The sequence below is a fragment of the Mus musculus genome, chromosome 17 (genome assembly GCF_000001635.26).
Source record: "Mus musculus strain C57BL/6J chromosome 17, GRCm38.p6 C57BL/6J".
Taxonomy (NCBI): domain Eukaryota; kingdom Metazoa; phylum Chordata; class Mammalia; order Rodentia; family Muridae; genus Mus; species Mus musculus.
Window position 1 is genome coordinate 8,273,424 of NC_000083.6, and position 55,515 is coordinate 8,328,938.

The 55,515-nt window shown below is 46.0% G+C and overlaps 2 protein-coding genes and 1 long non-coding RNA gene across 10 annotated transcripts; 2 read left to right on the forward strand and 1 right to left on the reverse strand.

Annotated features, from left to right (window-relative positions):
* The first annotated feature begins 10,363 nt into the window (after window positions 1-10,363).
* Mpc1 (mitochondrial pyruvate carrier 1) lies at window positions 10,364-24,244 on the forward strand. 6 transcript variants are annotated; one of them, NM_001364919.1, is made up of 6 exons: window positions 11,031-11,261; window positions 15,177-15,315; window positions 19,992-19,995; window positions 23,112-23,208; window positions 23,401-23,533; window positions 23,715-24,244. In NM_001364919.1, exons 1-6 carry the CDS (start codon window positions 11,156-11,158, stop codon window positions 23,737-23,739), a joined length of 504 nt encoding a protein of 167 aa, NP_001351848.1. In that variant the 5' UTR covers window positions 11,031-11,155; the 3' UTR covers window positions 23,740-24,244. The 6 variants fall into 6 exon arrangements, 5 of the variants coding, with proteins under 5 accessions (NP_001351847.1, NP_061289.1, XP_030105774.1 ...); NM_001364918.1 differs by lacking the exons at window positions 11,031-11,261; window positions 15,177-15,315 and adding an exon at window positions 10,364-10,538 and having other exon boundaries at window positions 19,992-20,072; NM_018819.5 differs by lacking the exons at window positions 11,031-11,261; window positions 15,177-15,315 and adding an exon at window positions 10,364-10,538.
* Window positions 19,943-37,695, reverse strand: 4930506C21Rik (RIKEN cDNA 4930506C21 gene). Its single transcript, NR_073374.1, has 5 exons — window positions 37,594-37,695; window positions 25,057-25,214; window positions 23,606-23,820; window positions 20,522-20,653; window positions 19,943-20,310 (listed from the first exon to the last, which is right to left on the reverse strand). It is a non-coding gene; the product is annotated as an RIKEN cDNA 4930506C21 gene (long non-coding RNA).
* Window positions 37,665-54,019, forward strand: Sft2d1 (SFT2 domain containing 1). 3 transcript variants are annotated; one of them, NM_001357890.1, is made up of 9 exons: window positions 37,665-37,862; window positions 44,427-44,448; window positions 45,421-45,507; window positions 45,996-46,078; window positions 47,177-47,258; window positions 48,377-48,412; window positions 49,854-49,912; window positions 51,011-51,040; window positions 53,532-54,019. In NM_001357890.1, exons 4-9 carry the CDS (start codon window positions 46,026-46,028, stop codon window positions 53,569-53,571), a joined length of 300 nt encoding a protein of 99 aa, NP_001344819.1. In that variant the 5' UTR covers window positions 37,665-37,862; window positions 44,427-44,448; window positions 45,421-45,507; window positions 45,996-46,025; the 3' UTR covers window positions 53,572-54,019. The 3 variants fall into 3 exon arrangements, with proteins under 3 accessions (NP_001344819.1, NP_598875.2, XP_011244487.1); XM_011246185.3 differs by having other exon boundaries at window positions 37,685-37,862; window positions 45,421-45,455; NM_134114.2 differs by lacking the exon at window positions 44,427-44,448 and having other exon boundaries at window positions 37,680-37,862.
* The last annotated feature ends 1,496 nt before the right edge of the window (window positions 54,020-55,515 follow it).

Here is a 55,515-nt window from a genome sequence, read left to right on the forward strand (position 1 = left end):
GCTAAAGAGGCAGATGCAGTGCCATGTTGAACAATGCAAAAAAGGCTTCAACTAAGGCAAATCTGAGCAAGGAGAGGAAGATACAATCACTATAATAAGAAAATATTCCCAGAGAATCCCAGGGGTGATGGAGCATGGGTATAATCCCTGCACTGGCAATGGGAGACAGGAGGATCAGAGCCGGAAGCCAGACTGTGCCAAGACCAGCATGCCCGGTGCCCTGCAGAGCAGAGGCTGAAGCCTCTGGCTAGGGAGACAGCACGGCAGGAAGGGAGCCTAGCCTCTATGACTCTGGAGTTTGCGCAGGTTCCTTTGCATATGGCTTGGAGCACCAACATCCCGCACACACCCAAGCTGCACCACTTAAATCTGAAGTCGATAATGGAGACTCGGGACTAGCACACCCCAGTTGTACGCCGGGTCTCTGGCATGGAGAGAAACCTTGCTGAAGACAGCCTAACGGAGCACAGGCATTGGGACCTTCCAGCAGATCAGCTACAGGTGGACAGACCAATTCTGTCCCAAAGGAGGTGTCCTGCTGTGTTGACACCCTAGACTTACCTGAAACCCAACAGTGAGGATACATGCTAAAGGGGTCCAATGCTGACTTCTCTTTTTTTTAATTGGATATTTTCTTTATTTACATTTCAAGTGTTACCCCATTTCTGGGTTTCCTCCTTCCAGGATACCCCCATGCCATCCTCCTTCCCCCTGCTTTTGTGAGGGTGTTCCTCCACCCACCCACTCCCTCCCTCTTTCCTGCCCTCGATTCCCCTACACTACAGCATCTATTGAGCCTTCACAGGACCAAGGACCTCTCCTCCCATTGATGCATGATGAGGCCATCCTCTGCAATGTATGCAGCTGGAGCCATGTGTACTCCTCTGTTGATGGCTTAGTTCCTGGGAGCTCTTGAGGGACTGGTTGGTTGATATTGTTCTTCCTGTGGAGTTGCAATCCCCTTCAACTCCTTTGGTCCTTTCTCTAACTCCTCTATTGGGGACCCTGTGCTCAGACCAGTGGTTGGTTGCTAGCATTCGTCGAGCATCTGTCTCTGTATTTGTAAGGCTCTGGCAGAGCCTCTCAGGAGACAGCCATATCAGGCTCCTTTCAGCATACACTTCTTGGCATCCACAATAGTGTCTGGGTTTGGTAACTGTATATATGGGATGAATCTCCAGGTGGAACAGTCTCTGGGTGGCCTTTCCTTCAGTCTCTGCTCTATACTTTATCTCCATATTTGCTCCTGTGAGTATTTTGTTCTCCTTCTAAGAAAGACTGAAGCACCCACAGTTTGGTCTTCCTTCTTCTAGAGCTTCATGTGGTCTGTGAATTGTATCTTGGTTATTTGGAGATTTTGGACTAATATCCACTTCTCAGTGAGTGCATACCATGTGTGTTCTTTTGTGATTGGGTTACCTCACTCAAAGTGATATTTTCTAGTTCTATTCATTTGCCTAAGAATTTCATGAATTCATCATTTTAATAGCTGAGTAGAACTCCATTGTGTAAATGTACCACATTTTCTGTATCCATTCCTCTGTTGAGGGGCATCTGGGTTCTTTCCAGCTTTTGGCTATTATAAATAAGGCTGCTATGAACATAGTGGAGCATGTGTCCTTATTACAAGTTGGAGCATCTTCTGGATATATGTCCAGGAGTGGTATGTATAGCTGGGTCCTCAGGTAGTACTATGTCTAATTTTCTGAGGAACCAACAAACTGATTTCCAGAGTGGTTGTAGCAGCTTGCAATTCTACCAGCAATGAAGAAGTGTTCCTCTTTCTCCACATCCTCACCAGCATCTGCTGTCACCTGAGTTTTTGATCTTAGCCATTCTGACTGGTGAAAGAGGGACTCTCAGGGTTGTTTTGATTTGCATTTTCCTGATGACTAAGGATGTTGAACATTTCTTTAGGTGCTTCTCAGCCCTTCGGTATTCCTCAGTTGAAAATTCTTTGTTTAGCTCTGTACTCCATTTTTAAATAGGAATATTTGATTTTCTGGAGTCCAGCTTCTTGAGTTCTTTGTATATGTTGGAAATTAGTCCCCTATCAGATTTAGGATTGGTAAAGATTCTTTCCCAATCTGTTGGTGGCCTTTTTGTCTTATTGACAGTGTCTTTTGCCTTACAGAAGCTTTGCAATTTTATGAGGTCCCATTAGTTGATTCTCAATCTTACAGCACAAGCCATTGCTGTTCTGTTCAGGAGTTTGTCCCCTGTGCCCATGTGTTTGAGCCTCTTCTCCACTTTCTCCTCTATACATTTCAGTGGAGGTCCTTGATCCACTTGGACTTGAGCGAGAAAGGTCTTCTCACACCCTCTGCTTATTGTTTAACAGGCTGTCGTTGCAGTGGGAATGCTGAGCTCCTTGTGTATCTTAAATAGGGATCCCTTAGCAGATAGATGGCCTGAAAGCACTGCCTCCCTTCCTACAGCCTTGTTAGTCTTCCCTTTGAGGACCAGAATTTTATGTCAGTTCTTCAACATCTGTTGTAAATATTCTTTTCAATATACACATTCTCCTATGTGCGGCCACTGGGACCCCAAAAGATGGCTTCCTGCTTGCTCTGTGCTCTTGCTAGAATTCCAGTCAGTGTGCTGAACAGACTAGGGGGGCTGCTTTGACAGCCACAGACCCTGCTCCTGCTGGCTGTGGCCAGGGGGCTCTGCTTCCTCATGGAAGCTCTACAAGCAGAGACGTGTCACTTTGCTGTTGATCTGGCTTCCTGAAACTTGTTTGTCACCTGCATAGAAACAGGGGATTGTGCAAGAGAAGCATACATGCAGACCAGGACAAACAGCAAGAGTAGCCACAGCCCCAACCTCCCCCAAGGTCAGAAATCACCAGGGATACTGTCTGTAGCCCTTTGCCCTGCAAGAGGACAACAAAGGCATGCGGCGTCTGAGGGCTGTGATCCAGCTTATTAACCAGAGGAGGATAGCAGGTAGAGGGGCCTGAGGTTCCTTAAAGAGGAGGAAAGGGGCGGAGGGTATTGTGCTGTATATATGACAACACCAAGCCCTTGTTCCTTTTCTGTCTGTCTGGTTGGTACTGGGAACAAGCTGAGTCCCAGTCCACAGTGAGTGCAGGCTCCATCACTGACTTTTCCAGTTGGCATGGATGTTATCCCCATGCATTTTCTTAAGAATTCAATAGCCCGTAGGGTCTAACGTAAGAGTTACTGTGTCTATTTTATAGACAAGGAAAGTGAGGCCCTGTAGGACTTAATGGCTTCCACTTGTGGGCATTCCAGGGTGCCGCAACTCAGAAAGCTCAAGTGGTCAAGACAGGACCACCAACCCCAACCTGTAAGAAGCTCTCTGCAGACTGGCTCTGGGACTCAGGAACTTTAGGTGCAGACTGCTCTCAGACCCTCACTGAGTCTCACGAAGACTCAGAAAACAACTAACAAACATTCTGATGCAAGCAGGCGTCCTACTTCCATGACCAGGAAGTTCCCCTTTCTGCCTGAGCTCCTGAGGACACAGGCTGTGTCTGTGCAGGAACTAAAGTGGCCTCTGGTGCCACAGACCACCCCAGTCGGGTACGGGGGTCCCTGGAATGAGGGTCCTCGAAGTCTAGGTGGGTAAGGATCCGGCAGTGACAAACAGAAACAAACACAGAGGCAGTTTGAATCTGAGAGTATTTTGCAGCTCTCAAGCAGGGTTTTTTATACATTAAAAAAACCCAAATAGCAGGATGGTGGTGGCGCACGCCTTTAATCCCAGCTCTTGGGAGGCAGAGGCAGGCGGATTTCTGAGTTTGAGGCCAGCCTGGTCTACTGAGTGAGTTCCAGGACAGCCAGAACTACACAGAGAAACCCTGTCTCGAAAAAGCCAAAAAGCCAAAAAAACCAAAAAAACCCAAAAAAAACCCCAAATACTACAACTCTTAGAAGATGTGTTTAGTGAAGCAATCACAAATACCATCATTATCATTTGGCATAGTGAAGCACAAAAATGAAGCAAATATTACAACTCTGAATAGATGTATTCAGTGAATCACAGACGGAACACGTGACATCATGATTCCTAGAAATCATCCAAGCGTTACAGCTCTGAAAGGATGTATTCAGTGGGGCAGTCATCCAAGATAGGGGCAGATTTCCAAGAGCAGGTTAATTGATCTTATGATCAATTATTGTTTAACATTTAATACCTGATTTTTTAAACAAATAGTCAATGCATAAATTTAAACTATTTTAAATCTTTTTATTTAAGGCTTTCTTTACCATATACCAAAGCCCACTTCCAATGACACATGTGCAGCCATATGAAATTGTTTTGTTGGGAAGGTTTTTATCTATCATACTACTACTATATAATTTTGTAAATAATTTATAAAGTAAAGCATTGGTTTCCCCAGAGATAAGGTCCTGTTAATGACTCCATCTCAAGGGATGGTTTCTTACCCATTATTCTTGCTTAAGATCTTGGCCTAGGCTACCAGAAATATGTAAATAAGAAAAGGAATAGAGAAAACAAAACAGAAAATTTGCCATGAGAACTACGGCTCAATGTTTTGCTCTGGCCAAGAGTTCCACAACCAGCTCCAGGAGGCCTCCTTTTGAAAATTTCGCCTCAGTCTGTGGAACTTGTCACACAGATTCTGCTGGGGTTGGTGTGGCAATCTGGAGCTTGGATGAGCGGCCTGCACTGTGCCATGATCTAGTCCCCCCGAGTTTTCAGTGGGGGACTTTTAGCATTTACTGACCAGTACATAAGTTCTTCCTCTCTCTGCCATTCACTCACTAGGGAGCCACAAAGCTGCCTACCTGAGAGACCCTTCTTTTGTGACTTGTCTATGGGGTGAGAACCAGAACCTGAGACAGACAGAGAAGGAAGACAAGTGCTTGTGTGTGATAACTCATCAGGGCACAAGCAACTCCCCGCCCCCACTTAAGTTGCTTTATTTTCTAGTCTGGAATCCTTCAGGCCACCCTTTGCTCCGTGAATTAAGTGCTCTAATGGGCCAAGCAGATGGTTTGCAGCAGAGATGGAAGAGCTGAAGAAAGCAGAAACAAAGAGGACACAGGTCATTTCACAGTTACGCTCCTTTTGAGGCATGAACACAGGGCATAGCAATGACAAAGGCCATAGCAATGACCTCAGGCCCTAAGGACTATCCTAGCACTATGCAAAGTTCACTTTCTGAGACAGGATCTATTATGTAACCCTGACTGGTCCAAAGTTATATAGCCTAGACTGACCTCAGTTTTAGAGCTCTGTCTGATTCTGCACTCCCAGTACTGGGATGCACTATGATACCTGGATAAAAACATTTTTAATGACACGGGGAAATGTTTTCAGGCTCTGACACAAAGAGCTGATGAGTGCTTGAGGTGACAGACTAGCCAGGTGTCCTGATCTGGTCATTAAACAGCAGATACATATACTGAGAGTCTGAGGTTGGGCTGCAGCTTATGACAGAGTATACATTTAGTGTGCACAGGGTCCTGGGTTCAAGCCCAGCAGCTGCCAGTCCTATGAGGGAAGTTTAGTTTTACTTAAGAAGCCATGACATTTGGTTACAGCCATGTTCTGAGTTATTGTGATGGGGAAAAAGTATGAATGATGCTGGTGAGCACACAGGAGCTCTTCATGTCACCAGTGACAGAGGCCCAGCTCCGGCTACTTAGTAGGTAGAGTGCTTGCTAGGCATAGGCAAACCTCCTGGGTTTACTCTGCAGCACTGCATAACTAGGCGTGGTGGGGCAAGGCTGTGGGTCAGTATTTAGGAGATAGAGACAGTAGACTCAGAAGCCCAAGGTCGTCCTAGCTTACATAGCTGGATGTCAGCCTGAGACCCTGTCTCAACAACACTACTACTAACCAAGGACCTTTGCTTCCTAGGCGATCCCATCACACCATGGGGCAGAAGGTGTTATCATAGGTTTGCAATATTGTATGCTCATGTACTTTCACAGGTTGGAGAAAACACATGCGGTTCTGTCGACACCTGTCAACAACATTCATTCTCAAATGTGTCTTCTGTCCTTAATGTCACTAAACGTTTGTCTTCTATTCTTTAATGTAATCCTACGCACGGACCAGGAAGGTCCCAGAGGTCCATGTGTAGAGAGGTTGGACCCCAACTTTCTGCTAAGGGGTTAGTAGAATCTTTAAGGGGTGAGACCCAGTTAGAAGGAAGTTAGGTCAGTGCCAGGGTTTTAGAATTGCTTCCCTGGGGAGACAGAAACTAGCTCTACTTCTCCATAGAAGACCACAAAGACAATACACGTATAATCCCACTGGAGTCCAACCTGGGGAACCAATGAGTTTGTTGGGCTTAGAGAGCATGGGTGAGTGTGGGAGACCCAAAAACAGTGTCAGTGGATTATGGCTTCCTCACAGAGGCATAGACGGGGCCCTCCTTCACTTACCTTTCTCCAGCCTGTGTAGTCTAACCCCACCCCCGCCCCACACCCTGAGGCCTGGAGAACAGGTTCACTTAAGGCAGAATGGTGAACAAATGGCTGCAAGCTACAGGAAGGAGTAGTTGAAGTTGCCGGTGAGGCTCCAGCGACCCTCTTTACCCCATCCTCCCCATCAGCCAGCAGGCCCACTAGTGATGCTGTCTTGCAAGCAGACACAGCTGCGATAAAACAGCAGGACAGGTTGTAAAGAAAGGGGTTTATTTGGCTTACACTTCCACATCACTGTTTATCATGGAAAAAAGTCAGATAGGAACTCAAACAGCAGCTGATGAGGTTTGGTCTTTTGCTATGTATTATAATACTAAATACTGGCCGCTGAGGCCTGGTTACCCACAGGATGAGAGAATTCCCTTGTAGACCCAAGTGACCTTGGCCTCTACGTTATCCCTGATTGGTGAATAAAGATGCCTACACCATAGAGCTGGGCAGAATTGAGATAGGCAGGGCTTGGAGTTCCTGAGCTTGGGTCTGAGGAGAAACATGATGGGGAGAGAAGGAAGACACCATGAGTGAGGTGAATCAGAAAGAAGGGTTGGCCAATTGCAGTTAAGAGCAGCCCAGATGAAACATGGTATAATTATAATTCCAGGATATTAATGGGGAAATAAATCCTAATAGCCTAGAGAGTCAATATCTGCCCAGCTGTAGTGCTGATTAATGATTATTATAAAAATAAAAGTAGTGTGGAATCATTCCAGGAACTGAATGATCAAAGGCAGGGTAGAAGCCCCTGATTGAGATTAAATAATGTCTACAAGGAGCCTGGAGGCAGGAGCTGATGCAGAGGCCATGGATGGGGTGCTGCTCACTGGCTTGCTCAGCATGGTTTGCTCAGCCTAGTTTCTTACAAAACCCAGGACAACAAGCCTAGGGATGGCGCCACCCACAATGGTCCACCATCAATAACCACTTAAGAAAATGCCCTGCAGGTGTGCCTACAGCCCAACCTTAAGAAGCCATTTTCTTAGTTGAGGTTCCCCTCTCAGACTTCAGCTTGTGTCAAGTTGACATAAAGCGATCTTGCACACTCTGACTCCCAGCCATTTGGTTTTGTGTGAGCTTACAGCACTAGGCATGAATTCCCCTCGAGACACAACCTTAACACCAATCAGAAAGTTGGTTGCGCCATGAAACTTCATGCCACTATTGCCTGCCCTATCTTGCCTGGCACTTTCATCGTGTAGCATGCAGGGTCCACAGCTGAGTAGAACTTTGGACCACAACGCTCCCCAGCAGTCTTCAGACACCTTCCAGCACTCTAAACGCTAGTCAGCAGACAGGGAACACGTCTAGTTCAGTTCCAGCTTTATGTCTCCAAGTCTTACAACCAAAGTGCATGGCATCTTCAGCAACTGGGCGTTAGTATCTAACTTTGGCAAGCACCCAGCAGCAGTGGCAATAGCCTTTCTCAGTTTTGAAATATCTAGGACCTCCTAGGGTCAATAGCCCACATGGCTCTGGGAACATCTCTTTCCACCCACAATTGGTACCTTCACTCATGCTTTAACCGGGGTATTGACACATGTAGGCACAGGCTACTGCAGAACTTTCTTTTGGTCGCAGTGGGTATCATGACTCAGACATAAGCTTCCTAGACTTTCCCCGCTGTGTCTGACCCAGTGTGAACTGACTTCCATCCTTGCACCTTAGTCTCTCAAATGTTTCTAGATCTAGAGACCACTCAGAAGCATTATTCTATCCATATAATGAAACACTGATTGATCGATTGACTGATAGAGTCTCACTATGAAGCTCTAGCTGTCCTAGAATGCACTAGGTAGACCAGGCTGGCCTCAAGCTCAGAGATCTGCTTCCTGAGTTCTGGGATTAGAGGGGTTCACCACCATGCCCAGATTACAATAAAACATCCTTTTAACAGAAGATGTCACAAGTTCCAGGCCAGCCAGGGCTACACAGTAAAAAAAAAAATTACTTTCCTCCATCTCATGTCCCTTCCGTTACACTTAGGGGTAGCCACTGTCAGTGTTGTCCCAATATCTTTGCACACAAAAACATCGCTGAGCACAAATGAGTAACATACTTTATACAATAGTCCACACATTTTTTCCTGCAGATAAATACTATAATTACTTAGCACTAGAACATAAATAACTTGTTTTCTTGCCTAGTCGCTATCTAAACCAGACTGGTCTCAGAACTCATAGGAGGTCTGCCTACCTCTGCCTCCCACTTGTTAGGATAAAAGTGTACACTACCAGGCCTGGTTTATTACTAATTTGCAGTTATTTAAGACAGGATGTCATGTAGCGCAGGCCAGCCTTGAATGGGTCCTCTTTTCTCTCTCACCTGCTAAGTTACACACTATGACACACGCTGGAACGCCTTGAGGATTGTTTCCATATTAAAATAAGCTCCACAAACTAGCCTTTCCAGGGACAGCTCTAGAAAGGAATTGCTGGCCAAAGGGAATGTCCATTCTTAATACTTATGCATTCCCTTGAGTGTTTGGTTTAACTTCCTATATTCATTTCTGCCAGTGCATTCCAGACTTCATATTCCCCAGTGGCATTCTAAATTACTCAACTTTCCTTGATTTGAGGTATAATCCCCAAATTGTGCTTTTGTTGTTGTTGCTGTTTGTGTGTTTTTTTTTTTTTTTGTTTTGTTTTTTTTGCCTGGCCTTGTTTTTTGTTTTTCGTTTTTTAAATTTTGTTTGAGACAGGGTTTCTCTGAGTAGCCAGGGCTACAGAACTAGCTATATAGACACGGCTGGCCTTGAACTCAAATCCTCCTGCCTCTGCCTCTGCCTCTGCATCTTCGGTGCTGGGATCAAACTCATTTGCCACCAAGGCCCGCTTCAGGTTCGGTTTTGGTAAGGAAGAGAGTCCCCTCTATTCTCGGAAGATTGTTAGAATAAACCGGCAAAAATTAAATCTGAGAAAAGCTGCACATATTTACTATGCATAGAAGGGGAAAACCACAGAAGATTACCATTCGTTTAATAACTTTCGCCCCAAGCCCCACCCCGAGGACTCAGTGGTGACCTTGAACTTCCCACCACCCAGCCTGGTTTACGGCAGTGCTGGAGATGGAACACAGCCAGGGCTTCCGGAGCAAACCTGGCAAGAGCGCTGCAGTCCGGGCCCTGCAGACCCTTCCCTATAAGGGGAAGGTCGTCTTCAGCCTCCTTTTGGTAAACAAAGACTGACACTGGCACGAACTCAGGGGACGGGCCTTAGCGACCCTTAGCGCGGTGTGGCCTACTCGGGTGTGGCTGCGAGCAGCCTGAAGGCAGTTGTGTTCTTCACGCGATCCGGTTTACGGCGGAAGGGATTCTGTCACCTTTCCTCTCCTCAAGAGTGGTAGTGGTGACAGGAAATGTAGCCAGGCCCTTCTCATTACCTCCGGCTCAACTCTCTCTGCATTCTGCCCCCCCCCCCCCCGCCATGTCTGGGGTGTGGCTCTGAGCCTCTGCGGGTGTACAGGCTAAAGCTGCAGTATGCACGCTCCGGGCACTTATGTAACCTGTGCTTTCCACACGTGGGCAGCCACACTTCTGGAGACTGAGGCTCTTAGCTATTTTTAACTGCCTCCCTCCTCTGCACTCGGTGACTCCATCCCAAGCCGGTCGCCGCCGGTTTGCAGGATCTCACCGTCTCTGTGCAGCCGCCCGCGGGGCAAAGGGACAGGCGAGGGGTGACAGGAGCCCGACCTGCCCACCACGCCCCGCTGAGACCCCGGAAGCCTGCCCAGGACCCCCGGGCAGAGGAGTGTCACCCTCGCAGCCCCTAGCAACCGCCAGTCGTCCGGGCCGCCGGGCCCTTTTACGACGGCAGCCCCGCGGCGCGCACCGCCCCGAGGGCAGGCGGGGGGTGTGTCGACCGCGGCAGCCAATCCCGGACGCGCTCTGCGGTCTAGCGCGTTCTCATTGGTGGAGCGCCGAGCGGTCGTAAGGCTTCTCCGAGTGTCGTGAGGCGGGCGCTGGGGTGAGAGCGCCGAGGGCCTCAGCCGAGTCCACAGCGGTGTCATCTGTCTAGGTAGCGGCTTCACCGCCAACGGCACGGCCATGGCTGGAGCGCTGGTGCGCAAAGCGGCGGACTATGTCCGGAGCAAGGACTTCCGGGACTATCTCATGAGGTGAGCGTCATGGTAGGCCGTGGGGGAGCCGCCCGCTGCGGGAAAACCCTGCGGCGCCGTGCCAAGGTAGGAGAGCGGCGCACGGGTGGAACGCGCTCCTACCGGTGCCCGAGGGGACGGCGCTCCCGAGGGTACAGCAAGTGACCGAGGGGATGGCGCTCCTACCTGTGACTAGGAGGGCAGAAGGGACAGCGCTCACACCCGTGCCTGAAGGGACAGCAGGACTCAGGGGACGTAGCTCCCACCCGTGACCTAAGGGACCGCAGGTTACTGAGGGTACAGCGCTCTTGGTTAAGGCGACCTAGGGAATGGCAGGTGACAGGGAACAGCTCCAGCCCCGCGAACTGAAAGACATGGTGTGACTGGGGACCCCGCCCCAACCTGTGCCGGAGGGGACGCCTCTCCCACCCATGCCCGAGGGGACAGCGCTCCCACCCGTGACTGAGAGGACGACAAGTGACCGAGCGGACAGCGCTCCCGGGCAGGACGACCCAGGGAATGGCTGGTGACAGGGAACAGAGCTCCAGTCCTTGACTGAAAGACGCGGTGTGACTGCAGGGACGCCGCTCCGGCTCGTGACCGACCGGACGAACACCGCTCCTGGGCAGGCAGTCAGGATGCCCTTGCGTGGGTTGACGTGGGGACACTGGGTGCTACCATCCCCCTCCTCGTCTCCCGGCCCGGGACTTGGCGGGAGCGGTGCTGGAATGTGCCGGGATCCGGGTAATGGGAGCTAGAATTTGCAGCACAGAGGGCGGGGTTTTTTTTTTTTTTTGGTTTTTTGTTTGTTTTTTTGTTTGTTTGTTTTCCATTTGACGGTGCTTGGGGGAGGGGGACCGGACAATCATGTGTCGCAGCCACGCAGTGCGTCTGAGAAGAGGCATTTACTTGCAAGGTGTGTGTCCCGAGGGCTTGACATTGAGAGGTTGAAGAAGCACTTTCCAGAATTCATTTTCAGTTATAATTTCCTGGTGCCTGATTCTATTTTAAGGATCTCACAAAATTTAGAAACCGATTACAATATTTCCAAGCATAGTTTTATTTTCTTGTGATTTTAAAGTTAGATAAGTGGAGGGCTGCTTTTTAATTTTCTTCTCAGTGGTCAATACCGAGCCTGCCAGTGGTGGCATTCGCCTTTAATCCCAGCACAAGGGAGACAAGCTGGAGGATCTCTTGAGTTCAAGGCCAGCCAGTCTACAGTAGTATTGTAGTTAATAGTAAATACTTAGTGCCTTGAGTTTCTACAACTGTCTTACTCATCCGTCTTCACCATCTTGATTAATGTCTTTTCCTTTGCGAGGCGCTTCTGTTTCCCTGGGACCCGCCTTCATGCCTGGGCTCAACCCCCAGTGCACCGTGCTGCTGCACTTGATTTTTGATAAGACTCAGATCAAGAACTTTCTATATTTCTAGGTCTGTTTTCTTAACAGTCCCTCAGTCCCTCCCCCACCCCCGTTCTTTTTTGTTTAATATTGAGTCTCAAACTCAGGTCCTGTGCCTTAAAAGGCCTACAAAGTTATACCCTCAGCCCTCGATTCTTTTTTTTTTTTTTAATTTTATGTATTTGATGTGAACCTGAGTATATGTACCTATGGAGGTCAGAACAGGCATCCTGGAACAAGCATGCAGACAGTTGAGAGCCTTCATGTAGGTCTGGCAATGAAAACCAGCTCTTTTGTAAGAACAGTAGCGTCATTACCTGCTGAGTCATTGAGTCATATATCTCCCCCCCCCCCCCCCCGAGACAGGGTTTCTCTGTGTAGCCCTGGTTGTCCTGGAACTCACACTCTGTAGACCAGGCTCAACTTCAAACTCAGGAATCCTCCTGCCTCTCCGCCTCTCTCAAGTTGCTGGGGTTAAAGGCGTGCGCCACCACTACCTGACTCCAACCACTTTCTTAGTTTTACTTTTGGGTGCTTTGTTTTAAAGATTTATATTTTTTTATGTATATGAGTACAATGAAGCTGTCTTCAGACACACACAGAAGAGGGCATCGGATCCCACTACAGATGGTTGTAAAGCACCATGTGGTTGTTGGGAATTGAACTCAGGACCTTTGGCAGAGCATCGCTCCAGCCCTGTTTTGTTTTTGAGACAGGATCTCTACATATCTCTGCATGTCTTGGAACTCATTAGACCAGGCTGGGCTTGAATTCACAAAGATCTTCCTGCCTCGCAGCCTCTCTCTCTGCCTCTCTCTTTGCCTCTCTCTCTGCCTCCTGCCTCTCTGCCTCCTGCCTCTGCCTCCTGAGTGCTGGGAATAAAGGTGTACACCACCACATCTGGATTTTCAAAGTCTTCTTTAAAAAAACTATTTCCTGCTGGGCGTGGTGGCGCACGCCTTTAATCCCAGCACTCGGAAGGCAGAGGCAGGCGAATTTCTGAGTTCAAGGCCAGCCTGGTCTACAGAGTGAGTTCTAGGACAGCCAGGGCTATACAGAGAAACCCTGTCTGGAAAAAAACAAAACAAAACAAAAAGATTTCCTTATGTACCTTACTGACAGAAAGTTTATATTTAGAGCAGAGGTGACTGTATATATACACACACACACACACATATTCTCCTTTCTCTGTCTCTCTCTCTCTCTCATACACACACATACTTGTGTATGTATGTATCACATGTTATTTAGGTGGAACCCAGGTTGTCCAATGCTTTAACAGTATGCTTACAGCTCTGAGGTTAGTGAGATGTTGGCAGTGAATATTCTCAAGTTAATAAGGTGTTCTAAGTTGACTTTCACTTCTGAGTTCCCAGGAAGGCTTTGTTTATATTATTTACCCAAATGAAAAGTTGTAGCAGATAAAAGGAGTGCTTCCTAAACATGGAATATTAGAGTTGGGGGTAACCTAGCACTTTGCCTGCCACATGACCAATTAGATGATATTTAGAGCAATTAGAAAACCTGAGGTCTTTTCAATGCTCAACTTGTGAGGCCAAAACGGGGTTGATGTGTAGAATAATGATGCACAGGATGGTTTGAAAGACTTGCAGGGTTGGGTATTTTTGGAATACCTTTTGGGGAGGTAGAGACTGCGTGGGGATGAGACAAATTCTCATTGTGTGGCCACAGTGGGCCTGGAACTTGCTCTATAGATCAAGCTGACCTTGAACTCACAGAGAGCACCCTAGAGCTGGGAGTAGTGGTGTGTGCTGCCACACCCAGCCTGGGCTCATCAGACATTAGGAAATAAAATAAGCTTAGGAAAACCCATAAGCCAGCTAATGACTAATGTGATTTATGTGAAACACAAGCTTCTTCCATGGTAGTTGTCCTTTATCATTCTGCGTCATCAACCTTCTAACTGAATAATAGAATCAGCGCTTGATTAAATTAGTGCTTACTGTGGTTCTCAGTGTGGAATGATAGTAATGGGCAGTTGGCGACTGCTTGCCAGACAGATGGATTCAAAGGGAATATGTAGAGATATTCCCTAGAACTATTTTTTTCACATCATATAAGAAGATCTGACTAATTCAGTTTAAAAAAAGATAGCCACACATACTAGAAGAAAGCAGCAAAACTTAAAGATAATATGATTGTCTATGTTGACAATCCAAAAGGACCAAAGATTTTATGCAACAAGTGATATTAGTAAGTAAGGTCCTGGGTCAATTGCTTTCCGACATACTTTCAACTAGTAAATGCGATTTGAAATTAAATACAGTGCCATTTACATTATCACATTCAAAGGCTGGAGTCTGATGAATCCAGGGCCTTGTGCATGTTACACATGCATTCTACCACTAAGCTACATACCTGTCCCTAAATGAAAAAGATGTAAATAAAAATCTAGCAAAATGATATGTAAGAGCTATCTTTAAAAAAAAAAAAAAAACCTGTGAAAGATATCGAAGGTACCAAATGGAGAGGAGCTACTCTGTCCATGGATAGAAAGACTGTATTTTCAAGATGACCATTCTTCCTAGCTTAACTTAGAGAATCAGTGCAGTACCAGTCAAAATGCCAGCAAAATTTAATTTGCAGCTATCAGTAAGTGGATTCTGGACTTAATATAGAATTTGATGCCCAGCAACACAAACACACACAAAAAAAGATAAGAGTAAACTGGTAAAATAGATAGATATATGGAGAGTAGAAGATTCGATATATTCAGTACAGCATTGTGGAAGAACAAGGTTGGAAGGCTGACAATATCCAGTTTTGCAGTTTACTGTAAAGCTACAGTAATGAAGTCTGTGCTCCTAGCACTGGAATAGACAACAGATCAGTGGCACAGAATAGATGGGTCATGGGGCTGGTGAGATGGCTCAGTGGGTAAGAGCACCCGACTGCTCTTCCAAAGGTCCGAAGTTCAAATCCCAGCAACCACATGGTGGCTCACAACCATCCGTAATGAGATCTGACTCCCTCTTCTGGAGGGTCTGAAGACAGCTACAGTGTACTTACATGTAATAAATAAATAAATAAATCTTAAAAAAAAAAAAAGAATAGATGGGTCATAAGTAAACACACATAAGTGCTGTCAACTGAACATCGGCCAAGGATAGCGTCAGCAATGGCACTGAGCGACTATGTCTTTAACAAAAATTTACTCAATTTACATTTATAGATTAAAACATGAAGTGCAAACTATAGAATATGGGAGAAAGTCTCAAATATCTGGGTTTTGCAGTGATTTTTTTAGATAGAATGCCAAAGGCATCATCCATGAAGGAAAGAACGGGTGGAGCAGCCTTCATTAGACTCAAATGTTCAACTGGACGTGTGGCTCATACCTGTAGATGCCATACTCAGGATGCTGAGAATTCCAGGTGAGCCTGGGCTACAAGAGGAGACTTTGTCTCAGAAAACAATTTTTAAAAATCCCCTATGTGAAATAGAAAATAGAAGCCACAGAACTTAAATGTATTTGAAAAAGATGACTAATAAAGGACTGTTAGCCAAAATATATGGAGTTCCTAAGACAACTAAATTGAAATGGGCTAAATGTTTTAACAGATACAACATAATTGCAGATATCCTGCAATTAAAAGCAGGATAAAAGGTTAGCATTCACCTGGGGTGATGGTTGAGTTTTGTGCTGGCTAGTTTTTACCTTATCTTATGAGAAGCTAGAGGAGGGAACTGATGGAGAAAATGTCTAGGTAAGACAGCTGTATCGAGCCTGTACAGCATTTTCTTAATTGGTGATTGATGTGGGAGGGCCAAGTCCATTGTAACTAGTGCCACATGTAGGCTGGTGGTTCTGGGCTCTAAAGGAAATCTGGTTGAGCAAGCCAGAGGGAACAAGCTAATAAGCAGCAAACTAATAAGAAGTCATGGCTGACTTCTGCACTAGCTCCTCCCTTGACTCAAGGCCCCGCTTTACTTGAATTCCTTCCCTGACTGCCTTGGACGATGGCCGTTACCTGGATGTGTACTCAAAATCAAACTTTTCCTCCCCGAGGTGCTTTTTGTTCATGGTGATTTATCACTTATCACAGTAATAAATACTAAGACAAAATTGGTCTTTAGAACATTAAAAGGAGCTGGCACGAAGCCTGGTGGGGAGCCATACTTGAAAGACAGAGGCAGGTGGGTCTCTTCAAGTTCAGAGCTAGCCTGGTGTATTCAACAACTGTGAATTGCAGACCAGCCAAGGATACACACTGAGTCTGTCTTAGTTAAGGCTTATATTGTTGTAAAGAGGCGTCATGGCCAAGGACACTCTTGTAAAGACAACATTTAAATGGGTCTGGCTTACAGTTTTAGGGGTTCAGTCCATTGTCATTGTGGTAGGAAGCATGGCAGTCATGGTACTGCAGGAGCTGAGAGTTCAACATCTTTATCTGAAGGCCACTGGGAGAAGACTGGCGTCCTCAGGCAGCTAGGAGGAAGCTCTAAAAGCCCACCCCCTCAGTGACACTTGCTCTAACAAGGCCACACTTCCTAATAGTGCCACTTGTTGTGCCAAGCATATTCAACTACCACAGAGACCCTGTCTCAAAAAGGGGGATTGGCCTGGACCCCTGTAACTGCAACACTGGGGCAGTGGAGACAGGCAGATTTCTGGGGTTTGCTGGCCAGTATGCCTAGTCTACTTTACAATCTCCATGCCAATGCAAACAAACAAACAGAGACCAAGATGGGGAGGAGAGGACCTGAGGAATGAGAGTTGAGGTTGTCTTCTGTCTTGCACATATGTGCACATAAATATGCACACAGTTTTGCATGTATCCTCTTTGCTACCTTAAACCTGAGGTCAGATTCCTGCCCAGCTCTGCAAGTAAACATGTTAATTATTCAGGGAGTGTTGGTCTAAAACTGGTTCTACAAAGCTCATTTATCCTAAAGTGACCTAATCTTTCTTCTTCCCCTCTGAAGTTTGAGGACACCAAGATCAGGATAACTGAGATATTTTCAAAAATCCAGGAACAATGAGACTTGTCAACAGCTCACCCAATGATGGAACTGAGGCTGCCCCTCAAGTGGCCAGAGCTAAACACCACCACCACTACCCCACGCCACAGTTATTTTCCACAGCAAGACCACATAGAACCAGACCTGAGAAAATGATCAACCAGAACACAGCTGACCACCTGGGCTTGCTATGCATACACCTTGTCCCTGCTTTTATTCCTTTGCCAATAGAACCTTCAAGCTCTTAGAATGCTAGGCCCCGGGCTGGAGAGATGGCTCAGTGGTTAAGAGCACCGACTGCTCTTTCAGAGGTCCTGAGTTCAATTCCCAGCAACCACATAGTGACTCACAACTATCTGTAATGGGATCCAATGCTCTATTCTGGTATACTCACATACATAAAATAAATAAATAAAACCTTAAAAAAAAAAAAAGAATGCTAGGCCCCCTGTTCCTCCTGTTCAGCCATATGGAATAAAGTGTTTCATGCTACATCTTTGGTTGGACTCTTGGAGCTGTAAGTTACTGGTTGATACAGGAGGGCTCAGGCCACTGTGGGCAGTGCCACTCCTGGCACATGGTCCTAGGTTGTGTAAGAAATGAGCAAGCCATGGAGGGTAGCCAGTAGCCAGTGTTCCTGTGGTTCTGCTTCAGTTTCTGCCTCCAGGTTCCTGTCAGAGGTTTTGCTCTGACTTCCCTTCATGCTGGATTGTAGGCCATAATATGGAAAAAACTCCTCTCCAAGTTGTTTTTGGCTATGCTCTTTGTCATAGCAACAGAAAACAAACTAGGATGGATTCCAATTGGGTGGCATTCTGGGAAAGGCAAAATTACAGAGTCAGGAAAGGGGTCAGGAGTTGGGCAAAAGAAGGAAGAAAAGGCAGAGTGCAGAAGATTTTTAGGGCAGAAAAACTACTGATGACCTTGTCTGATAGAGCGTCCAAATCCAGAGAACGATTTCTCCTCAATGGCAGTTGGAGTTCACTGTGTCAACTCAAGAAAGCAATGCAGTTTTTTTTTCATATTCAAGTGAAGGAAAGCAGATAATCAAATAAAGGGAAAATCAAGCATAGTTTCCACATGATTTTCATTACTGATGTAAGTTGTATAGTTAGGAAACTAGCCATGCTTGCCACTATACCACAAATGTCAAGTTGTAATCTGTATGTTACTTGTAAATTTATCCTTGTTTGGAGCATGCACTGTTACATAATGGCAGGAAGCACAAATATGCTTTTTATATAGATAAAACACAAAGTATATATAAGCCGGGCGTGGTGGCGCACGCCTTTAATCCTAGCACTTGGGAGGCAGAGGCAGGTGGATTTCTGAGTTCGAGGCCAGCCTGGTCTACAAAGTGAGTTCCAGGACAGCCAGGGCTACACAAAGAAACCCTGTCTCGAAAAACCACCAAAAAAACAAAAACAAAAACCAAACCCACAAAGTATATGTGCCTACCTAAAGCATGGAACATTAGCCTATACTCTTTAAATTGTTTTGTTATATATGGGCCTGTAATGAGTGTATACTAAATGTGTGGGTGCCTGTAGAGTCCAGAAGAATATTAGATTACCTGGAACTAGAACTACAGAGAGTTAGTTATGAGCTGCCCAAACAAACTCTGGTTTCTAGAAGAATAGCTGAGCCATCTCTCTAGCCCTCACTTTTCAGATTTTGTTTTGTTTTGTTTATGTGTATAGTTGTGAGCCTTCATAAGTAGATCTTTGTACCACCTGCATGCAGGTGCCCACATGTGACCACAAGAAGGCATAGGATCCTTTGGAACTGGAGTTATAGATAGTTGTAAGCCTGCATCTTGGTACTGGAAACGGAACCTAGGTCCTCTGTAAAAGCAGCAGATGTTCCTAACTAAGTGATCTCTCCTTTAGCCCTACAAAACTTTTGTTTTATTTATTTATTTTTTTTAGGCAGGTGGTGGTGACACATACCTTTAATCCCAGCACTCAGGAGGCAGAGGCAGGCAAATCTCTGAGTTGGAGGCCAGCCTGGTCTATAGTGCAAGTTCTAGAACAGCCAGAGTTACAAAGAGAAACCTGGTCTCTCAGAAAATAAAATAAATGGGTTTTGTGTTTATTTTTTAAAGATAGGAAAATTCAACATTCAGGAACTATCACTATTGCTTCATGCTGCATCACTAATTGATTCAGTAATTACTTTGCACACCAGGTGCCACTTTAGGTATTTCAGTTGTAAGAAAAATAGACCTTTGATGAGACTAACTTTATGTGACAGTGAACGTTCATTCCTGTTAAAGTTCAGCAGTGTTTCCAAGGCTGTGCTCACACACTGGCCTGCACGTGAACGGTGGCAAGTCCAAACTGAGATGTTCATTAAGTGTGAGCCACGCTAGGCTTCAAATAATGACTACAAAAGTATGTAAATAACTAATTGGTAATTTTAACAATGACATGTTCATATTAAAGTGTTGCTTACATACTAGGATAACTTTAAGAATTTGTATCCCTCACACACATTCTCACTCCAGGTCTCACTATATAGTTCAAGCCTCAAATTTGCTTTGTATCCTTAAATAATCTCTAACTGACAATCCTCCTGCTGGGACCTCCTGAGTGCTAAAATTATAGATGTGCACCCTGAACTCTGCTCTTTACTTAAGATGACTTGCAGAAAAATTAATTACATATTCATCTCAAGTGTTTATTCACTTTGTATTTTTTAGGCAGCTCAGATCTAAAGATGAAGCATATTTTCATAGAATAAGTTGATTTCACCTGTTATTACATATGATTCCCTTATAAAACTGTTGTGTGAGGAGGTTCAGGTGTCATAGCATGCTTGAGAAGGTCAGAGAGCAACTTGGGATTCAGTTCTCTTCTTGGAGTATGTGGGTCCCGGGAATCAAAGGCAGGTTGTTGGGATTGCTGTGGGCACCTTTACCCACTGGGCCATCTGGTTTATTCTCAGACAGAAACAAACTGTGACTACAACTTAAATGCATGTGAGTTTGAAATGAACTAGAACCATTTGGAAGTATCTGATTCTTTTTCTTTTTGTTTTATTCCCTCCATGTCTCCTCTGTCTGAACCTTGGTGACTCCACAAAATAGTACGGTAAGAAAATTGTAGCCACTGTGGGCACTGTGGACTCTCTGCTTTCATAGAGTTAGAGATGACTCCCACGGTAGATGGTAAGCTGTAGGTGACGCACATCTTGGACCCTGCCTGCCTCTGTGTGGACCACACTCTCCTGTGGTTAGAAAGGAGCCCGCACTCCTTCCTTAACAATAGTCACCTCAGACCGTGGCGGCCAGGCGGAGAGAGAGGAGCAGACTGAGGTGGTTCTGCTGGCAGGGCACTTGTTCCCATGGCTTTCCAAGTAGAGAGACCTCATACCATGCTGCTTGCCTCTGTTTCAACTCTTTATACCTACAATAAAAATGCCAAAGTAAAAACATTTTTTCATGTAATTGATAAATACTAATCACAAAAATCCCTTATTTTTCTATAAATTGATTCAATCTCTGACAGTCTAGACCAAAAACATTTTAGATTAGGGAAGAGAGAATTAAAATTTGGACCATATAGAAAATATGCATTACAGGGCTGGAGAGATAGCTCAGAGGGTAAGAGCACTCACTGGCTGCTCTTCCAGGGGTCCCAAGTTCAGTTCCCAGCAACTGCATGGTTGCCTTACAACTAGGATCCGATCGATGCCCTCTTCTGGCATGCAGTTGTACATGCAGATAGAGTACTCATGCGTGAAATAAATCTGATAAAAGAAAGAAAGAAAGAAAAGATGCATTATAAGCTTTCTTTTTTGAAATAGTTTCTGCCTCATGTGTGTTTGTTGATAACAGAGACTGACTATGTAGACCAGGTTGACTTACTATTTATCTGTTTGTTTACCCAGTCAGTCATTTGAGACAGGGTTGGTCTTGGCTGGTCTGGACCTCTGACATCCCTCCCAGCCCCCCGCCACTTGCCTCTGCCTCCCAAAGCCAGGACTAAGTGTGCATGGCCATACCTGGCTCATTAACTTGAATTCACCATCTTTCTGCTGTAGATGCCAGAGCGCTTGGATTTAGAGGCGCATACCATCACACCTAGCACCCTTTGTGTTTTTATGGAGTGTGTTTAAATGTAGCTCCATGATAAAAGTTCTCTGTGTGTTTCTTAGCTTTCAGAATTCCAATTAAATAATCATGTAACTGAAAACTTATTATTTTTAAATTTGCCATCATTTAAGTAGAAACCCTTCAGGCTTCCAGGTGGCTTCAGATCTATGCCATTGTCTGTCCTTCCTTTGGCATAAGTCAGGTTATACCTGGTGGTAGGTAGTCAGGGCTGGTAAGTCCCTCTTAGTTACTCTCCACAGGTTTTGTTACAGACTTCACCATCTGTGCGTGGTAAAGTGGACATCAAGCCCAGCATACAGTGCAGTGATGGAAAGATTAACAGGCAAGATAGAAATAGACCAGTGGAGAAAGAGAGGAGGAAAGTTGGGCAGAACTTGTTGTGCGTGAGCCTCAGAACTTACGTTTAATTTAAGCATGCTAGATTACCTTTCAGCATAGTTTCATATCACACTAAATGTAGCCCTAAATTATTTTCCTTGTATTGCCCTTTTTCCTAGTTCCTGCAGGATTATTAAGACTGTAAATGTATTTCACAGTTCGTATCCATCACAATCTATGGCAGCAGGGAGGCCAGTGAAGGCCAGTCTATTTAGTGTGTTCAAAGTCTATGCAAACAATTTTAATTCTGTTGAAAAAACCCACTGATTTAATACATTTTTCCCTCAGAAATGAAAATAAATTAGACATTGCTGCTATTAAATGGCTTAATTTTGTTTACTTTAGATGTGGATAGTTTTAGAACAGAAAATTATCTACTTTTTAAAAAAAAAATATTTACTTCAAAAGTATTTTCAAACAGTCTTAATTTCTTAGTGTGTTGGACCTTAGCTGTAGATTTCCAAGTTCATGTATAGGCTAAAATATAATTCTTTACTTGGGCTGTAGAGATGGCTCAGCACTTAAAAACAAGTGTTATTCTTGCACAGGACCCGTTTGGTTCCCAGTGTCCATGGTGTGTAGCCCACAACCACTTGTAACTAGTTTCCAGGGTGTCTGATGTCCTCTTCTGAACTCTGGGGCACCTGTGCTTAGCTCTATAGATACTCCCCCCCACACGCACACACACAAATACATATGCACAAAAATTTTAAAACATCTTTTAAGTCAGGCATGGTGGTGTGTGCCTTTAATCCCAGCAGGAGCAGGGAGATCTCTGTGAGTTGGTGCTAGCCTAGTCTACATAGTAAGTTCTAGACTATCCAGTGCTACATAATGAGACCATGTCTCAAATAATAAAATCAAGCCACATCATGTTGGTGTAGCATGCCTTTGATCCCAGCACTTAGGAGGCCGAGGCAGGTGGATTTCTGAGTTGGAGACCAGTCTGGTTTATAGATTGATTGCAGGACAGCTAGGGCTACACAGAGAAACCCTGGCTCTTGAAAAAGAAAACAACAATAATAAAAAAATTAATCAATCTTTAAAAGTGTATCCTTTAAAAATATATATTGTTTCCTTAGACAAAGTGTCCAGGACTGTGAGATGACTCAGTGTTAAGAAGAGCACTGTTTGCTCTTCCAGTGGTGCTAAGTTCATTTCCCAGCAACCACATGGTGGCTCACAACCATCTAAAATGGGATCTGATGCCCTCTTCTGGCATGCAGGCATGTATTCAGGTAGAGCATTCAGATGTATAAAATAAATAAATAAAATCTAATTTAAAAAAGGAAAGAAAAAGGTGTCCAATTTTAGCTCTGCATTTTACTAATAATGAAAATTTGGGGAAAAACATTTTAATAGGTAGAAACATTATAGACAGTAGTTATAACAAGAATTATGTAAGGATAGATGATGTAAGAAGTTGGTATCATTTTTCAATTCTCTAAGTGGATAAATGAGAGGCTGCTGATTTATAATGTGGAAATTAGTAAGGAGCTTGAATAAACAGCCGATCCTTCGTAGCTCTGGGCTCACCCTAAAAGAACAGGCTCACAGGGAAATGTGAGCAACCGTGGAACTGTAAGTCGGTTAACTTGAAGACATGAGGGTGAGGATTTCTTTCACACGTCTGTGTTGTTTAAAGTGGTAGGATGCAGATGTTTCTGGTTTCTGTCTAACTTCCCCACCCTTCTTCCCCTCTCCTTACTGCAGCACTTCTGGGGCCCAGTTGCCAACTGGGGTCTCCCCATTGCTGCTATCAATGACATGAAGAAATCTCCAGAGATTATCAGTGGGCGGATGACTTTCGGTAAGAACACGTTAAGGAAGGGGAGGGGGGCATTGCACATGACAGCTCCTGCACACAACTCAGCCCTGTTATGGCTGCTAAGGGGTGCAGAGGTGGGAAGGTTCTTTTTCACTATGGCATCAGGTGTACTGACTTTTGTTTCCTTCGGCCTGGTGTTCTAGATATTCATGGTGTTTGTTTTGATGTTTTCAGCCCTCTGTTGCTATTCTCTGACATTCATGAGATTTGCCTACAAGGTACAACCTCGAAACTGGCTTTTGTTTGCATGCCATGTAACAAACGAAGTAGCTCAGCTCATTCAGGGAGGACGACTTATCAACTACGAGTAAGCACATTTTAATGTATTGTTTTGAGGAATTGGTGAAAAAAAACTCAATTTTAGAAAAACATATTGTACCATTGTTACAAAACCATGTTATAGAAACTTGTCTTCTAAAGCCATGCAGAGCCTCTGGGACTGGCGGTAGACTTTGTGTCTCATTGAAATTGTCTCCAATTATTTCCAGGATGAGTAAGCGGCCATCTGCATAGCGGTACAAGGACCAGCTCTTGAAAGAGACAGTGCTCCAGCCACTGCTGCAGCCACAGATCATGTCAGCATGAGTAGTCGTGCTGAAGGGAAAACACAGAATGCTATCTTAATGACCATGCCAACATTATTGAATAGCCGAGAGTCCCTAAACCCACTCTCTGCTGCCTTATCAATGCTAAACCTTATTTGTCTTCATCAAGAGTAGTTCAAAATATGCAACTAATTTAATAATTTTGAATGATGGTTTTATCTATAGCAATCTGTAGTAATATGTATATTATCTATTGGGATTTGTGTAATAAAAAATCTAAGGGAACAAAATTTTATAACTACAAGCACTTAAGTACTCAAAATTCTTGACTTTTTCTTTAATGACAATAGTAAACCCTCAGTTGGTCACATGTCTACACATAATTTCCAGTGATAACAAGTATCGGTGTTTTCCATATGTAACTCAGATCTGTAACTTAATGGCAATAAATGGTTTAAATATTTGCTATTTGAGTGTGACTATATATCTTGCTGTGTTGGTTAGGAAACTGCAGAAGCAAATGTCTGAAAGGATAGTTTCAGGAGAAAACAGGACTCCTAGAATCTATTCCTGTGACCTGAGACGTGGAGGGGCTGTTCCTTTGCAGAGTACTCCAGACCTGGCTGTCACATGCACTTGCTGAGTCCCTGTTCTCTCTTAGAGCCTCTCAGCTCTGAAGCAAGTAACCTTTTTGGGTGGTGGTGGTGGGGTGGGGCTCTCCCTGCCAAACTGCATCTGCAGCCACAGCCCAGACAGCCCCACTGGGAATGGTGCTAGTCCACGGCTCTCATGGAGTCCTAGCACAGACACCCAATGACATGAGTCAGCACTGGGAGCCATGGGCTATCTCATGCAGCTTATCGATTTCTTCTGCTGTTTATAAGGTGCAGTTACAGGAAACAAATGTTGCTTTCTTAGGCTTCTCTGACCCTCGGGGTTAGCCCTTCGCAAAATTTATGGATTTGCATCTTGTTCTTTCAACCTTTGGGGAAAGTTCTGACTTAATAGTCTTGAACACTGAGGAAAGAGCCTAAGGTTGTTCACACTTCCATCAGGAAGACTGGCCAGCTTACCAAGGCTACTCATGGAGAGGGGTCCAGCTGATAATGCAGAACTAGACAGGCACAGCAGCAGCAGGGCATATGAGATCTGGAAGGGTCCTTCAGCACAAGTCAGTAGTCAGTAGTTCAGTGAAGGCTTCTCACAGAACAGTTCTTCATGAAACCCAGATGAAGAAATAAAGATTTCTTTGCCAGGGAGAAGCTAAGCACATAAAGACACTTACTGCCAAGTCTGGAGACCTTTGCTTCCCTGTCCCCACAGGCGAAGAGAACTGATTCCTGCCAATTTTGTTCTGTACATCCAAACTCAAGCCATAGTGTGCATGAGCGTGCATAGCCATACTCCTTAATCCTGGGAACTTCCAAGCTTTGTCTTGGAGACCTGTGGAGGACAGTATCACACATTGGATTGATTTCTGGTTTGTTGATCAGAGAGTATGTCTCAAGGTTTAGAATCTAGATCCGACCTTTTCAGGAGAGCTTATGGCTTCAGCCCTGTGGCTACTGTCTTTGCCCAGGACAGCTGCCTTTGCCCCAGGCTGGCTGCCCTACCAGCCCCTCCTGGCTCCCTTTTGTTCCACCCAGCTTAGCTCCAGGATCAGCTGCCACCCGCCCCAACTCAGCCTCTCTCTCTACCCATCTCTGCTCGGGGGTGGGGTGGGGTGGGGTGGGGATCCTGCCACCAACTCCCACCAGAGACCCTTGAATCCACAAATAAAAGACACAGAGACAGCTCTGTTATTTGACTAACTGGGCACAATTGCTGGGCGCAAATTTCTCCTGCCTGGAAAAATTTCTCCCTTACCAATTTATTATTTCCACCTCTCTTTCTGCCCTAAATTTAGTGGCTTGTTGCAATTAGCCTCTGCCAAACATCTTTGGCCACCCGCATATAGTGGGGGCTGCAGGTCCTAGCTCTCCCTGCGGCCTTACATGATTGCAGCGTTCTCTTTCTTCCAAAGCATGGCAGAAAAGCCCCTTCTCTCCTTTCCTGTGTCCCCCTTTTCCTCTTGGGACCAGGAAGTCCCACCTATTATACCTTCCACCCAGCAATTGGCTCCCATCCTCTTTATTGACAAATCAAAAATCAGTTAGGGAACCAGACTTAGTATCAGAACCTCCCCTTACAGAATGGCTGTGGAATACATTGCAAACTGAGCTGGGCTGACGGACAGCCTGACCGAATGTCCAACAGTGTATAAACAAACTTAAAATCATGTTACTTTATTCCATCTCTAAAATTAAGGGCTACAAATATTTTCATTTCCAATAACAAAATAAAAGTTGTGACTCACTTCTAAAAGGATACTGATTCCAGTTGACAAAACTCAAGTGCCATGTTGGTCTCACCTCCACTGGCAGTTTTCTTGTTGTGAGTTCTGGGGCAGAGGTGACAGTTGTGAAACCATCCTGTACAACTGAGAATCTCCTGCCCACACAGTGGGAGTCTTGCCCCATGGGTGGTTGGAGGGAAATGGCACAGGCTGCCTACTGGAGGGAAATCAATGGCCTTCTTGTTTCATAATTCTCTGACCTCAGCTGGCTCTTTGTTCACACTCCTCAGGGCTGCTTCTGCCCCTTGTCACACTGTACTCAGGCTAGTTGTCATTCATAAGCTCAAGTTGAACAGTTACTTTCCTGTGACTGTTTCTACCTGAGATGTCTTAGGTCTTGTCTAGATCACTGCGCAGAATTTACAGACAGTAATGACCATGTGAACACAAGCCAACATAAAAATCTGGGGACATTGACACTACATTGGATTACTAAAGACATTTGAAAGCCTCACTACAAGTCCCATGCATAGAAGACACATGCCACGACTGTAGCATCTTAGCTGAGGACCAAGGAGCTACAACAGGCTCGACACATTAGAGGTCTATGGAGAGGAGCCATCAAGGTTAGAAATCAGACCTGGCTTTACCCTAAGAGCTGTTGGAAGAGAAGACTCACTGCCTGTCTTCTTGGGGCGCCTGTAACAATAACGGATTAGCTGTTCCCTGACCCTTTTATAATGAAACCTAGACCATTCACAGTCCCCTTACCTCAGACAGTTTAGCCAACATTCCATGGCCTACAGGCACCAGACCTCACTGGTCTCCTGGCAGGGCTGGTCATTCCCCAGTGCTCTGAGAGGATCACCCATCGGACACATGACAGCTTTCAGCCACTGCTGAAAATTCTTCCCTAAACCACCGGTTCCATTAGGGCAGTGGTTCTCAACCTGTGGGTCGAGACCCATTTGGGGCCACATCCTGCATATCAAATAATTTAGATTGCAATTCATAACAGTAGCAGAAGTCCTTGCGTTTCCTGGCTGGCTTGAATTTAACAAGAATCTGTCCTTCCAGGCAATCCTGGGGCACAGAACATCTCTCCAGGCTAGGCATGGCGCCTGGGACTCTCTGTTTCCGTCATTACATGGATTCTTGTACATCAAGCCCTGAGCAGACTTACAAGGCCACGGACAAAAGTAGCAGTGGAGATGGAAAGAGGAGAGAGAAGAGAGAAGAACGGAGGCAGGGACAGATGCGTTGACTAGTCTGGCTGAGTAACTGGGTGCGTGTGTGCTTGTGCACACGTGCCTGCCTCTGAATAGCCTCATCTGTATACAGCTTTCCTTTGGAGGACTTGCGTACACATCATCACCTATTCTTCCAAAATCCACCGCCTCGATTTTTTTTCAAAACTTTTGGGTTCTCAGCATTGAACCGAGGGCTTTGCTCAGGCTAGATGGGGCTCTACCATTGAATAATTATTTTGAGCTTGCCATGAAACATATCAGTAAAGCTTGCAGCTATCCTGGCAAAAGAAGAACCTTGTGGTATCACAAAATTTGAACTTCGAGGTGACCAACAATAGATCATTGTATACTCTGATAGTTGTGGTACAGAACAAAAATCTTCAACAATAGTTTCCTTCTAGAATGTCCTTCCTTCCTACATGACAGCCTGGGACAAAACCCTCACCTTAGTCAATCTCAACTCTTAGAGTAAGGTAAGAGTTCAAGTAGACTAGAGCAAAGAGGGAGGGGCAGAGGACGTCATTCTTGCTTTCAGCCAGCTCTGACCATGATTAACAAGTGGCCTCGTGTTCTTAATGCTTAAAGTGGGTGGGGCAGTGCACTCCTTGTCTCTTGTCTCCATTAGTGTTTACAATGAGACTTGTGGGGAGTATGAAGGAGGCATGTGTATCTTGTCCTCCAGACACCTCCCACACACATCCATGAAGAAAAGGCTGGTTAATCTAAGGGTCTTCTGCTTAGGGTTCTAGCCCACTGAACAATTTTGAGAAAGGCATTAGTAAAGCCCTTGGGCCTTTAGCTTGTTCAGAGGGATAATGTGAGATGCAATATAATTTCAGTGAACTTTTGGGATTAGAGGCCTTTGCTTGTTTGTTCACACACCAAAAAAAAAAAAAAAAAAAAAAAAAATTGTAGGACACCTACATCACATGACTGTGCTGGAAGATACGAAGAGAAAATGAAGGGAAGGACACCATCTAAAGGTCGGCTTAAGAAATGCGTAGCACAGTACAGGATCACTGGGCTGGCAGTCCAGAAAACTGCGCAGAGCCCTTGATTCATCCAAGCATACAATTACCATAAACCATCTCATGTTAAAAGAAATGTGACATTCATGTGCCACTAGGTCAGATGGTTTTCTTTCTTTTCTTTTTTTTTTAATTAATTTAGTTAGTTAATTAGTTTTAATTAGGTATTTTCTTCATTTACATTTCAAATGCTATCCCAAGAGTCCCCCATACCCTCCCCCCCCCACTCCCACTTCTTGGCCCTGGTGTTCCCCCATATTGAGGCATATAAAGTTTACAAGACCAAGGGGTCTCTCTTCCCAATGATGGCCAACTAGGCCATCTTCTGCTACATATGCTGCTAGAGACACGAGCTCCGGGGGTACTGGTTAGTTCATATTGTTGTTCCACCTATAGGGTTGCAGACCCCTTTAGCTCCTTGGGTACTTTCTCTAGCTCCTCCATTGGGGGCCCTGTGATCCATCCAATAGCTGACTGTGAGCATCCACTTCTGTGTTTGCCAGGCCCCGGCATAGCCTCACAAGAGACAGCTATATCAGGGTCCTTTCAACAAAATCTTGCTGGTGTATGCAATGGTGTCAGTGTTTGGAGGCTGATTATGGGATGGATCCCCAGGTGTGGCAGTCTCTAGATGTTCCATCCTTTCATCACAACTCCAAACTTTGTCTCTGTAACCCCTTCCATGGGTGTTTTGTTCCCAATTCTAAGAAGGGGCAAAGTATCCACTTTTTTTTGTTGTTGTTGTTGGGTTTTTTTTTGTTTGTTTTTCGAGACAGGGTTTCTCTGTGTAGCCCTGGCTGTCCTGGAACTCACTCTGTAGACCAGGCTGGCCTTGAACTCAGAAATCCGCCTGCCTCTGCCTCCCAAGTGCTGGGATTAAAGGTGTGTGCCACCACCACCCAGCAGATGGTTTTCTTTAACTTTAAACGTGTGTGTGTGTGTGTGTGTGTGTACGATTGTGTGCATGTGGGCCACACATGCCATTGTGTATGTGGATGTTGGTTCCATCTTATGTGAGAAGTGTCTCTTAGTGTTCACCACCACCTCCGTCATGCTAGTTATCCTGTGAGCTTCCAACGATTCTCCTGCCTCTCCTCCCATCTTGTGCCTTGGCTTTATGTAGTTGTCATAGCTTTTCTGCCTGTGCTTTGACAATGAGTGCTAAATGAGAGAGCAGCAAGAGCCCAGAAAGGAAAGATTTTCTCAGTGGTGGAGGAGGCTTGGGGAGAGGAGAGGAAACTCAGCAAGGCACAGACATGTCTGAACCTTGGCAACCATGTCCTTTTTCTTCCTTTTTTTTATAGTATAGAATAAAGTTTATTTTAGGCATGGGGAGGGGAGTTAAGAGAGTAGTAGAGGCAGATAAAGACAGAGAGAAGGAAAGAGTAGAGAAGTGGAGACCGGCCATGACCACGTGGAGAGAGGGAGACGGGAACCATGTCTTTTTTTTTTTTTTTTTTTTTCTTGTTCAAGCACCCTTCCGGGACTACCTCTTGAATAAAAAGAGGTTTTAGTTCCCCTTCTAGCTTTCTGTGAGTACCCTGGAACTCCAGCTGGGATCGTGGGTCCCTTGTTGAGACAGTGGGTTAGCAGGACCTGGGGCTGCATTTTGAGCCAGGCTCAGGGCCAGCTGGTGGTCTGCAGGCCACTGTCATAGTGGGTGATGGATGCAGAAGCAGGCTTGCTTTTGTTCATTTTTTTCATCAGATCTTTAAAGTCAATACACGCTTGAAGAGCAATGACAGCTTTCTTTCCCCCTCTAAGTTCAACCCTGAACACACAAGTATATGTTAATCAATTAATTTCTGAAAGACAAGACCTGTTACTCTTTTTGTTGTTTGTTTGAGTCTGGGTGTAGTGAGAATTTATTTAGTCCCAGGTGTGGCATGTGGGGCTGCTTCAGTTTGTCCACGGATACTAACTATGATTGTCTTGTGCGCTAGGAGGAACAATTTTTGCCATTTGCAGATAGTTTACATTTTGAATTCCAGGGACTCCTCAGAGGATATAAATGCCAGAGCCCCGAGGCGCTAGGGGTGAGCTCAGAAGCAGCTGCTGCTCCCCCTGTTCCTGCTGTTGTTGCTGTTTGTCAAAGGGCCATGAGCAAAGAATGTGGGCAAGTAGACTGTGCCACCAGACAGAAGAACTGGTATGGCTGAAACAGGTTCAAAAATCCTGGTAAGTCTCAGAGTTGAGAAAGGTAGGCATTGGAACCGGCTCCTGGCCAGGCTCTACCTATCCTGGAACATGTAACCAGGACACCCCACTGAGAGGACCATGACAACCAGTCATGTAGCATAAAAACCTAGCGTTCTCCGTGCTAATGAGGGATCTAGATAAGCCCCAAGTGTTTAGGCAATGAGCTTCTCTTCCTGTGCATTCCTGCCCACAGAAGGTATTTAATCTCTGGTTCACCTGGAGTAAGATATACATTCATATCCCCCATAAAAATAAAGCCGTTTGGACAAGCAAGGACCATCTCCTTCATCAAGGATTGTCTGGGGGCAGGGCGGGAACAGTTCCTTGTAAAGAACTGCACCTGAATCTCCCAGAGAAGGCCTTCTCTCTTTCAGCCCCTCAGTATTCCTGGCACTCACTCAGAACCAAACTGGATACTGCCCCACCTGGACTCAGTCACCCATTTTTTTGCCTGGCAACTAGGGCAAGGGCAGACCCTCGGACCACCATTCTCACCTCCTCCAGGTCCCCAGTGGTGTCTAGGTACACAGGAGATTGAGAATCACAGCATCCTTCCCAGCCCCTGCTGTCCCCTCCCCTGGGAAACACAGGCTGGGACCCCCTATCTTGGACTACATTCTACCTTCCCCGAGCCGCCTGCCAGCAGCTAGGCAGACATGTAGCCCTACAGAAGAGAAGTTGGAGATATCCTGATGATGAAGATTGGACCTGCCCTAAGGAACTCAGTGCCCCAATCAGCAGGAAGTAGTCTAAAGAGATCTATACCCTTTGCCCTCTAACCTTCTTTCTCTCCTACCTAGTGTTGGGGGGTTAGGAGAGATTAAGATGGAACAAGGTTTAGAAGGTAATAGATAATAGAACTCAATAAGATAGCTAAAGAAATAACTATGCTAACACCCAGATCCCAGGCTGGCCTTGAATTCACTACATTCTAGGCCAAGGAATGATGCTAAACTCCAAATCCTCCTGCCTCCACACCCTGAGTGCTGGGATTATAAGCACATGGTACTGTGCTTGGGTTTATGCAGTGCTAGAGGTTGAACCCAGGGCCTAGTGCATGCTAGGCAAACACTCTGTCGTTCTTAATTAGGTCAAATTCAGCTACCCTGACACAAATGGACAGTTGTCATTTCCTTGGGAATCAATAGCTGTAGAGGTTACAGAAGGGCATTTTAATAAATCTTTGTAATGCTGGTCACATTTCCATGAACTGATGATTACAAGTCAGGATCTGGGGAATTAATTTCACTTTTGCTTTTTAAGCAAGTCACAGCCAAAACTTGATAGTTGGCTTAACAGTTTAAAGTATCAATTAGTGAAAATTATTTTGTTTTCAAAGACTTGCAAATGAGCCTCATGCAGGGCAACTGGACAGTCACTGAGGGGCATCAGCCACAAGACACTGCATGACTCTGATTGCTGCCAGAAAGGAAAAGGAAGCATTTTGTCATTAAGGCACAGAGTGCTTCCTGCTTGCTTTTCAGAGCCAGGGTTTGGGGAAGGCATTTTTCTCTTATGGCGAGGTTTGAGGTATGAAAACAGATCTCCCAGGAAACTGTAAAGGCCACCAATGTGCCTGGAAATTACCATGGTTCTTTTTTTTGGGTTGCTGTGCAAAGTATGATATTTTCTATAAGAGCTGATCACTCTTCTTCAACAGGTCTTCTGCTCAGAAAATGGGACAGGAAGCTCAGCCTAAGGCAGTCAGTGCCACACACTGCAGGGCTTTTGTCAGCAGTGATTGTCTGCAGGTACCTTTGCCTCAGCAGGCCAGCATCACATTCCTACCGCTCCCCTTTCACCCTTGTTCTCATTTTGTGACAGAACACCAAAGGCTCCCTTCTGCACCCACTCTTGGGAGTTCTTCACTTCCAGGCCTCTTGCCAGCTCAGCCTTTCAAGTCTCTATCACACTGTCAGCGTGTGGATGCTACATGCAATGGCAAACCCCATGACTCATTCTGACACAAGCGCTGCTCTCCCCTCTGTAACCTCATCACCACACCACCTCAACAGCGCCCAAATGTCCATTCCTTCCTACAGAATCTGCTTGCTTCTGCCCTCTGCAGGCCACTCCCACTAGCACCTCTGACAGGTCACATCCATTTCTGGGCCCAGTACCTACCTTCCTTGCCTGAGCCCAAATAAGTTTCCCAGAGTGCAAATCTGCTTCTACCCTAAGCTCAAAGCTCAGTGGTCCCTGTGGCTCTTGTTGAGCACATGGTCCTGAAACAGGTCTCAATGGCTCCCTCAGCAGCCTGACTCTTCCCTTGCCCCCTCTCACCCTAGTTTGCTCTCTCTCTCTCTCTCTCTCTCTCTCTCTCTCTCTCTCTCTCTCTCTCTCTCTCTCTCTGGTTTTTCTTTCTTTCTTCTTTTTTTTTGATTTATTTATTTATTATATGTAAATACACTGTAGCTGTTTTCAGACACACCAGAAGAGGGTGTCAGATCTCCTTATGGATGGTTGTGAGCTACTATGTGGTTGCTGGGATTCGAACTCAGTACCTTTAGAAGAGCAGTCAGTGCTCTTAACTGCTGAGCCATCTCTCCAGCCCCTCTTTGGTTTTTCGAGACAGGGTTTCTCTGTGTAGCCCTGGCTCTCCTGGAACTCACTTTGTAGACCAGGCTGGCCTCGAACTCAGAAATCTGCCTGTCTCTGCCTCCCGAGTGCTGGGATTAAAGGCATGCGCCACCACGCCCTGCAGTGGTGGCGGCGGCAGCGGCTTCTTCTTCTTCTTCTTCTTCTTCTTCTTCTTCTTCTTCTTCTTCTTCTTCCTCTTCTTCCTCTTCCTCTTCCTCTTCCTCTTCCTCTTCCTCTTCCTCTTCTTTCTTCTTCTTCCTTCTTCCTTCTTCTTCCTTCTTCCTTCCTTCTTCCTTCCTTCTTCCTTCCTCTTCTTCCTCTTCCTCTTCCTCCTCCTCCTCCTCCTCCTCCTCCTCCTCCTCCTCCTCCTCCTCCTCCTCCTCTTCTTCTTCTTCTTCTTCTTCTTCTTCTTCTTCTTCTTCTTCTATGCCAACAAAAGCCCACACAGTGTCCTTGCAAACGTGCCTGCTCCTCTCACCAGCCTCTTCCAAGGCTGCTCTTTCCTGCAGGGCTGTTAGCTCTGTTGTACTGTTGTAGTGGGCAAATGTTGTAGTGGTCCCAAGTGGGATGGACAGCCACAGTGAATCACTATTTCATATTAATAGCTTCATCTTTTTTAATAGTTTGAAGCATACACAGAAAACAGAAGGACCCCAAGTTTCCCCTCGCTTCTAGCCCCCACAAACTCCCCCTAAATCTTATGATGGGTGTGTTCTACTCCTGATGAACCATCTTGGATTTCTGTTATAGTTTCTGTTATAGTTCATTGTCCATTATAGGAGTCACATTTGGTGCTGCACATGATGTGGACTGGAACAGATGCATAATGCCATATGTCTTAGTTCAGGTTTTATTGCTGTGATGAGCAAGACACCATGACCTTGGCAATTCTTTATAAAGGCAAACATTTAATTGGGTCTGGCTTGCTGGAAGCATGGCAGCACACTGGCAGAGATGGTGCTGGAGAGACAGCTAAGAGTTCTACATATGGACCCAAAGGCAGCAGGAAGAGACAGTGACACCCTGGCCAGGCTCGAACTTCTGAATCCTCAAAGCCTATCCCCAGTCACGTATTTTTTCCAACAAAGCCATGCCTACTCCAACAAGACCACAGATCCTAAGAGTGCTACTCCCTATGGGCCTATGGGGACCACTGCATTCAAACCACAACACCATGTATCCATCATCACATCCAGAAACAGTTCCATTGCCTCTGTGTCCATTTGATGCACCCTCACACACCCCACCCCGATCTCAGAAACCAGCATCTGGTTTAACTTTTTTGGAATGTAACATGGCATTGTGTGGAGTTGTAATAGATACTGTCCTTTGCATTCAAGGGTCCCATGCCTTTTCCAGCCTAGATAGCTCCTTTCTTCCTTCCTTCCTTCCTTCCTTCCTTCCTTCCTTCCTTCCTTCCTTCCTTCCCTCCCTCCCTCCCTCCTTCCTTTCCTTCTTTCCTTTTAAAGATCAATGCTTTCTATGTAGCCCTGGTTGGGGTTGGACTTGCTATGTTGATCAGACTGGATTTGAACTCACAGAGACCTGTCTCCCTCTCTCAACTGCTGGGTTTAAAAGTATGCATCACCAAACCTGGTTTAGTAGCCAGGAACTTAACTCAGTGCCTGGGAAGGACTTGTTTTCCCAGAGGTCCAGTCTCTCTCCACTCACAACCTTACTTTACACCCCGGTTACCTCGGGTTTGGAAAGTAAGGATTTCTCTGCCACCGGAAAAACCCTATGTTTGAGAACAGGGAAGATATGGAAGCTGTACGTTCTTCTAGTTTCTCTGGGAAAAGAAGAGAAACAGGGGCCCAGAGCTGGGTGTGTACATGATGAGCAGCCGGGAGGATGAAGAGCACCAGTTCCACAGTGAGTGAGTGCCAGCCCTGTTCTCAGTGTTTCCAGGCAAGATCCTTGCTATTTGGGCCCTTATGTTCAGGAAAGCCACCACAAATGCTGACTTGGGGGATGCCGAGCAATCATTTTCTTGAGCACATGCAGCTGGGTTCTTGAAAACCTCTGGTCACGTCTTTGTCAGCTGATCATTATGTAACCTTGTTTGCTTTGCATTATACAGATTTGTTAAGGTTGGACGCACAGCTGCCACCCTATGTCCAAGTAAGGCTTTTCTTTCCATCTTCCTAAGAAGGCAATTAGGAGACTGGGCAGGAAAGATGGTCCCTGACTCATCAAACAGTGAGACCAGCAGCAGCAGCAGGAAGAGGAGGAGGAGGACAATAATGTGAAAACTGGGGCACTGATTGGGGCCCAGAAGGGAAATTTGTTTATAACATGAACTGAAATAAGGCAGCCTACCTCTCTGGATCTCAAAACGCTGACCCTGAGCCTGCATGGCCCGGAAAGTGCTACAAGGACTGACTGATTTGTAGCATCTCCAACCCCAGAAGCTGTTACTGATAAGGATGTTTTCAGGGTTTTTCTATTTAGTCCCTTAACAGCTCTGTAAGGAAGGGATAGATGTTATTTTCATATTTGTTTTGTTTTAGAGACATGGTCTTTCCCTCACACTATGTAGCTGGCTTTCCCTCACACTACGTAGACCAGGCTGGCTTGAATTCACAGAGATCCACTGCCTCTGCCTCTCAAGTGCTGGGTTTAAAGGCTTGCACCATTATGCCTTCCTTATTTCCATATCTGAAGCCAAGGTTTGTGGTGATTTTTGTCAAATCCCAAGGCTACAAGGAGTGGGGACAAGATTCTAGCCCAGTTTCTCTCCAGAACCTAGGCCCTTACTCATTTTATTATCCCCCACAATGGATCTAATAAATTCTTTGTAACATTGTTCAGAAGACAGGTTTGGCTTCTAGGGAACAAGAAACAATAAAACCTATACATTGGCCTTTTGTTTGTTTGGTTGTATGGGTTTTTGAGACAGGGTTTCTCTGTGTAGCCCTGGCTATCCTAGAACTCACTTTGTAGACCAGGTTAGCCTCTAACACAAGAGATCTGCCTGCCTCTGCCTCCTGAGTGCTGTACTAAAGGCATGCGCCACCACCTCTAGTTCAGTCTTTATTTTGCTTTTAAGATTTATTTATGCTCTGTTTATTTATATAATAATATAAGTTAATATATGTTATATATAATAAATACTAAATATATTTATTTATTTATTATGCTCTATTTGCATGTATGCCTGCATGACAAAAGAGGTCATCAGATCCCTTTATAGGTGGTTGGAAGTCACCAAGTGGGTGCTGGGAATCAAACTCAGGGCCTCTGGAAGAGCATCCAGTGTTCTTAACCTCTGATCCATCTCTCAAGCCCTCAGTCCTTGTTTTTAATAGTTACATTTTGTTCTATATAATTAAATTTGTCAGGCAATTTACACTTCAAGACATGTGTGTTGCCCAAGGTCTCTATTCTACATAAGATCGTACTCGGCCTTAAGAATGACAGGGGCCTGGAGAGATGGGCTCAGTGGTTAAGAGCACTGGCTGCTTTTCCAGAGGATTCAGTTTCCCAGCACCCACACAGCAGCTCACAATCTTCCCTAATTCCAGTTCTAGGGAATCTGATGCCTTCTTCTGATAGCTATGGGCTGTGCATGAATATGGTACACAGACACACAGGCAAATGACAGAAGGGGGTGGGGTCACATATATATCAAATCAGAACACTAAGAGGTTAAGTCTCAGGCAAAACTGGGTTACTAAATAGCTTTCTGTCTGCAACACATTCTAGGATCGTTGTTTATTCTTGTTACTATAATTAACACCCTATCATTTGTACAAATTAATGGGTTTCACTGTGACATTAAGATCCATGTATATGTCACCAGAATTTTTAAACTGCCACTAATTATTTCAAGTACATACTGACTCCTTCAAATCGAGGTTTCAACTATATTGTGAGTACTGGCAATTTCATATATATTGAAAAACAGACTTTTCATAACTACTGTTATCAGATTTTTTAATATAGAAGTTACTATACTTCAAAGGGAAAACGTGTAGCCATATTAAAAACTATTTTATTGGACATCAAGGACGATTTTTATTGTACATTCGTTATCATCTTTGTAATCTTTCAAAGGGCAAAGGGACGGGGCTTTCGCACTTTTGTTCGTTCAGGTCTAACTCCCTGAGAACGCTGGAGCAGTTTCATCTGTAAAAGATCCCCTTCTCTAGTAATGACTGCCTTTCGCGAGGCAGTAGGATTGACAATTAACCCTTTTTTTTTTCTTGATCCAATTTTAAGGAGGAAGCTGTTAGTGAAATCGTTAAAATAAAGGCCATTTCATTACCATCTCTCCAACCCAAAACAATCGGGGCAGGACCTGTCACTCAGTGCCTGGACAGTCATGCAACTGGACACTGTTTCTCTGCACCAGGCCGGACAGACAGCTCTAACTGTGTCCCTCCCTACTGGCTGGCTGAACGATCTTGAGGATAAGAAAAGCCACTCACCAGCCCCCTGCGGGCACCCGTGGGCGCGCCGGAAGTGACGTAATCAGGCCCGCCCCAGCAGATTAAAGAGCAAGGAGGTGCGCATGCTTGAAGGAAGCGGAAGTCCGGATTTCCGGCCGGCGCTTGAAGGTGCGGATTCCGGGCTTCCGGGTGGGCGTGGGGGCCGGACGAGCTAGGGGTCGGCGGCGTGGCAAGAGGACAGGGCTATGGAGAAGCTGCGGCGCGTCTTGAGCGGCCAGGACGACGAGGAGCAAGGCCTGACGGCGCAGGTAACGTCCTCGGCCGCGGCGACAGTGGGAGAGGGGACCGCGAACCGCTCTCGGGGAGTCGGTCCCGGATCCCCGGGACTGTCCGGTCCCCGCTTCTCTGCCATGGCCTTTCTCTGCGCCCTCCCCTCCTGCACCAAGTTCCGCCGCCCCTGCAGCGAGCAGGCCTCGGGGCCAGGCTGCCTGTGGCCGGCTCATTCATTCCAGGTCTCAAGACAGATCTGGGGCTGGGGAGATGGCTCAGCGGTTAAGAGCACTGACTGCTGCTCTTCCAGAGGTCCTGAGTTCAATTCCCAGCAACCACATGGTGGCTCACAACCATCTGTAATGGGGATCTGATGCCCTTTTCTGGTGTGTCTGAAGACAGCTGCTGTGTACTCATATAAATAAATAATAAATAAATAGATCTTTAAAAAAATTAAGGCTGAGATCTGGGCGAGAGACTGGAGAGCACGGACGTGCCAAAGGTTGCCTGTGAAGTCAGCCCTCCTTAGTAATGCATGGTTTTGTTTTGTTTTGTTTAATTAACAGAGCCCTTGTTTGCTTGTGACCCAGACATGAGACTTGATAAAGACTTACTTCCTCCAGTAAGAATTAAAAATAGGCAAACAGGAACTGCTTTGTGTTTTGCACGCTAGCACATTTTGGTGTGTCTTGGCACAGACCTGGGCCTGATTTTGTATTACATGAAGATGTTTTGTTTGTTCGTTTTTCCTTTCTGACTTATTTGTTGGCAGGGCTGAGGTAGCCCGTGTTGAGACAAGTGAACTCTATATTGTATTTTGTGTTTTGTTTGTTTGTTCTTTTTGGGTTTGTTCCAAGACAAAGTCTCACTGTGTAGCCCTCACTGGCCTGGAGCTACAAAGGTCCTCCTGCCTCTGCCTCCTGAGAACTGAAATCAGTATTGTAATTGCAATACAAAAGACCTGTACATAGTCACTTCAGCAATGGCTGTAAATATGGCTTATCCACCGTGCTTGATAGTATCAACTGCTTCATGCTCCACTCTTTGTTCTAGATCTTTGCTGTAGCTATGACCACATGTAGCCACTCAAAATGTAAACAGATTAAAATGTAGAATTTATTTCCGTAGTGGTGCATGCCGTTTTTAAGTGTTGAGTAGCATGTGGCTGCTGCTCAGACATTGCTGGAGTGTTGTCAGGCAGTGCTCTTGTAAATCCTGGGGACAAAGAAGTGAACTTGGTCCTTGGAGCTGTTTCCGGAAGAGAGGAGATTGTGTAAAGAAGAGTTCAGTCAAAGGTGGAACGCTCTGGTGGTGATAGACTGTTAGGTGGTTATCCGTTGTCACTGTGGATGTAATAACAGTGACTGATAGAGGCCTCCGGTGCTACGGTTACAGTGTTAGTGGAAAGTGCGTGGAACAGGTAGAGTGGGTTGGGAAGCTTAGGGTTGCCGTAGTGCATAGGGTAGTCAGCCTCTCAGGTAGCTCAGGGAAGCTCTTCCTGAGCTCCCAACTAGGAGAGAGTGGCAGGGGTGGCCTCTGTGTGTGCTGGGCCGGTGACTGGAACAGAGGGAAAGAGGGACACAGGTAGGAGACAAAGGCAGGAAGGCAGGAGGTGGAAGATTCTGCGTCCCATTGGGTCTCTTAGGCTGTGGAGAGGGTTTCGATTCACTGTGAGTGAGTGATACTGTATTAGCCACTTTCCCATCGCTGAGCACAGTACCTGGCAGAAACAGCTCAAGGAGAGGGAAGGTATGTCGTGGTTCCATTTCAGAGCTTTAGTCCATCTTGATGGGAAGGTATGGTGGACAGTTCAGTTCTTGGATAGACGTGTGGGAGGGGATTCGCTTCCCAGCTCCAGGAAGGAGAGAGGTCAGCCCTAGGGAGTGACTTCTGTCAAGTCGGCCTTAGCATCTCAAGTTTCCAGAATGTCTCAAAGTAGGGCCACCTCTGAGAAGAGGGCGTGGGAGCTTAGCCTGTTCACGGGGAAGCCTCAGCTGTGTTGATCCAGTACTCCCATTTTCTTACCTTTTTAAAGATTTATTGTTCCTTCATATGTATAAATATTTTGCTCTCCGAGAATGAAAGGTATGACAGTAATGAGGGACAGGGGTAGAATGTCATGGTGGCCTTGAAAGTATTATGTGTCTGGGGAGGAGCATGGGCCTAGAGGGAAGAGTGCCTAGCACACTGCTTGTCCTGCAGGATGTGTGGGAAGAACGCATGCCCTCGGGGAGGATAGACCACAAGGTGAGAGATACTTAGAAGTTAGTGAGGACCAGAAAGTTTGTGTAGAGTTCAGGGTGTTCTGCGATTGTGGGTGACCAGGCTTAGTAGGGCAGTGGGGTGGTGACTTCTTGTACTGCAGGATGGAAAAGGTCCTATCTATGGAATAGGATGGTCACCCAGGTGCAGGTTAGACAAGGGTGTCCAGGCACCCTGGAAATTGAGCTACTCCGTTCTGCTGCAGAGAGGCTTGAGGGCCAGGATTGACTAGAAGCTAGGGTTCCAGGCCCTCCTTGGCAGGTATCTAGGACATCTTCCTAGAGGGAAAGGCCTGAAGCAGGCCTCAGAGAACCCCATCCTGCTCGCTCTCCCACCACTGTGCTTCTAGAGTTAAGCCCAGGTTAGCTTCTCAGACCTGCACGTACCTAGTCCCTCCTCCACCTGCCAGGACTCTGTGCTTCAGGTGTTTCAGCTTCCTTGCCTGAGTCCTTTCTTAGCTGTACAACTTGGCAGTCTTTTAGCAAGGTCATTCTTTCTGGAATGCTCCAACCTGGCTCTTCTAGTGGAGTCAGCACTGAATGTCTTCAGAGAGACTAGGCTGTTCCTAGTTACCCTCCTATTTGCTCTGGCTGCTGTTCTCACCATTGACCGCCCTTCCCCATTTGCATGTAAGGCCTGTCTGTCCTGCGACCTGTCATTGAAGCCTAACAAGTCTCTGCCATGAACTGTGTGTTCATAGACTTTGACCAGAACTCAACGACTGGGGAGCTTAGAAACCACAGAAGTTTAATTTTTACTATTCAGTCCCAAGATCATGGTCAGAGTGAAATCTTTGTCTCCCAAGGGTCACCTTCTGGTCTGTGGATGTACCATTCCAGTTTCAGTGCAAGGGGTGTGGGAATTCCCTGGGAAAGGAAACTAATCCCACTTCCAAAGGTTCTGTTGCCGTGTCTGAATGCCCCTGAGGCTCTGTGTTCTAGCACCAGTGTCTGAAAGGTTAGGATTTGGGGGAACCCTAGGTGCACATTGTAGCCCAGCACGGCAGATAACTAGTCCATGTTAACAAAGGAAACGGCCATGTTCCACCTTCAAGTTCACTGCATGGAAGATGTTAATAAAACCCCCTGTTATGTAAGCCAAGCAGTGGCTCTCAGAAGACTGACTATGACCTACCAAGGTGCTGTGAAACATTTAGTTACTGTGATGGTTCCTATATGCCAGGCTCAAGGAGTGGCACTATTAGAAGGTGTGGCTCTGTTGAAGTAACTGTGTCACTGTGGGTGTGTGCTATAAGACCCTCATCCTAGCTGCCTGGAAGACAGTATTCTGCTATCAGCCTTCAGATGAAAATGTAGAACTCTCAGCTCCTCCTTCACCACGTCTGCCTGAATGCTGTGTGTTCTTGCCTTAATGATAATGGACTGAACCTCTGGACCTGTAAGCCAGCCCTGATTAAATGTTGTCCTTATGAGTTGCCTTGGTCATAGTGTCTGTTCACAGCAGTAAAACTCTAAGACAATTAACGTTTTTTTTTTAATCATAACACTCCAAAAATTCATGTGGTCTCTGAGTTGAGTCTTCTACATGTTATTGAGCTGCCCAGTTGCTGAGGCCTCTACATAGTTACAGGATTAGGACAATCACAGAAAAACACCGAGCAGTTAAGGTTAGAGAATCAAGCCTTTCAGGCCCGTCTTCAGGCCTGGGGTACACTGTGTGAAAATGAAAGGTCACAGCCAGTGAGGAGCTGCAGGTCAGGACTGCGGCTCCCTTTAGAGCCTATGGTGCTCCAGGCCCATGTGGAATGGCAGCTTCCCAGGAGGTTCATGGTCAGTCCTCAACAGTCACATCCAGTGCTGTGTTCTGAATGCTCCCCAAATTCATATGCTAAGGCCTAACTTCCAGCATGACAGTCTGCTTTGCTTAACAGGGAGACCATTTGCCCCTTCTATCATGTGTAGGAGCAGCAGACACCTTGTCTATTAACACTTGATCTTAGATTCACAGTTTCCAGAATCAGGAGAAGGAAGAGGAGGAAGAAGAGGTGGTGGTGGTGATGGTGGTGGTGTTTGTTACAGCACCTCGCATACTGGTTTGTTTGTTTTTTAGACAAGGTGTCTGTGTGGCTGGCTTGGAACTCACTATGTGGACAAGGGTGGTCTTGAACTCATGAGTTCTTCCTACCTCTGCCTCTCAAGTGCTAGGATTAAAGACAGGCTCCGCCATGCCTGATCAGCATATAGTATTTGTTTGTTTATAACCAGGAGCTGAGCCCCTCACCTAGCTCTTAGAAGAAGCACATAGTTGTTCTCAGTGTCAGGAGTGGCTGGCTGGCTGTGGAGGCTGGAGGGAGGTTTTTTTTTTTTATTTTTTTTATTTTTTAGATTTTGTTTCAAGGAAGTTCCTGAAGCAGGCCTGAGGGGTGGGACCCTAAAGCAGGTAGGCAAATGTGTGCCTCCCTGGGACAGGTAGGAAGAGTCTTTTCCCGGGAGCCAGAGCAGGGGCCTGGTGCTCTTGTAAGTAAGTGGATGTCCTAGGTACTTTTCTATTGCTGTGATAAGACAACATGACAATGGCAGCTTACAGAAGAGTTTATTTGAGGCTTACAGTTTTGGAGTGTGAGTCCATGACCGTCATGGTAGGGAGCATGACACCAGGTAGGTGAACATGGCTCTGGAGAGTAGTGGAGAGCTCACATCTTGAGAGACAACATGAGGCAGAGAGCTAACTGGGAATGGCATGGACCTTCCAAACCCCAAAGTTCACCCCCACCCCAGTGACACACCTCTTTTAGCAAAGCCATAGATATTAATCCTGCCCAAACAGTTCCACCAACTGGGGGCCAAGCACTCACAGTATGTGAGTGGATGGGGGCAGCTGTCACTCAAACCTCAATGGGAGCCATGAGCTGCTGCCTTCAGTTCTCTGTGCTGTCAGTAGGTGGAGTTGTCAGCTCAGTGAGGGGCACTGAAGCAGAACTGGGAGGCTTGAGGTAGCTCTAGAAAACAGGTTGGGGTGGGGAGACTGAAAACAGACTTGACCAAGAGTGGTGCTCAACATTATTGCCACTGAAGTGAGGAGGAGCTGAGGGCCTGATAAGGAGCCTGCGAGGCAGGCCAGGTAGCAGCTCCTAGGACATTGCTTATTTTTTTAAGACTAGTTTTCTTTTGTGTATATGACTGCTTTGTCTGCATGTGCACCATATGCATAGCTGATGCCCACTGGGGCCAGAAGACGGCCTTGGACACCTGGAACCTGAATTGGGAACGGTTGTGACTGCCATATGAGTGCTGGGAGTTGAACCTAGGTCCAGTGTATCTAAAAGTGCTCTTAGCTCCTGAACCCCAGCCCCAAGACTGGGGTTTTTGAACAAGGATTTCAGAGACAGAGGAACTGCAGGGAAGAAGGCTCTGGCAGTAAGTCAATGGGTAGGATGAAAGAGAAAAGCCACTGAAGATGGATTGAAGAACAGAACGGATGGGCTGTCCATGTTGAATTTGGAGAATAGGCAAGATCTACCATGTAGGTAGGATTGGCTTTGTGGCCAGGAATCCTGAAGGACAGGACCAAGGAAGCTGGTTAGGGGCAACTGGGGGGCAAAGTGGCTTTCTACCTCATAAATCCCAGGAGGAGAGGGGACAAGCAAGTGTGTTGCTCGGAATAGATGTGAGGAGCAGGGCCTTCCGCTTCTGCCGATTGCTGTCTTTTTACATGCCAGCCATTGTGGGAGAGATGGAGGGGAACGCAGAAATGAGGGCTTTCACTACATTGAAAGCCACAGCAAGTGTTCTGGAGGCATGGGCTCTGGGCTGTGTGGCTGTAACTCTCCCTGGCCCTGCAGGTGGTGTGGCCCTGGGCCTTAGTCTATCATCAAGTACAGGTGCAAAGCTGGGGTTACTGTGTGGTGCATCCATCCGTTCTCCTCATTGCCTGTGTGGCTGAGGAGTCAGTGTCAGGGGTTCATCTTTCAGCCCTGATTCCTTGCTGTGTCTTCTCAGTGGCCTCCTGGTCAAAGGCTTTACTGTCTCATGTGACAGCAAGAAGTTCTGAAGATGAAAAGTGAAAATTGTGTGCATGTATGACAGAGCATGGTGTTCTGATGTGTGTGACAGCAGATTATTTGTTAAGTGATGTACACATTTGGGGTGTCTTATTCTGTGATGAAAATACAGGTATTGTATAAATCCCTGGTAAGAAGGGGCATTGGGTATCCATAGCCCCATTCACCCAATTTACAACCACATGTCCAGTTAGGCTGTAGTGGGTGGAATTGCTGGAATCAGGATGTCTAACTTAAAGGGCAAAGACACTAAGAAACATTAAAGGTGGTGTGTTGCGCTGACGGAGCACTTTTCTCTCTGCCTTTCATGCTGCATAAGGATTCCCAGATGATCTGCTGAGGTAAGAAGTGGAGACCAAGGGGATTGCAGGCTGATGCCCACAAGTTCCTATTATGATTTCACGGCTGAGAATGTCCTGGCTGCTGTTCTTACTGCTCTTAGTGTATATCGTAGTGCCCATTAGAAAGTTCAATTTGGGGTAGAAATTCTTGTAAATTTCTAATTCTAGCTTTGAACTTGCTGTATAGCTGAGGCTGGCTCTCAACTCCTGATCCTCCTGCCTCTACTTCCCAAGTATTGGGATTACAGATAGGCACTACCATGCTTGGCTAAATTTCTAGTTTCCTCAAGGGCCCCAGAAGCCAGCTCGCTCCTTAGGCTAGAGATCCATTGCAAAGTGGTTCTCTGAGGACCCAGGCTCACCTCTGGGTGAAGCACACCCTTGCTGGGTGCCTTCCATTTCCCTCTCCAGGTCCCCCTGCTTCCTTAAAGGTCTCCACCGAGATCATCCTTGCCTCACTCCGCAGGCCTGGCAGAAGATGAGAGGTGTAGGATGAGCCTGTGTGCAGGCCCAGCTTCAGCAGTGTCCAGCATGCAGCCTACCTGGCTTTATTCCAGTTGAATCTTTACCATTGTGTTTTTGTGCCTAGATGAACATGTATGTGCTGCACCCAACAGGGAAGGACTTTATGAGACCTAAAAAGTACTGTGATTCTACCTACCAGGTTGTTTTCCAGCATCAGCTGATGTTCATTGTCCTTATAACCACAGAAGTGACAGTATTATAGAGTCAGGTCCATGTTAACAATGAATGCTGCCAGGTATGGTGGCACACACTTTAATCCCTGCACTTGGGAGGCAGAGGCAGGCATATCTCTATGAGTTCAAGGCCAGCCTGGTCTACATGGTGAGTTCTAGGACAGCCAGAGATATGCAGAGAATCCCTGTCTCAAAAGACAAAGAAGCTTGCTTACTGTAGTAGTCAGATTTATACATGCTGATCTAACTTTCTTAACTGTCCCTCTTTTCTAAGGTCCTGGATGCCTCATCCCTGAGTTTCAACACCAGGTTGAAGTGGTTTGTCATATGCTTTGTTGCTGGCATTTTCTTTTCATTCCTTGTGAGTTAAGGCATTGTCTTTTTTAATAGTCTTACATTGTTCTGAATGAATATTTTAATTTAAAACAAACAGAAGTAGCCTGCTGTATCTAAATGTTAGATTATTTTGATGGAACACAGTGACCTTTAATAAGTGTGTAAGGATTGATTAAAAATAAACAGAAATTAATGTTATGGTAATTTGGAGAAAATGTTAAAATTGTATTTGGAACACCAATTTTTCTTGAAAACCAGACAGTCAATGATTTAGCTGTGTTGCAGTAAGCCTGTTTTAACTTGGCATTCAAATGAGTACTTAGTTTGCGACCAGTGTGAAGACAGTTCTGCTAGAGCACCTCTGTAGACACAAGAGATACACGAGACTGTATTACCACAGTTGTGTTTGGGCACTATTGTATGGTACTTAGTGTCAGCTGCTGGAGGAGAGCTTTCTAGTTCTGGGTTCTGAAGGTCACATTGTTATCTAACTAACTATAAATTCTACTTTAGGGAACGGGGTTGCTATGGCTTCCCAATGGCATGAAACTCTTTGCAGTATTTTACACCCTTGGAAACCTTGCTGCATTGGCCAGGTGTGTGTATACTTTGGCTTCTTAAAATGCCTTGTTTACTTTTGGTTCCAGATTTTCTTTCTAATAGGTCTTTGTAAGTAGCATGCTTCTCTTGATTGTTTATAATGTCAATTTTGCAGCAAAATGTATGTTCACTCTGTAATACTACTATTGTATTGAGTTCTGGGGATACTGAGTGGCCAGCAGTGCATTTGGGGAGCACAGAGGCCAGGTCCCAGGCTGGGGTCTGCTCCAGGGCTCAACTGTGTAGTTGTCGTGACTCTTGTGGAGTGAAGGTTTTGTGAGGAAGAGCACACACAGGAAGCTAGGAACAGATGTGACAGTGTTGGTGCAGTGTAGAGAACTGGAGCTGGCAAGCAGCAGGGACTGGAGCTGCCGGGTGTCTTCTGAGAGAGAGCATTGCTGTGGGGATGAGTAGAGCATCAGGCCACTTGTGATGCTTTAGCAACATGCTTCAGCAGGCCGGGAGTCCAAAGTCATCTGCTGAGAGCTGCACCCTGTAGCCCTGAGGGCTTGCACGCACTTCCATGTTTGGCGTCACCTCAGGGCCTTGCTTCCACCCATATGGGGATGGGAGGCAGTCTGTGGCCTCTTTACCCTCATGCCATCATACCAGTATCATGTTAAGTCCATAGCATGTCTTGAAGTGTCCTTTCAAAGGTAAGGGGGTAAAAACAAGCATGGTGGACATGCATGTAATACCTGTTTTCTGGAGGAGAAAACAGAACTATTGCAAAGTCTAGGCCAGCCTGGGCTAGTAGCAAGACCATATGTCAAAATGACAACAAAATGAAAGTAACTGCTCAGTATTCAGAAGGGAAGGCAAGAGGATTGGGAGTTTATGGCCAGCCTAGGCTACATAGAAAGACCCTGTCTCACAGGAACAACAACAAACTAAGGTAGGGGAGAAGTTCCCACTACAGAAGGGTGAGGTGTTTAAGGCCAGCCTAAGCTTTGTCCCAAACAGCAACAAAAACAACAGATCCACAGACACGTAAAGCAAGAAATAAAACAACTCATACAGTTTGTTTTATAGCAATTTTATTTCTGCATAGCCAGACAAATTACTAGAGCCATCTCTTACTTTGTTTCAAATAGTACATGCTTTTTAATGGGACCTGTGAAGCAACTGAAGAAAATGTTTGAAACAACAAGATTGCTTGCAACAATTATTATGCTTGTAAGTAAATAATGTTAATTTTATAAACATATTAATGACTTTTCTGCATTATTGCTGAGAGAGTGAGTGTGTGTGTGTGTGTGTGTGTGTGTGAGGTGGGGTAACAGGATGTTAAAGGACCTGGCTTGTACAGCACTGTTTAGTGTAATTGGCTGGGTGGAAGATGCTTCTCGTCCGTCGCATATGTGTTGTATAGCTGGAAGTAGTTATGAAAATCAGCTGTCATATTTCATTTTTAAGCCCTACACATGTTGGGATGTCTGTTCCTCGGGGAGAAGGTGCAGTACTTGTGAACTCATAGCAATCTTCTCAGGGAGAATTGGAATTGTAACTTGGGTGGTTTCTATCTTCTGCTGTTTGCTGACTTGACTGTTGTTGTGGGACAGCTTCTCAGCAGTGCTCTGAGTTGAGTCCCATCATGCAACAGGCTCTTATTGTGGCTGTCACTATGGCTGTCACTCAGTGCTGGTTGTTGAGTCACACTGTTTGCAGGAAAATGTTGAATGTGAATGAAGTTGCTGCACACCCAGACTCTGCCTCACGGTAACGGTGAAGACGACTGCTGCCTCAGTGCAGAATCAGCAGTGTTAGGTGCTCTCTGGGTAGAGAGAGGAAAGCTGAACCTTAGGCCCCCCAAGCAAACCCTGGCCCCTGAGCTGACGATGCTGTGACGATGTGACTGGGGACACATTAAGCCTTCCCAGGTTAAACTCCCACTTCTGTTCTCCCCAGCCCGTCCAGGTGCCATGGGTGTGCAGCAGGCTCATGCAGTCTCCTGTGTGAAGCATTGTCCAGCACTGTAAAGGAAACATGATAGAGCATGCTGGTGCTGTTAGCACTGCCATGAGCATCAGCAAGACACAGGAATAGCCTCTTGCTTCTCTAAACTTGACTTTCCAGTCTTTCCCTTTACTTGACCAGCACATTATTTAGGGCTTCAGTTTGCTGGGACAGCGGATATTGCTTCTATAGGCTTTAAGGTGGCACCAGAGTCCATTGTCCCATTTATTTATTTATTCTGTTGCATGTTATCCAAGCAGATGAATGCAGAAGTTTCTGCATTTTTGTTGGGCCTTGAAGAACCTCAGGTTTCTCATGAACTTTTTCCTTCCCTGTAGTTGTGCCTGGTATTTACCCTGTGTGCTGCTCTGTGGGTAAGTTATATCAGCCAGTCTGGCTATCTGCTCACTGTCCCTACTCCACCATTGTCCTAGAACAAAACTGAGGCCAGTTTCATGAAGCCCTCAAGAGAGTCAGTGTCCCATAAACAGACGTAAGGTGGGTCTGCGGTCTCTAACCTACCCAGAGGTTGTTAAGCATAGGTCCCTGTGAGCACACTCATGCTGAGACTGGTTGCTACTCTAACAGCGTCCTAGACTGGGCCTGGGTCCTCTGCTTTGCCTGCTGCAGACTCTGTGTGCTTTGGGGGAAGCGACAGTGTGAAAAGCTCCCAGAGAAGGTAGGTCCAGAGAACAAGCAGATCAACAAATAGGATTAAAAAGAATTTCCATCAGGACCACATGTGGTGGTGATATCTTTAATCAGCATCCTAGAGGCAGAGAAAGACAGCTCTCTTGAGTTTGAGGTCAGCCTGCTCTACATAGTAACTTCCAGATCAGCTGAGGGCTCCTTGTGTGTGTGGTTGTGCCATAAGGAAGTCAGAGGATAACTTGCAAGAGCCAGTTCTCTTCTTCCACAATGTGGGTGCCGGGTTGTCAGACTTGGCAAACAATTGCTTTTACCCACTAATCCATCTTGTCTCCTCCTCTCAACTTTAAGGGCAGGGGCTAGTTGTGTAGCTTAGTGGTAGAGAGCATTTGTCCAGCTGGAGACAAGTCCTTAGCACCTGCCCACCTTCTTCCCCCCAATGATTAGGAATTCTCAAGTCAGTTATCTTAGAACATTGTAGGAACTTCATATTATCCCAGAAGACTGCAGTAGTATAATTGCCCTTTTAAAAAACAAACAAACAAAAACAAATAAAACAAACTCTCTGGGTGATGGTTGGATGCACCTCTAATCCCAGCACCAAGGAGGCAGAGGCAGGAGGACCTTTGGGAGTTTGATGCCAAAATGAGTTCCAGGACAGCCAGGACTACACAGAGAAACCCTGTCTCACAAAAAGAAGCAAAACCAAAAACCTCAAGAAGCCAGGCATGATAGTGCATGCTGTAATCCCAGTGCGTGGGAGATTGAGGCAGGATTGCTGTAGGTTCAAGGCCAGTCAGGGCTGTGTATCAAAACATCTCCAAAGAACAAAATATTGAGGGTAAGTAATTCCATGGAGTTTTACGGGGTTTTAAATGCTGATTGTAGGAAGGGTTACATCACTTTGTAGCATCAGGGTCACATCAAGCTATAACCTTGAAGCGTTCTATTTCCAGCCTTTGCATACAGTCACTTATGCTGTGTATTTTATAGTATTTAAGATAATAGGGATGGCATTGGAAAGGAAATTACTTTCATGGGCAATATTTAAAGTTTTGAAATATATAAGGATAAAAACAAACAAACAGGATATCCATTTTAAAGCGAAGAATTGAACCTGATTTATAATGCTACTTTTTAAAACTTGAATGTGTTGTTTGTTGCTAGTGGCGGAAGAAGGGGCTGGCCTTACTCTTCTGCATATTGCAGTTCTTGTCGATGACCTGGTAAGTCTCTTCTTATACCAGCTATAGAATGAAAACTGTCCAGGATGTTAGAAGCATCATTTAGATTCTAGAGAGCCCTAGGAAAGGGGGTAGAGGCCTATGCCTGTGATCCAGATTCCTGCAAAGGCAGATGGAGTGAGGCCCATTCTGAGCACTGCCTCCCTGGTACTTGTAGGGAGAGTTGTGGTATCAGGGTGCACTGGCTATGGGGGCAGGCACAGAGGGAAGAGAATGGAGCAGAAATGTAGACAAAGCCACCTGAATTCTCAGAGGAGGAAGCTCATAGGATGTGCTTACAGGTGTCAGGTGCCCCAGGCACTCCACCTCCTGTTGCTGTGTGCCTTCTTTCCAGTGCCACATCCTCCTCACAGCCCCATGCGACTGACTCACTCTGCCTCCACTCACAGGCCTGGGACGCCCCAGCCAGCCACTCCTCACCTGCTCCCCATCAGAGCAGAGCACGTTTTCCTTGCCTTTTTCAGCTTTGTTGTTGTGTGTCTTTCCCATTGCCTGTCACCTTGCTGGGCTCAGCTCCTCTTGTGGCTGTTTCTACCTGTCCACTGACAGATACCACATCGAGTATTTCAGGCTCACCATGTAAGGTTGCTTGACTCTTTCATTGCAATGTGAAGAATTTAGGCTAAATCACATAGGCTACTCTCTTATGTTTTGCTTTCCTTTGATGTGTTCCAGTTGGCTTTTCTCCAGAAAGTGGTCACCGTACTTAGTAATGTTAGCTTTTGCTGGAAAGATAAGAGGGTGACTTCTGCAGAAGGCCTCAGCATCAGCATCGCTGAGGTTTACTTAGCACATTGTCTGTTCTGTGTATGTGTCAGTGACAGAGGACCTGGGCTCCATCCCCAGCGCAGCAAACTCTACAAGCTGTGTAGGAGGCAGTCTTGTTACTCGGAGCTGTAGGTCTCGGAAAGTTGGGATCTTCCACAAGTTCCCAATCAATGCTATTGCCCGAGATGGAGTCACAGTTTGAGGACCACTGGCCTGTGTTCTGCAGCTGAGGTGGCTACAGTAGATGTGTCCAGTGGGAATAGGCGGGCTTGGTGTAGAGAAAATGTCAACATGCTTGACTCTCTCTTGCAGGTACAGTCTGTCCTACATCCCGTATGCAAGGTGAGCTCCAAATCCCATTGTACTCCTGAACATGAGTTTAAATAATTTTCACATTAAGCTATTTATGGCTGGACATGGTAGCACAACTTTGTGAGTTCAAGGCTTATCTGATCTATATAGTGAGCACCAGGCCAGTCAGGCCTACAAAATGAGACAACAACAAAATTTATAGGAGGCTTTTTTAGTTAACTTTGTTGACTTTGTTGCTTTAAGAGAGTTATTTTTAAGAACGACTAGAAAGCTTGGCTCACAGACTGCCTTCAGGTAGATGAACATCTTGCTGCACATAGCAGCTGGGGCGGCGCTTGCTCCTGCCTTGCTGTATGAACACTAACAGGGAATTTGAAAAGAAATCTGGACCTTTCTATTCAGTGCCCAAGTGGCAGAGACTCCAGCAAGAACAATTCTATTTTGGAAAGTTATAGGGAAGTTAGGGTTAGGGAATCAAGGTACATTAATGTTCTTAGCTAGCAGAAAGTGCTCTCTTCTGCAGGTTGGGGGCCAGGGGTGATAGATGGGTGAATGTACAGATCCAGGCAGCCAGTGTAGTCTACCATGCTGTTTCTTTGTGCTTTTCTAGAGGAATTCATGATGATTTAGTTGTAGAAGAAAACCATGATGAGTTAATTCCAACCTTAGACCTGATAGATTTGGAAAAAACAATTCTGGTGAAGTAGGGCTTTGTCTCTGGAATTTGGAAACACCTACATATTTAAAAGACAGCAGAGTTGTATACCTAATGTGAACAGTGGAAGACATTGTTTTTATTCCACCTCTTACTGTGAGTGAGTATTTCTGACAAACACATAAGAGGAGAAAACGCAAAGCAGGGTGAGCTGCAGGAAGGAGGCCCCGGGCGAGTGCAGAGGCGCATGTGGAGCGGAGGAGACACTGTCCCTGCGCATCCAAGCCAGGGCTCTGGGGACACGGCACAGCTGCTAGAAGGTGACCATGTGCCCCAGCAGTCAAGGCTTCTGGCTGGAGAGCGGCAGGCAACATGCAGAATACATTACAAATTTTTTAGTGGGTGTTTTAAACAGCAAGTTGTTTTTGTTTGTTTGTTTGTTTGTTTTTTAATTAAAGCACATTATGTAATGGTTTAGACACTTAGAGAAGAAAACATGAAAGCCGAATGAAGTTTATCCCATCATTTTGGGGATTTTTAGGATGCAGCACAAAGAGTCACTGTATGTCTGCTTCCTTGTCTCTGGAGCAAGCAGCTTCGCTCACACTTTACCTCCATGATGTCCTGCCTCACTCTGGCCAGATTCCAATGGGTAAATAACCAGGATACAGGCTGACTCCATATAGGAAAGAACACAAGTGGAGCTTGCCGCCCAGAAATGGCTTTATCTGGCTCACATTTCCAGGTGGCAGTCCATCTCTGACAGAAGTCAGGGCAGGAACTGAAGCATGAAGCATGGAGAGCCACTGTGTGCTGCTTGTCAGGGGACTTAGGTGTGGCCAGCTTTGCCATAAGGTTCAGGAGCATTTCCTGGGGACTGGCACTGTCCACAGTAGGCTGAGCCCGCCTGTATCAATTAATCAAAACAGTCCCCACAGACATGCCCACAGGCCAGTCTGATCCATCAACCCCTCACCTGAGATTCCTTCTCAGTTGATTGTTTAAGCCGAATAGGCCAGGCGGGAGGATTCTGTTCTTTCTGTGGCTGACTAAAACGCCATTGTGGGGGCTGGAGAGCTGGCTCAGGAGTGCTTGCTGCTCTTCTGGAGGTGGCTCATCCACCTGCATGTCTAGCCCAGCACCTAGGGGTCTGTTTGCCTTTTCTGGAGTCCGCAGGCACCCACATTCATGGCAGACACACAGACATATACAACATATACAAATATAAAATCAGTATTTTAAAAACCAACTCATTTTCTTCTTCCATTCACACCCACTGTTGGACGTGTTGGCTGACTCCATAGCTTCGCTGTTGTGACCAGTACATGAGTATGCAAGTTAAAAAAAAAACACACAAAAACATTAATTCTTATAAAAACTTAATTCCCGGGCTGGTGAGATGGCTCAGTGGGTAAGAGCACCCGACTGCTCTTCCAAAGGTCAGGAGTTCAGATCCCAGCAACCACATGGTGGCTCACAACCATCCATAACGAGATCTGACTCCCTCTTCTGGAGTGTCTGAGGACAGCTACAGTGTACTTACATATAATAAATAAATAAATAAATAAATAAATCTTTAAAAAAAAACTTAATTCCCAGATTATTTTGTTATTGAGAGTCATTTCTTTTATTAAAATCAGGGTTATGTGCTAGTAAAAATTCCTGTAATAAATACCATTTCAAAAATTAGCAAGAATACTTCAAAAGCACTTGCAAGTATTCTGAGTGAATCTCAGCAAAGCCTTGGTTCTTTGGAAACCAGGCTGCAGAGTCCAGCCCTGCTTGGAAGTTGCTAGTATGTGGTGGGACGCTGCTGATGCTCCCGCACCCTGCTGCTTCATGGCCCTTTCTCCTTCCTTCCCTCAGGGACGCGGTGCTCAAGTGCTGCTCCTCACTCTTGGGTTGAAAGTCGCAGGAGCCCAGGAGGAGTGCTTGGGAACAGTGCTGATGCGGTGCCTGCTCCAGTGATCGCCTCAGAAGCAGCAGCAGCAGCAGCCTCAGCCCATGCCATGGACCGCTGCACCTCACTGCACGGCCCTCCATTCCCTGCCCGCTAACCTCTGCTTCCAAAGACAGGAGGGCGTAATCATTGCCACTTGTAAATAAGTTTTACTCAGTTTTTAGTCTTTACAAACAGCTTTTGAAATGTGAATATTTAAGGTATAAACCTGTGTTGTAAGATATATCCAGCTTATTTGGCTTTTTAAATGCTCTACAACTTTAAAAGAATTTTTTTTTAACTTTAAAAATGTGAAACTTTATATACTTCAAGCTTAAAATTACTTATTAAGTGTAATAAAAAAGTAATATATGTATCTTTACAGTTTTGAAATAAACTACTCTTGGAAATGTAACATTTTCTGGATCAACTGTATAATACATTAAGTAGCTTAGCTCAAAGAAACCCAGCCCCAGCTCTGTGTGACGTGTAGCCTCTGTCTGTGTGACAGGATGGGCATGAGAGAAAACCAGCTCTCAAGTCAAGGGCCCCACATGGCCACTTGGAATCCCAGCTCTTGGGAGAGCAGCCAGAAGTACACAGTGAGGCTCCACATGGGAGCTCGGAGTGAAGAGCAGCTGGTGCTCCTAACCAGAGTTAACCAAGTAAACAACCCACCTACCCAAAACAGCATCCAAGGGCAGGGGGAGGAGGGGCTGGTGGTCAGAAGGTGGCCCCAGAGGTGCCAAGGACCGCCGACTGCTTTCATCCCAGGATAGGGATCAGGGAGGAGGCGGGAGAAGAGAGCTGGCTTTGGGGGGGCAACAGGATGTGAGGAAGCAGTGACTTGCTGTCTCCTTCAGGTCTCCACAGGCTGACAGTGGCCCAGTGGCAGCAGGAGTACACTTGTGGGGACAGAATGAGTGGCTCAGGCAGGTGCAGATGAAGAGGGGAGGCCTCCTCAGTGGTGTATGGAAGAATCGCTCATCTCTGCCTGGTGAGTGGCCCAGCAAGCGTGTAATGGACACGAGGTGGAGAAGGTGCAGCCATTGTGGGACGTTCACTCTGCTCAGTGTCTCAACGTACAGAAATGGTAAGAGGTGACAGGTGACTTGGGCACCCTGTGCACCTGGACACCGGAGAGATGACCCTGCTTAGGAATACCTGCTTTTGGGCTGGTGAGATGGCTCAGTGGGTAGAGCACTCAACTGCTCTTCTGAAGGTCTGAAGTTCAAATCCCAGCAACCACATGGTGGCTCACAACCATCCGTAATGAGATCTGACTCCCTTTTCTGGAGTGTCTGAAGACAACTACAGTGTACTTACATATAATAAAAATAAATAAATCTTTAAAAAAAAAAAAAAAAAAAACTTGCTTTTAGCCGGGCGGTGGTGGCGCACACCTTTAATCCCAGCACTTGGGGGGCAGAGGCAGGCAGATTTCTGATTTCAAGGCCAGCCTGGTCTACAAAGTGAGTTCCAGGACAGCCAGGGCTATACAGAGAAACCCTGTCTCAGAAAACAAAAGAATACTTGCTTTTCTCTAGAGAACCAGTTTAATTCCTAGCACCTGCAGAGTAGCTCACAACCATCTTTTAATTCCAGTTTTAGGGGATCTGCGCCCCCTCCTGGCCTGCGGAGGCACCACATGCACATGGTGACCAGACACACATGGTGCCAGATAAGAACTCGAGCACCCCTGCCCAATAGAGACTCTGGGTACCTTGCAGAAGTGTGGGATGCACAGAGGTTCCATCCTGTGGCAGGTGTGCTGTGCTGCTCGGCACCTGCTGGGCTCACTGACAGACCTGCTGAGAGAAGCAGGTCTTAGACAATTCCCATATGGGAGTGAAGGAAAGAGCCTGCATTTCAGGCCCAGGGAAGAAGTCACAAGCCGTGCTCCCCACAGGT

What these genes read in the sequence shown, in the direction of transcription:
- Mpc1 (NM_001364919.1), top strand. Translation starts at nt 11,156, where the DNA reads ATGCCCTTGCGTGGGTTGACGTGGGGACACTGGGTGCTACCATCCCCC. An exon ending in CAGTGGGCGGATGACTTTCG is followed by an intron (nt 23,209 to 23,400) that starts GTAAGAACACGT and finishes TGATGTTTTCAG; the next exon opens with CCCTCTGTTGCTATTCTCTG. An exon ending in GGACGACTTATCAACTACGA is followed by an intron (nt 23,534 to 23,714) that starts GTAAGCACATTT and finishes AATTATTTCCAG; the next exon opens with GATGAGTAAGCGGCCATCTG.
- Sft2d1 (NM_134114.2), top strand. Translation starts at nt 37,800, where the DNA reads ATGGAGAAGCTGCGGCGCGTCTTGAGCGGCCAGGACGACGAGGAGCAA. An exon ending in AACCTTGCTGCATTGGCCAG is followed by an intron (nt 46,079 to 47,176) that starts GTGTGTGTATAC and finishes TGTTTCAAATAG; the next exon opens with TACATGCTTTTTAATGGGAC. An exon ending in CAGTTCTTGTCGATGACCTG is followed by an intron (nt 49,913 to 51,010) that starts GTAAGTCTCTTC and finishes TCTCTCTTGCAG; the next exon opens with GTACAGTCTGTCCTACATCC.